General features: G+C 38.8%; 3 protein-coding genes, 2 long non-coding RNA genes and 1 other non-coding gene across 7 annotated transcripts; 2 read left to right on the top strand and 4 right to left on the bottom strand.

The window, feature by feature from the left end:
• Positions 1-12312: 12312 nt before the first annotated feature.
• On the top strand, positions 12313-18762 carry LOC141657330 (protein sym-1). Its single transcript, XM_074464512.1, has 8 exons — positions 12313-12767; positions 15698-15785; positions 16113-16207; positions 16534-16606; positions 16780-16872; positions 16982-17068; positions 18124-18204; positions 18329-18762. Exons 1-7 carry the CDS (start codon positions 12412-12414, stop codon positions 18202-18204), a joined length of 873 nt encoding a protein of 290 aa, XP_074320613.1. The 5' UTR covers positions 12313-12411; the 3' UTR covers positions 18329-18762.
• A 4600-nt stretch (positions 18763-23362) lies between these two features.
• LOC141655276 (uncharacterized) lies at positions 23363-24385 on the bottom strand. The gene has a single exon (XM_074462363.1). It carries the CDS (start codon positions 24383-24385, stop codon positions 23363-23365), a length of 1023 nt encoding a protein of 340 aa, XP_074318464.1.
• An 8919-nt stretch (positions 24386-33304) lies between these two features.
• LOC141656083 (uncharacterized) lies at positions 33305-33649 on the bottom strand. Its single transcript, XR_012548329.1, has 3 exons — positions 33606-33649; positions 33458-33550; positions 33305-33364 (listed from the first exon to the last, which is right to left on the bottom strand). It is a non-coding gene; the product is annotated as an uncharacterized LOC141656083 (long non-coding RNA).
• A 14122-nt stretch (positions 33650-47771) lies between these two features.
• On the bottom strand, positions 47772-48931 carry LOC141657329 (calmodulin-binding protein 25-like). Its single transcript, XM_074464511.1, has one exon. The coding sequence runs from the start codon at positions 48688-48690 to the stop codon at positions 48025-48027; it is 666 nt and encodes a 221-aa protein (XP_074320612.1). The 5' UTR covers positions 48691-48931; the 3' UTR covers positions 47772-48024.
• Positions 48932-59264: 10333 nt separating this feature from the next.
• LOC141657328 (uncharacterized) lies at positions 59265-62045 on the top strand. 2 transcript variants are annotated; one of them, XR_012548726.1, is made up of 5 exons: positions 59265-59589; positions 59922-59987; positions 60801-60828; positions 61564-61669; positions 61815-62045. It is a non-coding gene; the product is annotated as an uncharacterized LOC141657328 (long non-coding RNA). The 2 variants fall into 2 exon arrangements; XR_012548725.1 differs by having other exon boundaries at positions 61805-62045.
• A 3206-nt stretch (positions 62046-65251) lies between these two features.
• TRNAD-GUC (transfer RNA aspartic acid (anticodon GUC)) lies at positions 65252-65321 on the bottom strand. The gene has a single exon. It is a non-coding gene; the product is annotated as a tRNA-Asp (tRNA).
• Positions 65322-72089: the final 6768 nt, after the last annotated feature.

The following is a 72089-nucleotide window of genomic DNA, read 5'->3' as shown; positions in this document are numbered from 1 at the left end:
TAATGGACCACATTTCCAAGCTGAAACTGAGCAATTGCTAGCCAAGTACAAAACTAGGCATCACCACTCTTCGCCCTATAGACCACAGACTAATGGCGCGGTAGAGGCGGCAAACAAGAACGTTGTCACGATTCTTAAGAAAATGATTGACAACTATCGAGATTGGCCAAGTAAGATACCTTTTGCTTTGTGGGGATATCGTACATCTGTTAGGACGCCCACTGGGGCTACTCCTTTCTATTTGACCTACGGCATGGAAGCTGTACAGCCAGTCGAGCTAGAGATACCATCCTTGCGTATTTTACTCGAAAGTCAAATCCCAGAAGCCGATTGGAAGAGGGATAGATATGAAGAACTCATCCTCCTGGATGAACATAGGCTACGCGCCTTACATAACATCCAAACATATCAAGCACGTATCAAACGAGCTTTCAACAAAAGGGTTAGGCCAAGAAACATCAAGGAAGGAGACTTAGTACTCAAATCGGTTAGAGCTCTTTTACCTGTTGACCCACGGGGAAAATTCAAACCCAATTGGGCCGGACCATTTCTAGTCAAGTCCATACTTCCAAGGGGTGCGGTTAGAATCACAGACCTAGACGGGAATGAGTTTTCCAACCCAACAAACCTTGACCAACTAAAACGGTACTATGCCTAGAAGAGGAACAAAAACGCGCCTCGCGTAACCTCACGTGTCGCTCTTGTGGCACTAAATAAACGGCCCCTGGCCAAGCTGAAATAAGCTAATGTCACTTTCCTCTTGCATTTTGACAATTTCGTTATCCTCATATCATCAAATAAACTAAATCTGCACCTCCAAAGTAAGCAAAAGCTCATGCTTATTTTCTAAGTTCATTACAAGCTCTTGCTTAGAACAATTATTCTTTTACATTTACTCGAACTACACGCAAGGGTTTGATTTCATTTTTAATGAATACGTAGGCAATCCTTCACGGGATACAACCCATTATTTTTAAAATGTAAATAGAAGGACATTTGCATTGCATCTGGAATTCGACAAGAATAATAAATAGAAAAATCACAACGGTTTCATAATCATTTAACCTTTTTATTTCATTCCTTTTCTAGTAATAGTACGCTACATAATAAAAATAAAAATAGGCTAGGATTCTAAAAACCCCACCTTTTTATTACAACAGTAATAATAATAATAAATAATAAATAAAGACTCGGGCTATTCTTCCATCTTCCCTTTGCCCTTGTCATTTTTATCATATTTCTTGTCACGACCTCGAGCCGGACGCTCTTGCGCCACTTCAGACCTAATCACCAACGGCCTTTCTCGAGGCCTAGACTTCCCATTCTTGCCATTCACCATCTCCACGACAGGAGAGGTCTTCGGTTTCTTCGAAGGATGAACGACTCGAAACCCGGCTTCTTCCTCTCCCTCGGCCAGATGCTTCTCCTTCTCTTTTTCCACCTCGCGCACCTTGTAGTCGACGGGCTCGCGCTTCCTCAACCTCTCGCGCTCTTCCGGAGTAGTAGCTTTCCTCCATTGCAGATAGGAATCCGACACCCATAAGGCATTAGCAGAAGAGTTCAAGAACCACATGTTTCTTTGGGCCCATTTAATGGCCCACTCCCTTCGGCTCTCTGTAGTAAGCGACACGGCAGTCTGCGGGACGGTATCAAGTTTCGGGATCGTCTGTTTTAGTCCAACCTTTCTCATCAGCCTTTCCGGGAAGATGCACACCATAAATTCCAAGCCAGGAATGCGCACAGATCGGGTAGGATCCAGAGAAGACACTCCAGTGACGGAATTGAGGTGCCACCACGGTACAATCCACTAATAAAAGGGCCATCATCACTCTTCAGTTTGTTCTCCCAATAATTGCAGAATCGGGTGAAATCCACCATGTAAAGCCTGGTCCTCATTGCAATTGAACGAGCATGATAAGAAGGAACGTGAATTGGGGGCTCGATCAATCGAAGCCGTTCCATAAGCCAAACCTACCAAAAGCAGGTATTAGACATAAAAAAAACAAAAAAAAAAACGAACGAAAAGAAAAAAAAAAAAAAAGAAAAATAAGCGTTCTTTTACCTGCAGAATGACGGGACTTCCCAAATACGGTAGGTCGCGGTTGGCTTTCCTATTATCCAAGCCCAACAGGATCTCTCCTAGACATAAACAAGCTGGGCTCCTGCGCAGCTCCATTTGCTCAACAAGGCCCAGAAGACGGGGATCACCTCTCAAGTCTTCATCAACATGCCCTTGGAAGACATACACATGCAACAAGCAAAACCCAAATGCCCTTCGCCTAGCAACATAAGAAACGGTGGGGTCGGCCCTGTTAATAAATCGATCAATGAAGTCCAACATTCGCACTCCTTTCGAGGTCACTAGACGGTCCACCTCGAGTCTAGTCAACCCAAGCAAGTCTCTAAATTTGCTCTTGTACCCTTGCGAAGTAGAAGGAATGGCAGGCAAGTGTTCAGGGTCCCAGCCACCAATCGCAGCCATTTCTTCAGGAAATGGGCAAATATCGCCTCCAGGGAACGCAAAAACGTGGTAATTCGGGTCCCAATAATCAAGACAAGCATCGAAGAATGGTTTGACAACCTTGATAAGCTTCAAACTCAACAATGATCCAAGATTATAGGTGCCCATATCATATTTCTCCATGTTTGAAAATTCGTTGGTCCATTCTTTTAAGCGAATCTCCAAAGTATTCATGATGAAGAGATTATTTTGAGAATTTTATGTAATAAGACGAAGAAGAGACGGAAGAATTGTGTGAATAAAAGCTCTATCGACGTCTCTATTTATACTAATTTCTGTTTCCAAAAATCGCGCAGCAGAACCCACTGGGAACAAGCGCAAAGACTGCTGCGCCTCTTCAAAGGGACACAGCTCATGCTGCGCCTCTTCCTCAGCTAAGCTTCTGTGTTTTTCCGCGTTGGATCTTTCCTAATTCCTCGACGAATAATTTCCTATTCCTACGGGTTATTATTTTGGTAAATACGTGGAAGCTACCATATTTCGTGTTTCCTAATTCCGCGGGCACGCATCTTGAGACGACATCGACATTTTCGTCATTTTACCACACTTGCACATTTTCATTTTAAGAAATAAGTTTCATACTAATTTAATTCATTTCAAAATTTATATATTTATTTATTTCATTTCTTTTTTTAATCATTTCATTTCTAACTTATAGGTTTCTATTTTTTTTTCCTTTTTAGGGGTAACCCTCCCTACCGTCCGGTCATTTCCGACAAATTTTTTGCATTTTTGCGTGCTTTCGAGTCATTCGTTTTGCGCTAATTCAGGCCATGTGTATATACAAATGTATGTTTTGCGTGATTTCTATGTAAATTTCGGCAGCATGACGGCGTAAACCGTCATCTACCAAACCTGTTCAAAGCTAACCTACAGATACAAGCAACACAACCAAAGAAAGAAAGGCACTCAGGCCATCTTATATACAACCAAAAAGGGAAATGTACAACAAACTGGGGGCTCGAGCCCCAAACAAAGTCCGAAATGTTCAAAATGAAGGTCCAAAATGTACAAATGTGCAAAATACGGCCAAGAAACAAACAACAACTACACAAAACTACTGCTGGTCGCCCTCCAGCTCCGCAACTCTTGCCGCAAGAGCAGCAATCTCGGCGTCTCGAACCTCAAGCTCCCTCACCAAGCGAGCTGTATCCTCCCGAGACTGAGCCAACTCTCGCTCCAGCTCGCGGTCCCCCTGTAAACAACAAAATTGGCTCATGTCAATCATTTCAAGCAATTACAAGAAAAGTTGGAAAATCAAAATTCAAAAATGAAACAGGCACAAGGTTCATACCTGACGGCCTCGACCGCCGATAAGTGCCTCGACGGCAGTAGCTCGCAGCCGGTTGGCCACCCTACATAACGCCACGAACCGAGACGGCGCAACCTGCATTTTCAAAAAGAAGTTCTCAATAATTGAACAAACTCAACCAAATGTGTTCCTACACAAAAATTATGCAAAATTAGAGGCTCACCCTCCGAATCAGATGCTGCCAGTCGTCCAGGCCAGCATCCGTCACAGCCGCGTCAAAGTCACGCAGCTCGAAGATCGTCGTCCTCCCAGTCGCGTCAGTGTACTCGAGGGTCTCGGGGTACTTTGGGGGCTCGATGCCCGCCGCCTCAACCTCCTGCAGAGTCAAATATTACTCATTAATCGATGATCTTTCATCGTAGTTCTCAAAAATCAAGTAAATAAGAAGAGTAAAAATGCTCACCACTACCGGCCAGTACGCCAACCTCCCGTAGAGGAACGCCGAGTAGTCCTCGCCTGGAAGAAGGAGGGCGTCACCACTAACTCCAGCCAAGTCGGCCTCCCTCTCTGCCTCAGAAGGCTCCCTCAACATCGTCCTAGGAGGATCGATGGGAACCGTCAACACGTCCCGAGAGCACTGACGAGCCAAACGCTCGCCCAAGTACCACACAGGACCCATCGACGTCCTCAACAGCAGCCGGCTCGAGCTCCTAGGTCGAAGGACCTCAGCCACAAAAGGAGGCGCTCCAGCGTACTCCGCCCAAGGCCTGGGCACCCACTAGGACAAGATAAACAAGAAATCATTCTTATGATCAATTTAAAAGCAATATAGAAGCAAATGAATATAAGTGAGATGCTTACGTTGTCTAGCTGAAGAGCGTTCACGTCCCGCCAGTAGACACCGTGAGAAGAACGCTTGCTCTTCGTCCTGCACATCACCCAATCCCTCACCACGGGATAGGCCTTCTCCAGCGGCTCAGTCCTCTTGGGCGCGAGGCCCGGAAAGTAGGAGTAGACCCACGCCTGAAAAGCGAGATAGTTAATAACAATCTTTCGTGATTTGATAAAGGAAGGAATTAATTTTGGTCTAAATGAAGGTTCATACCTCCAACAGTAGTCCAGGTCCGACAGCGCCAGGAGAAGTCCCCTTCTCCATCAACTCCGGACGAACCATGGCCCTCATGAAGCGGATGAGGATCGCAAAACCAGCAGTGACCCAGTCCCAACGCCCTAGGGAGCTCAGGTCAGAAAGGAAGGGAAGAAGCTTCGTCGACAGCCTCTCTCCCTTGTCTCCGAGGTAAATCGAAGACAAAAACCACCAGAGCCACAAACGAGCCCTCCGCTCACCAGACAGGAGGAGGAGCCGTCTCTCTCCCGTCAATCGTCACGCGCGCCGAGATCTTTCCCGCAAAGTAGTCTCGAACGAAGGAGGAGTGGGCACCAAACCGGCAAGATCGTGACAGCCTTCGGCGACAAGTTCCACTCGATCAACCTCCTAGCCTCGGCCGAGTCCATCCTCATGGCGTCTCCGCCACTCCACGACCTCGAGACCCACACGGCACGGAAATCATGCCGTAATCCTCCGAGTGACTCCCACCTCACCAAAAGGCATGTGAAAAGTGGAAGTCGTATCCCGGAATCGGTCCAAGAAAGCGCGGACCAGGCTAAGGTTAGCCCGCAGCTTCCTCTTCGCGATATCCCTCCAGGCCTGCACCAAGGCACCGAACGCTCCACGCTCGATCATGGCGTGCTCCTCCGCCGACAGCCGCTCGTAGCACTCCATCGCTGTCGTGTAACCCGAGAACGACCTGATGTTCCCGACCTCCTATTGTGATTCGAAACAAAAGCTATCTTTAGTTTTGAATGAAAATTGGAAGAAATATGAACAAATGAACGAAAGGACATGAATAATGAGTAGTGAATTCCTATTTACCAAGATCTTCACCGTCCTGTAGGACAGGTGACCCTCTGCAGCCCAAATCAGGTGCCTACTCTCCCAGGTCTCAGCCCACGCGGGTGCTCCCCTCAACTGACGACCTCCTCGTCCAACGTTGGCCCGTCTAAGGGCCTCCTCCTCCTCAACAGCCTCCTCCTCGTGGACCTCGTCCCCAGCAGCCATCACCGCAGCGGTGAAGGCCTGCTCCAAAGCCTCCTCGATCATAACAGCGTCTATCTCCATGGGAGCTCTCCCAGAAGTAGAAGCCTCATCACCTGCAACATTAAAGCAAATTTAGGCCGCGTCACGTGACGACAAGCCTTGGTTAAGGGATTTTCGAGCCTTCGGAAGCCCTGAAATCGCTCTTTCTCGCCATCTTTGGCCATATTCTCACAAACCCGATCACTCATGTGGTAATTAGGGTTAAGTCAAGCCTAAGTTGAAGCCTATTTCCGGGTTCGAGTCGAAATTTCGGCAGCATTTCGTTATAACAACGATTATGCCCTAAAAAATGTCCTGAAAAAGCTGTCACAAACCAAAATTCCGAGATGGTAGAAAGTTTACCCATCATCCAAGGATCCCAAATATCAAGTTTCATCGCAAATGGGCAATCCTAAGGCTATTTTCGAAGAAATTTACGGTTTAGCTGTGAAACCGTCTCAAATTCACTCAAATGCTCAAAACTCAACGAAAATTCGAAACAAATACATGGTTATGTTCCTTATATTACCAATTATCCATTTCTAATACCAATTTCACAAGGCAAATGCATTTGGGGGAAAAGCCCGAAATTTTCGATTTAATTGGGTCATAAACCCTAATTTTTTCGATCCAAAATTGAACAAATACAGAAGATTAATGCAAGAATGAGACACATACCTCGATTAGTCATGATTAATGCAAGCTTTTGGATCAAACCTTGGCGGAAATGATTAGGATTTGAGAGAGTATTGTGTGATTTGTGTTTCGAAACAAATGAAATAATCCCTCTGTTTATCGCGTTTTTACGCAGAAAATACACTCTTAGGAACAGACGCAGCAGGCGCTGCGCCTCTTCCAAGAGACGCAGCTCTTGCTGCGCCTCTTCCTGGTGTTCCCTCCATACGAGTTTTCAAAAATTCGTTATGAGTTCGTTATTTGTGGGCCCATCTTTCGTGCGCCTCTTCCCCGATGCTATTTTATCCTTTTGGTCCGTTTGACGATTATCTTTCGTTCCGGCCCGTATTTCTAAGCCAGTAGCAGACAATTACACGTTATTTATCGCTTCCAAGACCTTTACTTGTCACAACGAGTAGATATTCCTTCACAGGTGTTTCGACACGCCTTCATCATATTTCCCCAACGAGAGTAAGCGGATAGACTTTCCCTCTCGAGACATGAAGATTAATTCCCGATTATGTTCCCCAACGAGAGTAAGCGGATAGACTTTCCTTCTCGAGACATGGAGATCAACATCAGCCCCTATTTCTTCCGAAGTTTGTTCGAAGCTGAACACGAACAGATTTCTCCCAGCAGTTCCCGACTGTGTCATGTCGTCTTTTCCTCAGAATCATCGTTTCCTTCAGATACCCCTTTTCAGGATAAAACGTCATATCTTCAGACACCAAGTTATCTTCAGGCCCAAGAGTTTCGCCGAAGCACCTTCAGTCCCGTTTTGTCCGGAAGTCTCAGGTATGGTCTCTTTTTATGGCTGGCGAGCCTCCTCACGCAGTCTAATGGACTTTAAACGACCCTCCCCGATAGTCGACAGACTCTAAAATGTTCCCGACGACAGGTCCTTGGTTCAGACCCCTTGAGCCGCCTCGCGTCGCCATAGTCGTCAGGTTGTAATCTTCGATTGACCTGATGGCTATACTTTGACTTTCGCCTTGTCCAAGCCTCAGTCAAAGTGGGGGCTCTGTAGATACCTCATTTCTGCACCTCTCGCAAACCACCCGGTGATGATTGGGCCGCATGTTTGTTACGCGGAACGATTTGTGACAGTTCGTAAGTTTATCGTCAAGTACATTTGGAGTCCGGGCCTAAAACCGTCTTCATTTTCTGATAACCGTTAAATCCCGAGTCAGAATGTTCTGGAATGTTCCGGATATTTCTATTCCATATTTTATAAATATTTTACAATCTTTAATCTTTGGTAAACAATTTCCCGTAATATTCACATAAAATGTTAAGGAAAACCAAATTATTCCGTCCTACCATAACTTAAACACGGAAATCTTTCTTCCGCAGGAGGAAACCACTTGGGAACAGACGCAGCAGGTGCTGCGCCTCCTCCTAGAGACGCAGTGGCTGCTGCGCCTCTTCCCAGGTCCTTTTCTGCGTAATTTTCGTATCTTTTTCATATCTTTCCGAGATTCACTTCCAAAGACTCTCTGAAACCCTAATTCCTTCACGTGATTAGTATAAATAGGAGCCTTCGCTCCTCATATTTCTCACGCGAGTGTCCTCCCTTCTCTTCTCCCTTTGCATTCTAGACCTTTGTTCTTACTTTTTGGCGTCTACGTGCTTGAACTTTCGACACGTAAGCTCGGATCCTTCTGAGTACCAGCCTCGTTTGCATGACCGACCAATTTGACCAACTCCACATCAATCAACTTAATTAATCTAATCGTTTTCCTCTTACGAGGGCACTTTCATATTTGCATTATAGTTCGAGTCGAGCATCGCTAATCGATAACTTAGTCCTTCTCGTTTCGTCAAACATGTAAGTCTGAGGGTGTAAAATATCTCCTTTTATTATTGTTATTTACTTTTTGTATCATCACTATTGTAAGGTTTATGTCGAAAATACCAATTAAAACCGATTTCTAAAACCGTGCTTTAAAACCTCTTTTTACGGATTTCCAGAAGACAAACCGTCGAGAAAGGACGCAGCAACTACTGCGCCTCTTCGAAGGAGCGCAATTCCTGCTGCGCCTCTTCGTGAGGCTGTCGCAGTTCCTGCTTCCTTTCTTCTTCCTTCGTCCTCTGTAATTCGTTCGTCTTTTGTTTGTTTCATTTGTTCCTTTAATTCTTTAATTTGACCATAATAACATATTAATTTCGCATGTATATTAATTATCATCATTAACATGTTTAATTTGTCATTAAATTCCGACTTAAATCCCTTATAATCAATATTTGCGGGTTTTCGTCATTAAATTCAATCCGGGTTGTAGAAATTCGATTCCTTCGTATTGAGTTTCTGGAATTCGACCTTTGATATATTTTCATCTGTCTATTGTCATATTCGTCTTTAAATTGTCATTAATTCATCATGTTTAGCCTATTTCATTCACCCATGTCACTAATCAATCATTCATCCATGTAATTAATTCGTCTTAATTCCGTCTCATCCATGTTTATTGCTTTTATGACCATCAATCACATGTAAATAACCTGATAATCACTTTCATCCGAGTCAAATATCGTAATCAATCCTTAAAATCATCAATTAACATTAACGATTTGCAATTCCGGCTTCACAGCCAGAACTCACCCTTGGAGCAGACGCAGCAACTGCTGCGCCTCTTCCAAAGGGCGCGGTCCTGCTACGCCTGTTCCAGGATGAGTTCTGTCTCTGAACTCCGTTGTTGCTTGACCTAGTTTAATTAGCTTCGTATAATTGACTATTAACCGTATTATCGCCTACTGATTTGTTCGTTGATTCATTCTTTTATTCGTTTTCTCAAATCATCCGTTTTAAAGGTATTTTCGACATAAATCAATTAACCCAATGTAATTATTGTAATTTTCTTAATTGTATTTATTATATTTTTTATATCATTTGTATGTTTTCACATGTAATTGAGCATTAAATCCTATTTCGACATTAATTGTATGCTAAATTAATTGTTAACCGACCTAGTCTAAATTCTCACATGTTAGGATCAAAACTTGGATGTTGCATTGCATGCATATAATCGACGATATATCGAGTATAGATGATGTCCCTAATCATTAGTAGAGGCCGCTATCGAGGCGGGCGGGATTAGGTGTTCGATCAAAAGAGCTTCCTAATACGTACCCTCACCCCTTACTCCAGATCTCTGTGAACATCCGTGTTCATTGGCATCCACGAGAGTCATTCTAGACATAGAATGCTAAGGGTAACGATTGCTTGGTGTTCATGTCTCTACTTTGTGTCTTGACATGGCACGAGGTATTCGAACGGTTCCAATTTCCCATAAAAATTGGTGGCGACTCCAACAAAATGCAAACGCTTGTTCTCTTCCTCCCAAGCACCTCCGTGGGCCCCCCGCTGTCCACAGGTGTTTCCATATTTGTGTTCGCTGAATGTTGTTGTTGTTTGTTCAAAAAGAAATAGAAAGATGAAGGGGAAGTGCCGGTTGAACAAAAAGAAAGGATGTGAGTGAGGACTAAAAAAAGGATTAAATTAAGTGAGGTGTAAAAAGGTAGGTGAGTGTGTTGTCGACTTGTGATTGGTCCGGATTACACCAGTCTCACAAGATAAATGTGACGGTCTTTTGCTAGACGTAAATACGTCCCAAGTCTCTTATAACTTAAGGCAGAATTTATTATTATTATTATTATTATTATCACTATCATTACTATCCGACTAAATATATATAGTTTTATATAAACTAAGCTTTTAAAAATATAACTTTTATAAAAATTATGTTTAAAAATAAAACTAAATAATTTAAAATATAAATAAAACAATAGAATGATTAATTAAATTATAAATGCTAAAAATGGAAAATTCACGGGTGTTACAATCTTTCGTACAAAAAAAAAAGAGAACTCTTGAGCTTATTTTTTCGATTCATATTAGCGCATTATGTCTTATTTGTAGTATTATGAATATATAATTCATGAATGCGTTAGTTAACACAAAGACTTGGAAGAGTCCGTTAGTGCTTTATTTATAATGAAATGAAATACTGAATATAATATACATAATTAAATTTATATTAGAGTAAAATGAAAATTCGTATATCTAAACTCTGTTCATTATTTAAAGAAGTATACTAAATCTTTTAAAATATAGTTATGAAATATAAAAAATTTCTCAGATTTTTATATTATGTGATTTTATATAAGAATTTTTTGAAGTAACATTATTTTAATTTGGTCGAAAGTTAAAACTTAAGGTTTATTATTTTGATTTTGTTGTCTTAGAATGTTTGAAGGTTGAGAGACTGAAAGATAGTGTTTTGAAAGATGTGGATTTCAAGTTGGCGTGACTCGTGAGAGAGGAATTCATCAAAAGGGTGTGAATTTCAAGGTTAAATAGAATTGACTATGAATTGCGTAGGACCAAAATCGATCACAAGTCAAGGTTGGGTCTGTCCGATTACGGATGACAATGGATCGGGTTTCGATAGGGTGAAGCCTCACCCGCATCCATCCGTCACTTTAAAATCTCATTCAACTCATTTGTCATCCGTGAAACTTATCATTCGTCATCCATCCATCATCATCCATGGATGAAATGAGTGGATCGGGTGATAAACGGATGATAATGATTTTAGTTTAACATTGTAGTGTTTAGTTTCACAAAATATATATTTTGAGGGTAGAAAAATTCGAAAATTTTATATCTTAAAAATGTATTATATATTAAAAAAAATTAAAATAAAAATTAAATAAAATCGGTGATGAATGGATAACAGGTGAAATTTCTTCATCGAGTTCATCCAACCCATTATCCACCCGTTATCCATTTCATCCATCTTCTATCCATCATTTATTTAAGCCAATTTTCAGCTGTTCTTTAGAATCGGATGGATCGTGTTTTGATCGGATGTGGGTGGAATTAACCTTCAATATCTAATCATCCCTATATCTAATCATCGACGAAGCTCATACACATTTTAAAAAATATATGTAACAGTTATGACTTGGGGTAAGTCAAGGTCTAAGTTGAGTTATGGGTCAGATTGTGCTATGAAATGCTCCCTTCATACCATACCAATGGTAACATTGAGAATCTTGAGAACTATTCATAGTCATGGGGAATTTTCGATATTATTCTTAATCTATAAGACAAAATATAGTCATGTGAGATCTTGTTTGACTTATCGTCATAAATGCTATAAGAACTATAAGAATATCAAGTTTTTATAATTTTTAATAATGTGTAACTAAAGATATTCACGTTGCAAAACATGTTTCAACAGGTGTAAAAAAGTCAATGTTATCATTGATGGGGTAAGGAGGGAGTATAACTCTATTACAACCGAGGTTGACATCATAATGATCTTGTTATTGATTTTGTCATCCTAGCTCCTATTGAGTCCTACTCCCTCCGTACCACACCAGGTAACACTTACTATAAACGGACATACCACACCAAAGGTAACATTCCTTATTTGGCCCACAACATTACCAAATTATCTTTATAACCATTTGATATTTACACAAAATGTCATTACATACCCTACCTACCAACCCACAATTAAACACTCAATTACATACCCCACCTTATTCCCTCTTTACCCTTACTTTTTCCACTTTTTCTTAAATACTCCATTTTTCCCTACGTTAACTTTGGTGTGGTAAGGAGGGAGTATTAGTTTGCCCATGTAAACAATTTCACAATGAATATCTGTACAATTATATTGTGATTTGTGAGAAGTCTCCCCCAAATTTTTGCGATTCATGCTATTGTACATTAGTTAACCCCTACCCAAAACCCTATTTGCCCCTTGACACTCCTTTTCCCAAAGCTCCCCTCATTTCAAAAAAGAGGGAAAAAAAATGGCACTGAGTTTAGCATCAACAACAACAATCCTACGCAAACCCAATATCTCCATTTCAAAACCCTTATCTTACACTCCACGCAACCTAACACCTCATATTTCATCCAATTGTTCAATCCCTTCACAGTCTCCATCCTTCATTCTTAACTCAATTACCACTCAAAATCTGCGCTTTTCTGGGTTCACTAGATTAGTTATGGATAAGGGTTATACTCCAATATCAGCGATTTCTGGTGATGGGTCGGGTGACGGGTCGGGTGGTGGTTCTGATGGTGGTGGGTTTGGTGGGTCCGGAGATGATGGTGTTGGTGGAAGTGATGGTGGGAAGAATTCTAATTGGAGCTTGCTTTCATGGTAAAACTTTCATTCTCTACTCTTTCTATTTATCAGTAACTATTGTGTGAGACCAATGGACTGTAACTACAGTGTGAGACCGTCTCACTCTACAATTTGTGGGTTTAACTATATAAGTTTGTAAACAGTGAATTATGCGGAAGTGGTGATAGATTTACTGTTGAATTTTGGGTTATGCAGGTGAGAAAGTAGTTGCACATACTTTTTTAATTTGGTAATCTTTCGACTTTAATTTGCGATGGAGCCACGTTTCGAAGTTTGGGGGCGAAAATATAGTTTGTAAACAGTGATAGATTTGCAGTTCAAATTTGGATTATGTAGGTAACCAGGTGAGGAAGTTGTTTGAAATTTTGACATGGTAATGCCTCATTGTTTATCTTATGGCGAAAATATAGTTCGGAAGTGTTGGGGAATTAGTAATGGAGTAGCATAACTTAAGGAAAACTCCGAAATTTTCACTAAAATGTTCAAATCATTTCGTTAATGGGTGTGGTGGGGGCAATAATCAGTGTTAATCCTTCGCTCCACCACTGTTCTTTTATGGTGTTTGTTTGTTTCTTGGTTCATATATTATGAGGTACTGAATTTTACAAAATACATTTTTATTGGGGAATTCCATGTAAAATTACGTAAAGATTAGTTGATGATACTTGTAAACTTGACTTAGGTGATAAGCCAGCTTCAATCTCCAACAATGGAGATCAACAATGGTGAACAGAATTGTTGTTAGAGATAAGGACGAAATATGAATGAGTAAATTTTATTAATTTTGTAAAGAGTAAAGTGTTTGTTAGAGAGTACATATGTGCTTATATACAAAGTTAGAAGCTTCTGGAGGAAGACTCAACAACTAGACTAACCAGCCTGACTAACTAGGGTTAGTAATAATAATTAATTCTACAATACTCATTTGGAGCGTCGGTCTGTATACTGCACTCTACTATGTAGAGTATTATTAGAAAATTCGTTTTCATTGGATGTTTGGAGCTTTGAGTAAGGAGATAGGTTCACATAAACTTTGATGTCATAAAGTATCAAGCTTTGCTGCAATGCCTTTTTTTTTGGTTCTGTAGATTATGAAATAGTAACTGAGTGAATGCTAAATGTTAACCTTGAATGTTGGATTGTTGGGTAAGGCTTGTTAGGTAATAGATTGAATTAACTAAGATAGGTGTTTGAGGTTTCTGCTTTGTTGTTGTTGTTAGTAGATTGTGCATTTTTATGGAGTAGTGAGTAGAAGGGTAATACATTTCGTAAGCTGCATTAAGAACATTAGGCTCAAGGAATGTAGATGGCACAAGAAGTGACAAAACATAGCGGTGTATTTGGATAACAAAATAGGAGGGAAATGGAAGGGAGGAGGGTGAAGGGGAGAAAGGGAGGGAAGGGGAAAAAAAGAGGAGTGTGAATGAAGCATGGAGCTTTTCCTTCCAAGTCTCTCCTATAAATTTTGGTTAGTCCCGAAGGAGGGAAATTGGATCCCCTCATTTCCCTCCTATCCTCTTTGCTACCCAAACAAGGGATTTTGCATCCCTCCATCTCTTTCCCTTCCCCTTCTTTCACTTGAATCCATCAATCCAAACGCCTAATGGATAGTATGTACTGTATTTCAATATAGTTGAGTTACTGTTTTGTATAGCAAAAACTACGTGTTATTGAAGCAGTAGATTGGTGAGTAGTCATTAGTCATTAGTTTATTTTATGGGTTGTGCTTTTTCACATACGGATTTTACTCTTTTACATATGCTTTTTACAATTTTACCCTTGTCATTTTTTCTCATCTCCCTCCCTCAAACCAATTACCCACCGACCTACCCTCCATCCGGACACCACCAATCAGACCAGCCGCACAGCGCGACCACCACCACCCTCCCTCTCAAACCCCTTTCACTTTTTACACGGTCGCATAGAGTACATAAGCAACTGCAAAACCGGACAGTATTATTCAAACAAACTGTTTTTTGAAAGATAATGACAGAATTAAACGAATGATAACCTATAGATGGCATATACTGCAACAAGAATGCGAAGCATAAGAGTATATAAGCACTATCAGACTAATCCCAGAAAAGGCATAAAAATGAACAGTCCCTTTCTCCAATTTCTCAAAGGCTCTAACAGCTCTCGATGCGCATATATCACTGCAAAGAATTGATGCCTGACAATCACAGCATACGAGCCACATTCATTAATTGCGAATTACGATCCATGTTCAAGTTCTTGGAACAATTAAATTAGATTTTAGGGAAAAAGTTGAAAGAGAAGTTAATTTGCTTAGGTTTTAGTTAAGAAGGGTAGTAGATGGAAAATTAATGAAAAAATGTATGTGAAAAAGTAAAGTTCCTATGTGAAAAAGTAATTCCGTATTTTATTAGCCAAGTGGAATTTGTGACTGGTCGATTGGCATAATAATTAGGTGGACTAGTGAAGTATGGAGTAGTAATTAGTCACTTAGTGGGAATGGTGGTAAGTACAATGTACGATATTGCAAGCGGTCTATAATAGTTGAATACGTAAATGGTGTTTGCAGTTTATGTAAAAGGCAGTCAGCCATGACTGATGCAGTGTTGCTAATCCATTCTTGTCGCCTGTGGCCTGTGGGGCCAGCAGGTCAGGTGGTTAAATTTGGGTGTTTTTACTTTGGGGTATTACAGAGAGTAATTTTTGTTTAAACTGATATTGAAATGAACAAAGAAAGCATACACTGTGCTCACATGTACATTTTTGTGTAGAAGTTTTGAGTCTTTTGACAAAATATTCTTTTTAGTCACACTACGTCCAAACTAGCCCATTAGTCTTTGGTAATTCGAACTGACATGCAATCGATGTTAGATAGTTCAATGGCCAATAGGCAAACAGTGTATTAATATTATTTGAGCCATTTTTCCCTTTTTAATCCTGCTCCTGAGACTAATTTGATTGTGTTCTAGGTACTTGGACCTTCTTGTGAAGTTTCCTGTCTTGACCAAGGCTGTGACATCTGCGTTACTTACTCTAATTGGAGACTTGATCTGCCAGGTAAGATTTCTCAATGGTTACTGACACGACAAACATTTGATCTTGAGTGCTCCTTACCTTTCTCGTTGACGTGTTACTGTGATTTTCACTTTTGCTGTCTATTCTTGATGTTGGGTAGTACTCCGTATTAATTGTGGCCTTGAAGTTTTTTGTTCATTTGTTTGAATCGCAGGGAGTAATTTTGGCTGATGGTGCATTCATGAAACCTTACGCCTATGCGATTTTTGAGAGAGCTTTTATTTTGCTAATTGATGTAGTTGCTTGTCATGGACAACTTATACTGTTATTATTCTGTGATCATCTTTGTCTCTACGCTTGCAATTTCAGGTTGTAATAGATAAAGCTCCAACATTGGATTATAAAAGGACTTTTGTATTCACCTTCCTGGGGCTGGCCTTGGTGGGACCCACTCTGCATTACTGGTGATGCTTCATCAAATCATCCTTTACTCTACTTGTAGTTTAATTGGTGGTTAGCGGAATACACTTTTGCGTAAAACTCTACTTAGAAGGAGCTTTACTAAATATTACTGAAATTTATTTTTTTATAAAATTTATTCTGTCCAACTATTGAAAACTACTACTCCCTCCACACCACTGTTTTCACCCCATTTTTCTAAAATATGTGAGGAGTATTTTATTGAAATGGGGTGAAAACAGTTGTGCGGAGGGAGTAATATTTTGTCGTCATGGACTCGTGGGTATAGTGAAATATTTTGTTTTCTAATGAGTGCAAATTCTTGAAACAGGTACCTCTTTATTAGTAAATTGGTCACTATGCCTGGAGCATCTGGTGCTTTCTTGCGCCTTATACTCGATCAGGTTCTTTCTTTATTTTGCTTGACTTTATGTCGTATTGATTCTCGTCTGCTTTATTAGGGTTCAACTTGTTAATTGACTTGTATTTATGCCTGAGTACCAGGCAAGCTTCGTTACTGTTTCTATTTTCTAGTGATCGGAAGTGTTTCTCAACTACACATGTATGCTTATTGCAGTTATTCTTTGCTCCCATATTTGTCGGAGTATTTCTCTCTGCGTCAATGACTTTGGAAGGAAGGTCTTCACTGGTTGTCCCAAAGCTTCAACAGGTTTGTAGAGTAATTTGTATGATGAGTACGTGGATTTTTTGTTCTTATTGGTTAATCTTGCCTCTTGGTGTCATTTTAAGTAAAGTAACTTTTTCTTTTTTTTATCCAGGAGTGGTTTTCATCAGTTCTTGCTAATTGGCAGTTGTGGATTCCATTCCAGTTCCTCAATTTTCTTTTTGTCCCTCAACAATTTCAGGTGGGTTGCGAATCTAGTGATGCTTGTTTAAAATATATGATTACAGCAATATACATTTTAACTGGGGTTATGTTAAGACAAATTGCCAAAATTATCATATACTCCCTCCTATTCATTCATTTTGTCCCCCTTCTATTTTGCACAAGAATTAAGAAAATGATTTTGGACCACACAAAACACTCTATTCCACTCTACCCCACATGTAATTAAATTTGGACCACACAAAAGTTACCAAAAAAGGAAAGAGGGACAAAAATCCGACTAGCTTCGATAAGGAAAGAGGGACAAAATGAATGAATAGGAGGGAGTACTAGTTTAGTATCCAATCAAGTCAAACAGTTGTATAGGCTGCAAGAATACGAGGCTACTCCGTCACTTCATAGTTCTTATAGATTCACGCACTAGCATTACGGGACTGACCGAGTCAATTAATCTCATTTCCATATAGCCAAGTCCATGGTTTCACATTTAATTGTTACCACTGGCTTGATGTCACTGGAACAAGCTAAAACATCAGATCAGTTGAATGCGCATGGTCATTTGGTGGCTGTTCTGCTTCGTTTCAACTCGACAAATATCTACATGCCCTTGCTGCATCCCTTAAAGCACGGATATGTAGATCTGCGTATTTGTAACTAGTAAGGGATGGGGAGACAGAGGGGTAGCTATAAAATTTAGCGGAGTAGGTCGCAACGTAAACTCTTGACCGTTGGTATAAATTAGTGGGGTTTAATATGTTAAAATCTCAAAATTTAAGCAGGCTCGTATCTTGTAGGGTAAGATTACAAAAACCTATAGGGTTTTGAGACCCACTCCCCCAAAGGTCCCTCCGCTACACTGAGGGGTGAAGCCTTAAATCTATCCTAATTGAAGGAAGCTGCTCCCTTTAGAAGCTCCTAAAATTGTCCTGAAAAGTTTTAGAGTTTGCATTCTCCTGAATGCCAAAATGGTGGATCCATGTTTGTTTCTTGTGTATGTGTTAATGATTCGACAGTTGGTCCTATAATGTAATTTGACCACATTCTAATAGGGTCTGTTTATGATCTGAGTTTCAGGTTCTTGCTTCCAATTTTGTAGCTCTAGTGTGGAATGTGATCCTATCATTCAAAGCTCACAAAGAGGTCGTCGAAAAATAGGTTTGCCTTCACATCCTCATCATTCAATCAGTGTTGTTTCGCCTCCATAGTGTTACAGCAAGTAAATATTAGTTGATCTGTACAAGGCTTTCAGATAACCTCCAATTTCTTACCTTTCTTACAGGCTTTTGGATATCCTCCAATTCCTTCAGTGCATTTTTCCCGACTTGACCACACTATTTTTGGCTAATTCGCATCTTGATTTGGCTTGGTCATTAGCGTTTGATCGAGAAGCTCAATGGTATTAGGGCATGTTGAGGCTTGCTTCATTGAAGGTAAACCTTAAGCTATTCAAGCTCTTGTAGCTTATCAACTGATCAACTAATTGTAAATTTACATGGTTCTCATAATCCAATCCGGAAATAACTCGTGATTATTTTTAGTAGTGTGGGCTTGTAGATTGCAGTAGATCTTTAAGCCCCAATTTTTGTTTCCGTGTTGGGCTTTTTCTTTGTACGCCGTTAATGTTAGTGAAGGATAAAATACAGTTCAATGGCCAGCTATCCCGCATCGTAACTTGGTTATAATCTGTGTAGTTCTTTTTTGTGAGGCAGTCTCATTAATTTAATCGTTTGTCAACCAATTGAACTAGAATCGTGTTCAGATAACCCAGTACTCGTTTATAAATAAATAAAACAAACTAAAAAATGTCAAGTTATGAACTTGACTCCCGTTCTTTCAAACAGAAATTTTCTGAACTAAATTGAACTTATAGTACCCGGACTTGGATAAGTTAAAAGAAGACAATTCAAAATCGAACTAAGCTGAATCAATAAGAACTAAATTGAGATAAAAATTCTCACACTCCCGTCACCTTGGCCCCTACAGCTTTCTGATTTGGTCCAAAGTGTAATAAATCTGATGATGATTGCACACATCAAGCATGTATGTGTATAGTTGTATACTTGTATACTCTATATTGTCTTAATAATTTTGTTTCCTTTTAATTAGAATATTCCTTGCAATGAATAAAAATTGAAAATAAATGATTGGGATGAAAAGAATATGACAATTAGATCAATCATAAATCCTTCAATTTAACATTTTAATAATGATTATCGATCTATTTAAATAAATTTTATTATCGTTAAAAACTCGAATAAAATATGAATATCGTGTATTTTCATTTTGAATCGGTTGTACAATTAGATGGTCCAAGTAAAAAGGGTGATGCTACCAAAATAGCTTACGTTGGGCCATGCAATTTTCTTGGCATAACTTAATTGTCAACCATGACCGGTCCAACAAATGGATCATTGCCGTAACAATTAATAAACACAAATTCTCATTGAAGACATGACATATCCGTCACAAGCTGAAGACGGATACCATTTTACCTCATAATGTACCCACTTTTTCTCTCTCTGCAACACTATTCATGTGGTCCCCTTTCTCCACTAACCCATTTTGTTACCATTTTATCTCACAAAATATCCGTCACAAATGGTAACCCGTCACAAGGGAGACCAATTGATTAATAAATGGGGCCAAATCTTTATATCATATTCCTGGTCTTGAACGTTTTTCTCTGTTTTAGTGTTGTACGCTTTGTATAATTGTAGTTGTACCAGTCATTTTCCCGTTATTGTTCGTGATTTTGCCTAAAAAGGAAGAAAAATCACCTTCCTTGATTTAGTTCAAGTTTGAGCAATTACGCAGCTAATATATCCCTTCTTTTGTAAGCTTTTAATTCAATTACGTAGTGCTGGAAATTTATAACACTTGATGTCATGCCCTCATCTTTGTTACTTGTCTATTATACACCCTTCTATCGCACTATTACGCTCCGTATTTGTTGCTGAAGGTTATCCTCTCATGTGAGATGTGAGAGTTTCAGGTTATTCACTTATTCTTGTAGTAGTAATACAGACGTGAGGGTCCGTCCATATGACAAGATTCATAACCTGAAAGAAACCGTAAATAATAAATTATTATGACTCAAATAAATCAAAGTAATAGTAAATAGATCTAAAACAAGTCGAGCAAACAACGACGACAAATTGATAAAATAAACACAAAATCGAAAGTAACAAAGGAAACATTGACATGTGAGAAGTCGAATAAAGAAAATGAGCTGGTCAATAGAAAACAATTTTAATTAGCAGTCAACTTATAAAAGTAGATGTATGAGATCAGTTTATGAGTAAGCGAAATTCCGTCCTAAAACCAATTACCGATAATAATAGGCATAATTCACAAGATTGTAAATTAGTTTATTACTTATGTGGGATAAGTTAGCCGACTTATCTACATCTAATTGTTGAATTAACCAAACCTCAGACACCTAAAACGAGATTATGTTTATTTCAGTTATTAGACTTTGGTAGGAAAAGCGTAAAATTTAGCATAGAGGGCTAATATATAAAGTAATTTTCTGGATTTAAATGGACTGAAAAAGAATAAGAGAAAGTTTTTTTTTTTTTTTGAAAGTAAAAGGCATTTTTATTCATTCATTAGTAGCAAACGGCTCAGGATCAGAAGATACAATCGTAGTGATGGATTCCGGCACCATTCCTACCCAGAATCTAGTAGAATAGACAAGAGGTAATAGATGAGCCATACAGTGAGCTGCTCTATTTCCCTCCCTCCTTACAAACTTAAACTCAACACAATTGAACCTACTTGCAAGCTCATCAATAACCTTTCCAATATTGCCGAAGTAGTTCCGAGGGAAACTCTTAGCTCGAAGCATTGTCACAAGGGGCAAATAGTCCGCTTCAACTACAATGTTCTGCAACTCCATTTGGAAAGCTGTAATTAGGCCAAACTCCATTGCTTTCGCTTCCGCCACATCCGCATCCCATGCCTCGCTAACTTGTTGCACCCCTGCTCTCACTACCTGGCCATTATGGTCCCTGATTATCACGCCTAAACCCGACCCCATCTCCCTCATCACTTCTGCATCTACATTTACTTTCATAAACCCCACTTGAGGCCTTGTCCATCTTATCACTCCCTCATTATTCCCAAACTGTCGCGGCTTTTCCATCCTTTGAGCATCACTCCATGCTTGCCAAAAGCTCCATGCACTCTCAACTACCCTTCTCGGTTCCCATCTCTCTCCTCCGTGGTACTCTCTATTTCGTCCATTCCAGATAGCCCATAACACCATAATTATTTTACTCTGCTCCTTCCCTTTTATTCTATTTATAATGTGATCCAACAGGTCATCTATCATATGGAACCGCTCCCACTTGTCCATCCCCTCAATATTGGTTTCATTCCACACTTCCTGCACATACGGGCACCACACAAGAGCATGTAAATCACTCTCCACCTGGGCATTGCAGCGAAAACATGTCGGGTCTGCATCCTTTACCCTTTGTTGTAAACTACCCGCACATGGAAGAGCTCCCCGCAACACTCTCCAAATGAAGCTCTTCACCTTTGGAGGAACATTAAGCTTCCACACTTTCCTCCAAATTGTTGGTTCCTCACTCGTACTGCCCTGCCCCTCCCTTTGTTCCTTCTTCCATCTGATAAAATGGTACCCTGATTTCACAGAGTACTTGCCATTCTTTTCATAGTGCCAGATTAGTTTATCTCCTCCCACGTCTTCACACAAAGGAATTCTTTTAATTTCCGCGGCCTCAAACTCTAGTAGGTGCTGTTGTAATTTATCCGCATTCCATTTCATCGACGACTCAAGAATCCAATCTCCCACTTTACTCTCAATATCTTCCCTGGCTGGTGAGATAACACGAAATCTTGGTCCCTTTGTCAGCCACGGGTCACGCCAGAACCTGACCGACTTCCCATCCCCTATTAGCCATCGACTTCCTTCCCGAATCACCCACATCGCTTCCATCAAGCTCCTCCACAAAAAGGATGGATGGTGACCCAAACCAGCCGAGAGAATGTCGCCATTTGGAAAAATGGGCGGAAGGAGTCGAGTTTTGCTAGTGATTGGGGGTTATCATACAATCGCCAAATTTGTTTTGTGAGCATCGCAAGGTTGAAAGACTCAAAGTGACGATATCCCAGTCCACCATCTCGTTTCGACTTGCACATTTTGTCCCAAGCCACCCAACATAACCGGTTCTTCTCATCTCCATGTCCCCACCAGAATCTCGCTAAATTACCTTCAATCTCCGAACAAAGGCTTAATGGAAATTTAAATAGTCCCATTTGATAGGTAGGGATCGATTGGGCAACCGCCTTAATTAGGACCTCTCTACCTGCAAAAGATAACAATTTTTCTTTCCATCCCTTCAACTTCTTCCAAATTCGCTCTTTTACCGGCGAGAGCGGATCTCCCTGCCTCAAGCCCCTCCTAGGTCGCAAATATGATGTTTGCTTCCCATTTATTAACACCGCTGACCTAACAGTACGAACGCACCTCATTACCGTGTCAATCCATCGAGCCGCAAACCCCATTCTGACCATTGTCCGCTCCAGAAAATTCCACTCCACCCGATCGTAGGCTTTACTCATATCAAGTTTAAAAGCCATACTCCCATGTTTTCCGTGGTGGTGAGATTTAATATAATGGAAAGCTTCAAAGGCTATTATAGCGTTATCCGAAATAAGTCATCCCGGGACAAACGCACTTTGCTCATCATCAACTAAAAATTCCAAAAAAGCCTTCAGTCTATTAACCAACACTTTGGAGGCCATCTTGTATAAGACATTACACAGAGAAATTGGTCTGAACTCACTCATCTGACAAACTTGCTTTACCTTCGGAATTAAAACAATATTTGTGTCATTTATCTGAGCTATATCCTCCCTTCCTTCCAGACATTTAATAATAAAGTCCGCCACCTCTCCTCCAATAATATGCCAAAAGGTTTGGAAAAAATTCGCGTTGAGGCCATCCGGTCCCGGCGCCTTCGAAGGTTTCATTTGGCACAGGGCCTGGTACACTTCCTCCCTCGTAAAAGGCCTTGTTAGCACATCATTCATATCCGCAGAAACAGTCGGGATAACACACTGTAGGGCATCCTCCATCCTCGTCAGGTTCGAAGATGTAAAAAGCTCCTCAAAATATGACACGGCCAGCCTTTCCAATTCTTCATCAGTAGTGACCCAATTCCCATCAGCGTCTTTTAGTCTATTTATCCGGTTTCTCCGCCTTCGGTTTGACGCCCTTAAATGGAAAATTTGGGTATTCTGGTCTACCTCCCCAAGGTATTCAATTCGCGACCATTTGCCGCGATCACGTTTCCTCAGCCATCATTAATTCGTCCAACTGAGTGCATGTCTCTCTCATCTCCCTCACCACTTCCTCTGATGGCACACAAGAGTCTAAGAACATCAGCCTTTTCCTTTTGTCCTCCACCTTCTTCCGCAAGTCACCAAATTCTGCCCTACTCCAAACTAGTAATTTATCCGAACAGTTTGTAAGCTTTGCTTTGTGTTGGCTGTCCAAATCCTCCCCCTCATCACCCCATGCTTCACGCACTACCCCCTCGCAGCTCTCGTTCTTTGCCCACATATCTTCGAATTTGAAACGCCTGGCTTTTATACTTCTCGGTGGCCTATATAGAGCAAGCTTTATGGGTGCGTGGTTTGATTTGTCAAAGTCCAAATGATGTAGCATGACAGTCGGGCATTGCTTAACAAAAGATGTAGTAACAAGCGCTCGGTCCAACCGTTCAAAAACTGCATTAGGTTCGCCCCTTCTGTTCCACCACGTATACGGGCTACCACAAAAACCAATATCGATCAGTCCACTCTCATCCATGGCTTCTCTGAACGCATCCATAACGCTCTGCTCTCTGGGAGCTCCACCCGATTTCTCGTGTTCATAAAGGATTTCATTGAAGTCGCCTATTACTACCCATGGTAAATTTGACAGTGGCTTGAGCTCTCTTAGAAGTTGCCAAGAACTCCATTTGTCCTCGTGCTTCGACCATCCATAAAATCCTGTTAGTCTCCAAACATCAATACCAAATAGACCTTTTATCTTAACATCGATATGGTGAGCTGTAGAGGACACAACCTCCACATCAATGCCATCCCTCCACAAAACCGCCATACCCGCAGATCGCCCCACCGAGTCCGCACAGCTGCCATCGTACCCATCTAGCCTTGAAATAACACTCCTCATTTCCCCCGCACTTAACTTAGTCTCCATCAGAATAACCACCTCTGGTATTTCCCTCCGTAGCAACCCCCTAACCCTAACAACTGCCGGGTCGTTGCCTAGCCCCCGACAGTTGTAACATATCAAACTCATTGCTCCCGGCGGGGTTGAGCATCCTCAACCACCGCCTCAGGTACGATGCCCCCCGGCACAATTTGTTGTTGTTTTGCAGCAGCCCCCTCCCCCACCTGGACCTTAGTCCCAGCTCTCTTCGTATGGACTACCATCTTCCCGTCCACCCTCTGGTTCGTTCTCGTATCTCCCCTTTCCCTTCTGTCCTGCTCTAATCTCCTCCATGTGGCAGCCGTTCTCGTCCCAGCCCCATTCCCTCCTATGTCGAGCTCATTCGTCACCCCCCTGCCACCATCCCTCAATTCAACTCCCTCTCCCACTCCTTTACCCCCGTCCAGCTCCCCAACTCCCTTATCACAACTCTCAATCAGGCCTTCCATTTCGCCCCCACCAGGAGAGGTCATATTATTGGGACGGCCTTCCTCGTGTTGCCCCTCATCCATATTTGATTTCTTCTCCCTCCTAGTGCTCGAACTCTTATGTTTGATAGCAATTTCTTGGAGTTTGTTTATCATTTCAGCTACTGCATCCTCCTCTCTCCGTCTGTACTCCACTTCAAAACAACCACTCAAGTCCCTTGCGCTTTTTGCTTTTGGTTCGGCCTTAGTTTTGATTACCTTCCATGGAGATGCTCTCAAGCTTTCATCATAACGCAGCTCACCCTCACCATACGGGCCATCATCACAATCCTTCTCGCCATGCACTAGAATTCCGCACCCGTAACAAAAAGTCGGGAGTTTCTCATACTTCACTTCAAACTCAATCATTCCCCGTGATGGCATCATACATCGGACCCTCGATACAAGGGGTTTCCTAACGTCATGTAGAACCCTAATCCGTATCGCTCTCTCCATCTCTGGGAACGGCGCCTCATCCACCATGACAAACTCACCCAATTGTAATCCCAACCGGCGAATATTATCTTTGTTCGAACGTCCCCTAACCGGCAAGTCATACACTCTCGCCCACATCGGAACAAGGAACAATGGCGTTTCAGTTAACTTTCCCTCATCATAGGGATCATTGAAACTCCAAATAAACTTATCGAAGTGCCATGGTTGGCCCTTGATCACTTTCGCTTTATCAGTTTCCTCAGTAAATTTAAAGACAAAAATTTTACTCTTAACATCAATTAAATTTCAAACCACCATACCTTTCGAGTTCCATAGTCGAATCATAGTATCAATTGCGGCTTTTGCGTTGATTGCTTTTGTCGTCCAAATCCTTCCCACAAGCAGATACTGTGATGGTCCCTCGGTACTCGACTCTCCACCAACATCCCAGACAAAGTCCTCATCTGTTGGGTTCCTTATGTTGATGATAACATGCCCATTTGATTTGTGTCATCTTAGTTTACCTTTTCAGGATTAATGATGTAATCAAGCATGGATTAAGAAGTGTTGAAGTTGTTAATCATCCCATTGTATTAAGTCAAGTGTCATCTAATGTACAAGTGAGAAAGTAGAGTATTTTAGAGTAATAGAAACAGTCCAGACGACTGTTGCTTTCATTAGTAAACAGCCGCTTGGATTGTGCCACAATTCGTAACACTTGAAGTCCCTTTTTATCTTTCAAAAGCCTTTCACGTGACTCTTATTTTTCAAAGATAAAAAATCAGATTTTTATTAAGGAGATGGTCTTCATTAAAGAGTGGTTTGAATTATTATTTTCAAAATGTTTCCTCTTTATGCAAATTCAACCCTTTGGTTCTTTAAGAAAACAAAGAATGCTTTTTGCCATTTTAGTGTTAACTTGTCATCATGTGACTTGTCTTTTATCTCTTTGTTTTCTGAATTTGCATGAGCTTTTAAGGATATCTTTCAAACTATCTTTCCCTATTCTTGCCTTTGCAAAAGAGCCCTCTTTGGTGCAAGTTTTGGGTGGTTGCAATTACCCTTCACATGTGTGGTCTTTGACCCTTCAAAACCCTAGCAACCCCTTCACTCACCTCCTCTATATAAGGCGTGCCATCCTCCTCATAAAACCTAAGACTTTTTTCTGAATTTATTTTCAAGTTTGCAAATTTGTTTTTCAAAGTTTTAAAACCGTGTCATTTGCAAAACCTTCAAAGAGTCTTCAAGTTGTTACAGTCGTGGCTACTGTTACTTTTATACTAAACTCTCTTGCTTATGAATTGTTGATCTTGTAAAAGTTGTCCATCTCTATTCTTTGCTAAGAATATGTTAGTGGAAACTTGATCCTATAACATTCTAAGTGTGTTAGTAGAGTTTAGGACGGAGTAGTCTTTAACTCTTGGCAACCGGAGTAGGTTGCGAGTTAGCTTGTCATAAGAACGGAGTAGTTCTTGTACTAGCTTTACAACCGGAGTAGGTTGGTGTCTTTTATTGTAAGGGTCTTTTAGTTGTCGGAGTAGATCACTAAAAGAAAGCAATAAAAAGGTAGATTGGACGTAGGCACTTGAGTATTTGCCGAACCAATTCAAAAATCTTGTGTTCAATTGTTTTACTTTATTTCCGCTGCAATTTACTTTGTTTGTTTTGCTTTGCTTAACCTTAGAAGTAACAGTTTATCATACTGTCACATTTGGTCTGCAGTCGTATTCCACAAACTGAGACAAATAGCTACAGTCAGAACGATTGTTACTTTCATACTTCAGCAAACATTCATCGTGATACTTGTTCAATCTTTCAATATTATTCAAAGTATCCTCTCATCTCTTTTGTTCTCGTAACTCACTTTAATTCAATAAAGTTGGAGTTATAAATTTTTAAATAGTACCTAATTCACCCCCTCCCCCTCTTAGGTACTTGAATCCATAAACTCAACAATTGGTATCAGAGCCTCGTGCTCTTGATCGAGGCTAATTGCCTTAGAGTTTGATTCGTGGGTAATGGATTCCGAGAAACACTCCAAGATCCCGGTCTTTACCGGTTCGAATTTTGGATGGTGGAAACTCAAAATGGAACATTACATCAAAAGTATCGATTATCAATGTTGGAACATCATCCAAAATGGACCTCTTGCCATTGAGGAAACCGATATTCTAAACGGTTTCACCAAGACAAAAGAGGAAAGAAATTACAATGTGAACGACTTCAAGCTTGCCGAAAAGAATTCCAAAGCAATGTCGATTCTTCAACGTTGTGTTGGTGAGGGGGAAATTAGTCGAATCTCCGGGTGTCCTACGGCAAAATCTATTTGGGATTCCCTTGTACTTGCCTATGAAGGGACGTCCCAAGTAAGAAAACACCGTATTGACCTTCTCATGCAACAATATGAGATGTTTAGAATGTCAAAGGACGAGTCTTTAAATAGTTTCTCTTCACGTTTTTCTTGTATTATTAATGAGCTTAAAAGTCTAGGAAGGAATTTCGAGTCCGAGGACATCATTCGAAAAATCCTTCGTAGTCTAACCCCTAAATGGCAACCTAAAGTCACCGCCATAGAGGAAGCTAAAGACTTGTCAACCCTATCTCTTCATGAACTAATGGGATCACTAATGGCTCACGAGTTTAACCTCGATAAGCATTCTAGTGAGTCATCAAAGGAAAAGAGTCTCGCCCTCACATCCTCTCCAAGTGATGGAGAAGATGAGGAGGAAGACGAGTTTGCTATGTTCACAAGGAATCTAGCCGGGTTGGTCAATGGACAAGGAAACAAAAGGTTCACTAATAATTACTCGAAAAAACGCTTTCCTAAGAAACGACCTAACTCCACCGTGGGATGCTTTAAATGTGGTGATAAAACTCACCAAATCAAATAATGTCCCAAGTGGGAAGAAATCAAATCTAAGGAAAGAAGAGAAAAGGTTAAAAAAAGACTATAAACATAGAGTCATGAGTGCTATTTGGGGAATGTCCGACTCCGAGGAAGATGAGGAACTCATCGAGGAGGAACTTGAGGCTAAAATGTGTCTTGCAAATCATGATAAAGAAAAAGTCTCAAAAACCTCAAAACTTGAACACTTAAGATGCCTCATGGCTAATCCCGACGATTCCGACTCCGATTCCGACAACGAGGTAAATCATCTAAAGGCCAAGGCTAGAACTTACTCCAAAGAGAAAGTATGTAAGCTTCTTGACCAACTTTTTGATAAGTGTCGGTTTCAAAATGATAAGCTTGAGGTAATGCAAAATGAGATTGAGGAAATTGCTCAAGAGAACTTTAATCTGAAAAATGAACTAAAAGCAACAGACTGCGTCACTGTCACCTCTGAGGCATATGATGAAGTTAAAAGAGTCAACAAGTTAAACAAACATTTGACTAAAGAACTAGAGCGTCTTAGGTCGACACCCACGGACGTCTCTGACCTTGAGAATGTCAACACTACCTTGGTGATGCAAGTTTCCTCACTAACCAAGGAACGTGATGATCTTTTGAAGGACAAAGATGATCTTGAAAATGAGATCTATGACCTTGTAGTTGAAGTTGTAGACTTGAGAGAAACAGTGTCTAAGACTGTTGCTTCTGACAAGGATTTTAACAAGTCTAAAGAAAAGAGTGAATGGTTGGAAAATGAAAACGAGTGTCTTAAAAGTGAGGTTGTTTGTCTCAAGAATGAAATAGAAGGTCTCCATGATAGGCTTGCTTTCTTTCAAAAAGGTATGCCCGAATGTAGCACTTCTAGGTCTTCTCCTCACCATAGATCCGATGAAGTCGTTGATCTAAATAAAAGACTTGACGAGATGACATCTAAATATGAAGAGACCAAAGAAAAAATCATATATCTCGTGTCTAAACTCAACAACCACTCCCATGACTTCATTGTTGAGAAAAGATTGTCCATAGAAAGTGTTAACAATGATGAACTCAAAAGAGAAAAAGAAAAGAATTTGCATCTCCTTTCACGTGTCAATGACTTGACCAATGAACTTGTTAATGCTAAGAACATCACTGAAAAATGGGAAGGAAGTCAAACCGTGTTAAATTTCCTCACGAATCAAACCGAGAAATGTGATAAAGTTCTTTGGTTTGGGCTTCAAATGGAACAGTCGGTCGATTTGTTGCATCCAGAAGCCTAAAAACGATTTTAGAGGAAGGAAGTATGTAGGTCTTCCCGAATACATCATTTGCAATTATTGTGGTGACAATGGTCATGTTTTTAATGGATGTACAAAACGGTTTGATGACATTGACAAGAATACCAAAACTTTAAAGCAAATGAGCATTAAGAAATACACCACAAGTAATGTTGATCACAAAAAGGGACCCAAATTCATTTGGGTTCCTAAACTCAAAAACTAATCTTGTGTAGGGCTTGGTGAGAGGCGGCCGCAATTGGTACTTGGATAGTGGATGCTCTCGTCACATGACGGGTGATAGAAGCCAATTCCTCTCACTTAAAGCATATGATGGTGGCACGGTAAGGTTTGGTGACAACAAGAAAGGTGAAGTAATTGGCATTGGAAAGGTTGGTAAGTCATCATTACTTTGTGTCGACAACGTGCGGCTTGTCAAAGGTTTGAAGCATAATCTCCTTAGTATCTCTCAACTTTGTGATAAGGGTAATTTTGTAGAATTTAGTGCTAATTTGTGTCGAATATTTGATGCCACTACTAATGAACTAATACTCGAAGGAAGACGTGTCAAAGACGTATACTTAACTAATTTGAACACTCTATCCGGTCACACCATGTCTTGCATGAGTGTAATGAACAATGATCCTTGGTTATGGCATAAAAGGTTTGGTCATGTTAGTACAAAAACTCTTAACACTCTTAAAAGACTTGACTTAGTTGAAGGTATTCCCAACATAAAGTTTGATTTTGATAAAGTGTGTGATGAATGTGCTAGAGGCAAACATGTTAAAAGTTCCTTTAAATCCAAAAGAATTATGAGTACATCTCAACCTTTGCAACTTTTACATATCGACTTGTGTGGACCAATGAGAACTAGAAGTAGAGGTGGTAGTCGTTATGTGTGTGTCATTGTTGATGATTACTCTAGGTTCGTTTGGGCACTCTTCCTAAGCTCTAAGGATGAGACATTTGATGAGTTTCTAATTTGGTTAAGAAAGATTCAAAATAAACTTGGTTTAAAACTTGTTTCAATGAGAACCGATCACGGAACCGAATTCGAAAACTCATCATTTGGTGCTTATTGTGATGACAATGGTGTAGACCATAACTTCTCGGCTCCTAGAACACCACAACAAAATGGTGTGGTTGAAAGGATGAATAGAACCCTTGAAGGAATGGCTAGAACAATGTTATTATCTAGTAAGTTGCCTAAAAACGTTTGGGCCGAAGCGGTAAATACCGCTTGCTACATTCATAATCGTGTCATGATAAGGAGTATATTGAATAAAACTCCCTATGAATCGCTACGTGGAAGAAAACCCAACATTTCATATTTTAGATGTTTTGGAAGCAAATGTTTTGTTCATAACAATGGTAAAAACAATTTGGGTAAGTTTGATCCACGTAGTGATGAAGGGGTATTTATTGGGTACTCCGATCATAGCAAGGCCTATAAAGTTTACAATAAACGAACCTTGTTAATTGAAGAAAGCATCCATGTCATTTTTGATGAATCTAGTGTGCTTGGACAGGTACAAAACATGGATGATGATGATGAGGATGAGGATGATGAGTTTGAGATTGGTCTTGTTCGAAAGGACTTCGTGTTCACGGATGAAGAAGCTCCCAAAGATCAATTGCAATTGCATACGTAGACACGAGACTGTCACCTTCAAAAGAGATCAACAACTCAGGGGGAACACGTAGCACCTCTGCTACTGATTCTTCTCTGGAAGCAACAGACCCAACGACTGTTGCCTCCACCTCCAGAACTGAAGCAATCCAAAACAGTGAGGATGAAGATCCTTCCAGGCCAATAGAAACAGTCACTGTGACTGATGCTGTTGAGGGGGAACAAGAAACCATTGTTCCAAAGAAGTGGAAACATCAAAGCTCTCATCCACTTACTAATCTCACAAGTGATCTCAACTCGGGAATTCGAACAAGATCATCCCTCAACAATCTCGCTCATCTCAATGAGTATTGTGCCCATAATGCCTTCCTTTCTCAAATTGAACCTTCAAATGTGTGATCGCCTTGACTGATCGATGCAGATGGTTGCTTGCTATGCAAGAAGAGCTCAATCAATTCAAAAGAAACGAGGTATGCCACTTAGTCCCTAGACCGCCTAATCGCACGTCATTGGTACTAGGTGGGTCTTCGCAACAAGCTTGATGACTCGGGAGAAATTGTAAGGAACAAGGCTAGACTAGTGGTGCAAGGTTATAACCAACAAGAGGGTATTGATTACGATGAAACCTATGCACCGGTAGCTAGACTTGAGGCCATACGATTGCTTATAGCTTTTGCGGCTCACAAAGGCATTAAACTCTTCCAAATGGATGTCAAAACCGCTTTCTTAAATGGATATTTGGAAGAAGATGTCTTTGTAGAGCAACCACCGGGTTTTGAGAACAATGACTTGCCTAACCATGTTTTTAAATTAGACAAAGCTCTTTATGGTTTAAAACAAGCACCAAGATGTTGGTATGATAGATTGTCTAAATTTCTTATTGAAAATGGTTTTAAAAGAGGCTCCGTTGACAAAACATTGTTCTTGAAGCAACAGTCCAGTGAACTGTTGGTTGTACAAGTATATGTTGATGACATTATATTTGGTGCAACAAATGAACTCCTTTACTTATATTTTTCGGAACTAATTAATGAAATCGGAGTTTGAAATGAGCATGATGGGTGAGCTAGGATTTTTCCTTGGGCTCCAAATTAAGCAATCAAAGGATGGAATCACGATCCATCAACAAAAGTATATTAAGGAAATGCTTAAGAAATTTGGGATGACTAATGGTAAGCCTCAAGATACACCTATGGTAGCCGGGTCCAAATTGGACAAAGATGAACTCGGTAAGAATGTTAGTGATAAGGTGTATAGAGGTATGATAGGCTCACTTCTCTACTTGACCGCAAGTCGTCCCGACATTCTCTTTCACTACTACAATTTTGATCAAAGAGAACGGTCAAACACCGTTCTTAAAGCCATTTTGGACCGTCTTGTGGCCAAGCGTTCTCTTTTACTTAAGAGCACGGTTAAAAAAAAGTCAACCCGTTCTCTTTGTAACAACAATCAGAACGGTTGCGCTCCATAACCGTGCTCGTTGATGTATCACAGAGAATGGTTGCATATGAGAACCGGTCTCTTTGATATAGTTGTCGATTTATTTGGCGCCTTTGTTTTACCTTTTCAAAGAGAACAGGTTTTACAAGTAACCGTTCTCTTTGAACCCGACATTATTAAAAAAAATTCTATTTTTATTGTAGCCCCTACACGATTGAACCGTATAGCTCATAAGAATTAAACTTGCATTACAATTCAGAAACTCCAGCATATTTTACGCAACAAAAACCTTCAAATTTAATTTGAATTCATAAGGACATATCCTTGAAAAAATATACAAAGTCCCATCATGTTTTTAAGAGCCTATAGGCTACAAATATAGAAAATACTTGCAAAACATAAATAAAAATCCCTGAATCTTCGCCACTTAGTCGTATCCAAGTGCAATAATTGAACACCAAGAAACTGTATCATCGTCTTCATACACCATTACTTTTGGGCTTAAAATGGAGTGTAAATTCAGCCCAAATATTCCGCACCTCGTCAATTTGCTCAACAATATATGACTTTGGAGCGTTAAGCATGAACTATATACATAGGACACCCAAAAATTTAGTTAATACACTATATATGACGTTCTCCTGAAGCGTTCAAACTGTAGGTGGAGGGATTATACAACAATGCATTACTTCATACAGCTAATAATCAATTTATCATGTCCTAATTTAACTTTTGCAGTCAATTGGTTTTGACCAATAATTTCTCATGAAATAATATCTTTTGACGTCAAATGAGGATAATAAATTTAAGATGTAGTCATCTAGCTAGTATTGAAAAGAACAATCACCATCTAAAACGCAAGACATTTTATTAGGGATAGAGCACTGTCCCCAAATCAAAGTGTGGTCCGAAGTAAGTGGACCTCTCAAAAGGATCAAATCCAGCAAACTGCCATAAACAAATAGAGAAGAATAACAATACATGTCATAGAGCTATGTTATGGAAATATTTAGAGTACATGAGGGTGTTTTGAGGATATACCCTATACATAACCTCGATTCCATAGTCTTGATGAGGTTGATCATTGTACTTCAGGGCATCAAGTTGGTGGCTGAAAGCTTCTTCTGCACTAAACTATATCATGAATTGAAGGCAACATATAGTTTAACTCTTGCACACTTAAAATTACCATTAATCTCGGACCAAAAGGCCTCTTCTTACGCGATTCAAGCCTACAAAGCAAAAGATAAACGGCTAAGATGACAAACAAGCCTGGAAGGATATATATGAACAGGTTTTCAAAGTTCAAATAATGGCAACACAAAACCGAAGTAGGACAAAGAAAGAGAATCTTGGTGATTTTTTGTTCATGCTAACATAGCGATGAAGAATCCTAAAGTGCAGTATGCACGTGAGAGAAGAAATAAGACTGGTATCTACATCTACAGAAAAAGAAAACTGAGATCGTGGGCGTGGCTATAAATTTCAAAACTAGGAGGGAACAAGAGACTTCATATGCATGACAGAAACAAGAATGATAAAAATCAATCACGACTTGCACAAGGCTTTATTTTGTTGAAAAATTGATTCCGAATCTCTTTATTTTACCAACAATTATGTATGAGTACAATATAAAGTGAAGTGAAATAGGGTCTTACCAACAGAACAATCGTCAACGATAAAAGGCGTGCACAACCAGGTGGTGGCCGGAGTAGGAGCGACCAGCGACAACCAAGGGTAACCAGGGACGAGATGATTGTAGCATTGTTTGAACGAAATAGAAGTGTAAACGGCAGTCTCTTGTATTATTAGGGATTTAAAGCAGACGGTGATTGTGAATTTTTATGGTACTCTTTGTTTATTTAAGAGAACGGTTACACTAATTGACCGGTTTCTTTGTTTATTTAAGAGAACGGTTACGCTAATTAACCGGTCTACTTCTTTAACTAGGACGGTTGGTCAACCCTAACCGTTATCTTTGTTAATCTAAGAGCACGGTTAAAACAAGCAACCGGTCTCTAATGAAATCCTGGAGGCGCGCCAGACTAAAAATAAGAAGCAGACCGGTTCCGCTATTAACCGTTCTTTAAGGGGCGTTCTCGAAGCCTTAAATTTTAGTAGTGTTTAGTGTTTGTTTATGTGCTAGGTTCCAAGCAAATCCGAAAGAATCACATTTTAAAGCCGTTAAACGAATTCTTCGGTATTTGATTGGAACACAAAATCTTTATTTATGGTACCCTTTACATTGTCCTTTTGATCTTATAGGCTTTTCGGATGCGGACTATGCGGGGTGCACGGTGGATAGAAAGAATACCTCCGGAATTGCAACGTTCTTGGGTCCTTGCTTGACTTCTTGGGCCTCAAAGAAACAAAACACGGTAGCTCTTTCTACGGCCGAAAGTGAGTACGTTAGTGCGGCACATTGTTGTTCTCAACTCCTTTGGGTAAAACAACAACTCTTGGATTTTGGTATTATTTTTGACTTCATTCCCTTAATGTGTGATAATACGAGTGCAATAAATATTTCCAAAAATCCTATTCAACACTCTAAAACCAAACATATTGATATTCGTCACCATTTTATTCGTGATCATGTGGAAAAAGGACATATTAAACTTATCTTTTGCAAAACCGAAAATCAAATTGCCGATATTTTCACTAAGCCACTTGAAAGAGAACATTTTGAGAAATTTAGATTAGAAATTGGGTTAATCAATTGCTTGTGATTTTTAGTGTGAGTTCTACAAATTTCCTTAATTGATTAAATTAAAATTGGATATATGTTATTAAGTGTTCTAAGTGCATTGACATCATGTTTAGACCAAAAATTGACACCGTATTTGTGAGTCGGTAATCACTCAACCTCATATCTAAATTTACGTTTATTATATGCTACCTTGCGTTTTTATTTCGAGTGATTAAATGTGTTTAAGTTGGGCCAACCACCTCACCTCCCTCATTTATTGGGCCATTAATTCCATCAACCCACCACCTATTCTTATCCGCCCAAACCGTCTAACCCACCATCTCTTCATCTCCCTAATCTTACCAAATCACCTACCCACTAACCTACCCTAACCCACCATGGTAAAAACATCCTTTAACACAACCATACCCATCAAACCCACAAAAATTACCTCATCACCTGTCACATCAAACCCACCGACATCAACAACTCAAACAATGACTTCACCCAAAATCTCCTACGCCTTTCCTCCACAGACCTCAAACCCGATTCCTTCATCTAACCCAGATTCACCAAACCCTCAACCATCACCGACCCCCACTGATCCACCATCATCCGACGACATCCCCATCTCCACCATTGCAGGACGGCGCACACGAGGAGGTCGGAAGAAAAGCTCTGCTATTCCAAGCTCTTCCTCTGAACCGGTATTGGTGAATGTTGAAGATGTTGAAGAAACCGAGTTCGATTTAAATGAGAATCCAACCAAGTCCGCCGAGTCGACCCGACTCCGCGAAGAAAAAAAACAACAAAAGAAAAGAAAAAGCCTCTTCATCCCAATTACCCCCAATTTGGAAAATGTCGAACAGAGTAACATCGAAAACCCCATTGTTGATACTCCAACTGAAACTCCCAGTGAACCTCCCCAGAAAAAATCGAAACCCTTAAAGAAGAAACTTGTGTACCTTTCTCCCTCAGATCCGGTTTCCCTAACCTCTAAATGGGATTTGGCTATTGTTTGGGATCACCTCGAAAGTATTGATCTTCCCACCTCAATCTATGAAAATTGTGAGAGGCTAATGCATCCTAAGGCAATCCATTCTCCGCGGGTTTACAACCAAACCTGGTTTGAGCCTCCTGCTTTTCATTCGGTCCGTGACATGATATTGGCTCAAGGTTGGGAAAAATTACTGGAAATGCGTGAACCGGTCTTTGTGAGTGAAGTGATTCAATTCTTTGCAACTGTCCGAATTGATAAGTCGGGTGAATTTCTTACGGCTAAGGTGAACGGTAAGCCTCTAAAACTAACTCAATCTGATTTTGCTACCGCCCTTGATATCCCCGTCGGAGGTTATGACAAACTCCCCTCCGAAACATGGGTCGCTTTACCTTATGCCTCACCTCTTAATGTCGCCCAAGTAGTGTGTCCCAAAACTGTCTCTCCTGGTCCAGTGAGCAACACCCAAATACCCCCTCCTCTTCGCATCATTTTTAATATGCTTTGTCGCTCAATTTATCCCTCGGGTGATAGGGGAAAACTCACCATAGCCCAACAATATTTAATCTATCATATTGCAACTCACAAAAAGGTGAACTTAGTTGGGTTAATGTTCAAGCGTTTTCATCTTATTTCGACCAAACTTCGTAGACCCTCTTCTAGCGTGCTACACTTACCCTATGGAATATGGTTGTCGGTTGTGCTCAAGGCACATGGGGTTTTAGTGAGTACTAGCTTGGGGTCATTGGACATGTGTGATGTTATGAGTGATGGTCAAATGGGGAAGATGCTTATCAAAATTGAAAATGATGAATTAATTTCGGTGAAAATTAAGAAGGACCCGGAGGTTGGGTCATCTAGTCAAGTGAATACGGGTAGTATGCGGGAAGTTCTTAATGTCGTGGCTGAGTTGAGTGTGTGGCTTAAGGAAGATGCTCATCAAAAGGATTTGGCAATCTCGGCCCTTGCTTCTACAGTGGACCTCATCCGTGGTGAGGTGGATATCATTTCCACCCTCGTGTCAACAAAGGAAATTGGTGATGATGCTCATGTGGATGATGATCCTTTGGGTAGTGGCTCGGATGGTGAACAAGCTTCCTCCCCTTAGCCTATCCCTTTCCTCTCGGCCCCCTAACCTTTTACCCGTGCCTTTTCATTTTGTCCCACCTTGGTTGTGCCCTTCTAAAACAATATTTTCTTCGCTTGTTATTTTGACATTTGGTGGTGTATTCTAAACTCTATTTAGCCATGGTGAACTTTGATTAACTTATGTTTAATCCTTGTTTATGTTGACCTTGTTACCTTGTCACGATTACATGTGTCTTTTTGTGTTTTCTTGTGAATTATCTGCACTCTAATGCTTTTGACATCCCTATCCGTTTGATGATGTCAAGAGGGGGAAAAGGTAAACTCATGCTCTTAATCTCTTTGCATATTGATTAACTAATGCCTTGTCTAACCTTCTTAGTTTGAATCTTGTTTTGGGGCAATGTAAAATTGTCATGGTAGTTTGATTCTAGCTTTTGCCTTAGGTAAGGTAATATTGTCCCTTCTCTCATTTGATCTTGCTTGTTAAAAATCTTGAATTAAGGTGTTTACATTGCTTATACATTCGTTTGGGGCTTGTCATCATCAAAGGGGGAATTTGTTGGGTTCCTTATGTTGATGATAACATGCCCATTTGATTTGTGTCATCTTAGTTTACCTTTTCAGGATTAATGATGTAATCAAGCATGGATTAAGAAGTGTTGAAGTTGTTAATCATCCAATTGTATTAAGTCAAGTGTCATCTAATGTACAAGTGAGAAAGTAGAGTATTTTAGAGTAATAGAAACAGTCCAGACGACTGTTGCTTTCATTAGTAAACAGCCGCTTGGATTGTGCCACAATTCGTAACACTTGAAGTCCCTTTTTATCTTTCAAAAGCCTTTCACGTGACTCTTATTTTTCAAAGATAAAAAATCAGATTTTTATTAAGGAGATGGTCTTCATTAAAGAGTGGTTTGAATTATTATTTTCAAAATGTTTCCTCTTTATGCAAATTCAACCCTTTGGTTCTTTAAGAAAACAAAGAATGCTTTTTGCCATTTTAGTGTTAACTTGTCATCATGTGACTTGTCTTTTATCTCTTTGTTTTCTGAATTTGCATGAGCTTTTAAGGATATCTTTCAAACTATCTTTCCCTATTCTTGCCTTTGCAAAAGAGCCCTCTTTGGTGCAAGTTTTGGGTGGTTGCAATTACCCTTCACATGTGTGGTCTTTGACCCTTCAAAACCCTAGCAACCCCTTCACTCACCTCCTCTATATAAGGCGTGCCATCCTCCTCATAAAACCTAAGACTTTTTTCTGAATTTATTTTCAAGTTTGCAAATTTGTTTTTCAAAGTTTTAAAACCGTGTCATTTGCAAAACCTTCAAAGAGTCTTCAAGTTGTTACAGTCGTGGCTACTGTTACTTTTATACTAAACTCTCTTGCTTATGAATTGTTGATCTTGTAAAAGTTGTCCATCTCTATTCTTTGCTAAGAATATGTTAGTGGAAACTTGATCCTATAACATTCTAAGTGTGTTAGTAGAGTTTAGGACGGAGTAGTCTTTAACTCTTGGCAACCGGAGTAGGTTGCGAGTTAGCTTGTCATAAGAACGGAGTAGTTCTTGTACTAGCTTTACAACCGGAGTAGGTTGGTGTCTTTTATTGTAAGGGTCTTTTAGTTGTCGGAGTAGATCACTAAAAGAAAGCAATAAAAAGGTAGATTGGACGTAGGCACTTGAGTATTTGCCGAACCAATTCAAAAATCTTGTGTTCAATTGTTTTACTTTATTTCCGCTGCAATTTACTTTGTTTGTTTTGCTTTGCTTAACCTTAGAAGTAACAGTTCATCATACTGTCACATTTGGTCTGCAGTCGTATTCCACAAACTGAGACAAATAGCTACAGTCAGAACGATTGTTACTTTCATACTTCAGCAAACATTCATCGTGATACTTGTTCAATCTTTCAATATTATTCAAAGTATCCTCTCATCTCTTTTGTTCTCGTAACTCACTTTAATTCAATAAAGTTGGAGTTATAAATTTTTAAATAGTACCTAATTCGCCCCCTCCCCCTCTTAGGTACTTGAATCCATAAACTCAACATCATCCTTATCAGCCATTTGACCCTTCCCACGGTCCCTCAATGGATCATATAAAACCCTATGGTTGTTTTTTCCTTGCGGTGGGACAGACATACCTGAAGTGCATAAACGAATTGTGCTAAAAAAACAAACGAATTATTTGAGAGATTAGGAAGAGAAAGAATGAAGAAAATTACAAATTCCGCGATCGAAATCGAGAGATTTGCCTTCAAAAACAAGGAAGGAGCGAAGACGTAGCCTAGACGGAAACCCTCATAGGAAACCCTAGAGAGATCTTTATCTAAAGAATAAGAGAAAGTTGGATTTGAATGGAGGGAGTAAAAGGATAATAATATAATATCCTGGCACGATTGGCCCTAGTCGAGCCAATTTGGACCGAATCAATATTGGACCAATTTCATTAGTTGTTAGACTATTAATTAAGTTATAGCTTATTATCGCTATCTTTTATTCCTATCATTAGTTATCTTTTATCTTTTAGTTATCTTTCGGTCGATAGAGAAGTCAAGTTATAAGAAAAAAAACGCAGCTTTGCGTAATTCGGATTCGACGAGTTTTCAATTTGACTTTTGTTACTGTTTGACGCGTCTCTAGCAATAACCCGAATTATGGTCAATAGATCTTGACTATATTTCACCATTGTTCGGATTATAGGTCTAATCCAAGCAAATATCCCTACGGATTCAAATGTGTCCCTCGGTCTCACGAGTCACGAGTTCGATCTTCACCACTATCATCGTTCATTTATTTAAATCGCTTTCGCACTCATATAATCTGGTATCAGAGCTTCGGCTCTTGATTTCCCTAAATCCAGACGTTATTAGGCGTGTCAAAACTCAAACCAAGTTATTAGTAGAATTTCTGGTTGCGATTGGAGCTCAAGTTTTAAACTTGATCAGGTAGTTCGAGGGTTAATCGATTTTGATTACTCATTTCAAGGGCATGGTTCTAGACAGAAAAAAAAATATTGTTCACGAATCTATCATCCCACATAGATATAGGATAGATTTTTGTCTTTCCCTTTATATTTCACTTTTATTTACTCATTCACATGATATATTTAACTCATTTTAAATTTAAAATGAATATACCCGTTTTAAATGAAAATCCGAATAGTATGGCTTCTCTAAATTGATAAGGGTGCCGATTTGGAGATGACGGAAGGCAAATGTAAGCATGAGGTAGAGTAAGAGTGGGACCAAAGTAGGGGACAATAGCACCGATGGAATAGTGAGAATAAAAAGAAAGGACAAAAAAGAGATGCTGCCTCGTTAGCATAAAAAAGGACCATTGCATAGCTACTTGATACTGACTGCTAAAAGTCAGCCCTCTTCAGGAATGACACTGACATTGATCCTATAACATTCAACGTGTAAGCGGTGTAACACTGTAACCCCACTTCTCTTTCCTTTACCTATTTCTCCATTTATGAGACATTATTCATTCGTATCTAGCTTGCTCATTTCTTACGTTACTAGTGCGTGATTGGGACAATTTGTTTTAGGAAGGCATAATGTCATTCCAAAATTATTAGTATAACTCTTGATTATAAGACAGTAAATTATATGGAGTAACATATTTTTAAACTAAATTTATATTGTTGTGGAATTAATAAAAAGTGCAATGGTGATATCATTCCCAATATTTTATATACTCTTCGTATTGGTCATTTGTTTACTTTGAATTTGTTGACAAAGATCAATGAGATAAGAGGGATCTATTTGTGGATATTGTTATTGAGTGAGAAATACAAATGACGAAAATGAGTGGGACACCCAAAAATGAAATAGAAAAACAAATTAACGGGAAGGATGACGTATGAACATTTATTTATTATGAATCGATGAATGTTAAACCAGTAAAAGAATTAGGCAAAACTAATAAACATGTTTATTCCATCCATAATCTGTGTGAATTTTGATAGAATTAAAATTAACTCCGGAAATTAAAAGTCGAGATTAAGGTTGGTTCAAGGTTGTTTGACATAAAATGTCAAAATTTGAGCTAGTTAAACATATGTGATCTCCAATCTTATGTTACAATTAGTCTCACTTTAGACGGGTTTATCCGTCTAAAGTGTAGACGGGTCAAATATGTCACCATTTACATAATAAGACAAAGTCGTGACATCCCACTTGTTGTTTATCTTATTATGAAAGTGGTGTGATATTTGACACATCTGCAACTTTAGACGGATAATGTAAGTCTAAAGTGAGAATTTGTGCTTCTGTTATTACTTTCATTAACATAATTACGATTTTAGGCCAAAAATTTCTTTTACTTTCTACATTCTATTTCCTTCTAATCAAGATATACAAAACCCAGTTCTCTTTATTTGAATGATTTTTTACAAATGATTTCATCCAGTTAACAGCATTAAAGAAGCTAACGATGAAATGAGGTTATGACTTATGATACGGACGGAAATGGGATCATAGAGTGTGATAAAGGAGTTTTAAAAACAAAGGCAATCCATTGATCCTAATAATAAACCCAAATTCTTATTTCAGATAAGATCTGTCTAAAATAATAAGACGGACCGTTTCCTCTCACAAAATACCCATTTAGGAAGTGAGTGGAAAACACATAGGTGTCCCACCACCCATGTGATTTCCACTTGTGAGAGGTCTTATTGTTTCAGACGTATTTTACGGTCTGAAGCAAGACGGACTGAATAATAAATGGATCAAAAAAATGGTCCTACTATTAGTTATTTTTTGAACTTTAAAAAGCAAACATGGTAACCTCAAAAGCAACAAGACACGAGAGCACTGACTGCCTCAACGTCGTTGGTCAACAACTTCTCCCACTAATAATTAACTTAATCTCTTCTCCATGCACACTCATATTCCCATGCATTCTCCTTTTTGAATTTCTACCGCTGGATCATCAATTCATCACAAATGTAGCCTTACTCCTTTTCTTCTTCACAAATTCTCATTATAGACGGACACTATCCGTCTATACGTATAGACGGATACCATTTTTCCTCATAAAATACCCATTTGCCATAAAGTGGGAAGCATATGGGGGTGCCCCACCTTGTCCCCCCTACCCATTTTATTAGAGGTATTTATCCGTCTGTTCGCCTCACCCGTCTATACCAAGACCTATTGTTTCTTCTTTATTCTTATACTTTTATTATTTTATATCCATTTATTCCGATTATTTGTTTATCTTTGTTTTTGACACATTCATTAAAGATAAAAGAGGGGACCATTTGTAGTTAGTAGTATTGAATGACAAGTGAATCATGATGTGTATGGTCGTATGAATGGTCAAATCATACATAACAAACACTCTCATTATAGAAAGGTAAACAAATCGATGAGACATCCCAAAATGGAAAAGATAAACAAAAATCATAAAGAACAAACACTCCTAATATAGAAAGGTAAACAAATTGATGAGATATCCCAAAATAGAAAAGATAAACTAATGACTGGAACAAAGGGAGTAATAATTTATAGAGTAGGTCTGCTGAGAGACGGACAATTAGACAGTCCCACAATAAGTTTATTGAAAGACTATTTTACAATTTTAAGAAAAAATGATACTAAAGGTAATATAAAATAGGTATAAATCATGATTAAATATAAAATGGGTACATGTATTATGTAAATAGGTACGAAATTACTATGTCACGATCAACAATAAAAAGGTCACGAAATATAAATAAAATGCTACGGAAGACCGTTTTCTCAATAACTTATTGAAATACCGTCTCTCCCAAGTTTTAGTGTAATTTATAATCTCGTGTAAATAGAAGTAATGAATGAACTATTATACGGAGTACAATTTTATTTAAAGTTACTTGTTCAAAAATATAATTAGAAATGATAGTTAAAAACAAAATTGACCAAATGTAGAATGAATTTAATCAATTGTTTAAATGATTTTAGACCTTGTTTGTTAAAGGCTTCCAAAATTTGAACTTGCGACCTTTTCGATAACATGCCTTTAATATTATGTAAAAAATTATTTTAACCAATATCTGAAATTGATGATTGTTTTTCCCAATCAATTGTTTTATAGCTTAGTAAAAATGTTGAATTTTATTTTGCATAACATCTTCATTAAGCCTTTAAGAGTATTTGGAACTATCAAATTGTGATTTATCGTAATCTAAAATCTCAATACGTGCGTGGCTATCTAAATCGAAAATGAAGCAACAATAACCAGGCAAAGGGCTAGTTGCCTAGTTGGTGTAGGTGTTGTTCTAGACCATTGTTGTCAGAATCCCGATTCGATCCTATGATTTTACGATTTTACGATCCAAAAATGCTTGTCCGATCCCGGATCATACGATTCTATCATGTTTGTAGAATCTTACGATCCTATTTATTTGAAATTTTCTAGAGGTAGAATCATAATACGATTCCACGATCCTACGATCCGACTCCATAGTAAACATATTAAAATAAATTTTATATAACGACATTGTAAAATCCAAATTTCATATCATTTGTAGAAACATGTTCATGAAATGATACTAAACTCATTAATTATAAATATTTTGGGTATAAATAAGTGTTTTGATCTTCAACTATTTATTTTTACCAAATAAAAAACTATATTTAGTGAATTTGTAGAATCTTACGATTGTACGATCCAATTCTACCGATTCGATCCTACCCTCTCATCGATTCAAAGTAGAATCCCGATCCTGACAACATTGTTCTAGACTACTACAGTATGAGGAAAGCACTTTCATCAGCATATAGAATTTACTTGGTGAGTACAAGTGAAATCTACAATCACCATCAACAACAAATAATTGTACCAAGTACTTGTTCAATAAATTTACTTCGTCACCACAAAGTCCTTTTGACAAGTGGTAAGAAATTAGGATGGATCCCACGCATGTATGTACGCGCGGTATTTATAAATTCTTTAGTTTATAATGTACTCCCTCCCATTCAAAATAAACCTCCCTATTTCCTTTTCCGTCTATTCACAATAACCTCCCTATTTCCTTTTTTGGTAAGTGTTTGTGTGGTCCAAATTTAATTGTATGGTGGGGTAATGTATTTGTGTGGTTCAAATTTAATTATATGGTGGGGTAGTGTGTTTCCTTAATATTTGTGCCAAATTGAATAGGGAGGTTTATTGTGAATGGGAGGGAGTATTATTTATAGATTTTAAATTGTATATTATTAATTTTTCATATTTTAATAGGAGGATAAAAAATTTAAATTGAAAACTACCAAAAGAATTGAGTAAAGTCATAAAATGTGTATTTTAATGAAATTTTTTTACCACAAAACTAATGATTTCAATTTATAAATTTTCTCAAATAATTATAAAGATTTTTTTTTATCAGAAACTTTATAATATCAGTTTATAATTTTTTTATACGAATTAAGTACGTGGTAAGTTTTTTTTTATGCGAAACTAATAATATCAATTTATCGAGTTTTCATATACGAATATTTAGATTTATACCAGTTTTATTTTATTTTATTTAAAAGATTATAATTATATTTTAGTTTAAAAAACATTATAACGATTAAAGATCAAGAATTAAAGATTATATCTTAATTAAAAGATAATAATTTAATAAAAATAAAGTTTTGTTTTCTTATTTAACTCAGATTTCTTTCGGGGGGAAACTATTGAGGTCCTGTTTGGTAAAACGCGGATTAATTTCAGGATAACCAGATTGCAAAAGCAGATTATAAATGACAGATTTTATCAGAAGGTTTGACTAGCATATTATAATTAATTAACAGAATTAATTTGAGTGTTTGGTAATTGACAGATTACGATTAGTAGATTGTTAGTTTTCTTTGTAAAATGGAGAAAATTTTCTTATTTTACAATATGCTAACCAATATGCTGGGGTAAGCAACATATTGTAAAACAATATATTGACCTCAAATATGCTGTTTCAATATGTTATTTACCAAACACTAAAACTAGTATATTAATTGGTCAAACATACTAAAATTCTTGAATATGCTAAAAATTGACCAATATACTGTTTACCAAACAGCCGTGAGAATTTTATTCTCATAATGGTAAATGGTGAGGGGGATTAGGAATTGGAATAATATTGACCAGTATGTGCTTTCTAAACAAACTACTCCACTCAATTTGCAATTTGCTATGCGCTTCAGTTTTGACCGCTATGTTCTTAGTTTTGCTGAAGCTCGAAGTGGGTTTGTCTTTTTTAAGATAGATATATTTATTCTATTGTATAGTAAAAAAAAACTTATTTATATTCCCAAATAATTTATCTTATAAAATGTCGGTGATGCATATTTCTTCTCCACCGGAGAGTAAGAAATAAAGATTCAATTTTGGAGCAAATGTAGGTCTGAATTGGGGTGACCACCGGGACAAGGTTAATAAAAGCGATAAGAACAACATTTATCCTTTAAATCAGGGTTAAGAGTGAAAGTGAATGGGCCAAAGGCGCAAATTAGGCCCCTACTTCCTAGGAAAGAAACGGGGGTAATTTACCTCAAAGACATGGGCTCGAAAACGAGTAAACTTTGTGTTGGAGATCTCAGAGACGTCGATAATGCAGTTGGGTTTATATTTCTTCTTTTTTCTTTTAATAATAAGGATAAGAAATTGTGCTAATCTTGTACGCCTACACTATATTTAGATAATGATGCAAGTGGCTCAAAAATGAGGAATGACATATGGATTTGCAAATCAATAAAGAAAATGGATACGATAATAAATACCAAAGGGATGACTCTATGAAGTCATCCATCGATCATAAATAGGGAGTACTATAGCACATTACCATTCAATGACTAATCTAAGGTACATTGACTCTTGATTAGTCAAGTACTCTGAAATATTTGTCACAAAACTTGGCCTACTTGTGAAAGTTTGGGCTACATAGCATTACTCATGGATAAGGGGTCGTCATACGCTCATATACACTGATGCTATTCTCACGTCACCATTACCATTCTTAATTTGTTTATCTTGACTAGGAGCAGGGAGCACTAAAAATTAAATTCTAAAGGCTTTATTGCATAAGGAAAATGAAAATGATAACAAAGATGGAGCTAAAATTATAAAAGAAATGTGAATATACATTCTATTATACTCCGTAGATAGAAGTCTTAAATCCATAATAAAATAATGAAGCACATTCTTAATAATACGCGTATATATTATAAGTACAAGGTACTTAAAAATAAAGATTAAGTACACACCCTTGAAATATATTAGTAATATATAATATACAGTACAAATTATACTCCCTATAAAATAATAAAAATAATATACCCATATATATTACTTAGCCACAAATCTAAGTAGGTTTTTTTTTCTTACTGCACCAAACACCACCATCAGTCCATTAATCGTCCAAGAACACCTACTTTAAATGATGTACTCCACTAATAATTGACTACGACTTAGCCAAGGTCAATAATCGTCTCATTAATGACAACTTTTCTAGATCAACATCTTACTGTACACAAAAATGAATTAATTTAATCTATTACTTTGCCCATTTGACTTAATTAAAATGAATTTATTAAGTGTACTAGTCAAGGTTGAAAGAAAATTAGGTAGGTTGTGTTTATCAAAAAAGATAATTACAAACTTTTGAACTTGATTGAGAGAGTAAGAGAGTACATTTGTTAAAAAAGAGGAAATATTTCGCACATAATTTTTCTGTCATTGAGTGAATCGTAAAATTACAAACTTTTGAACTTGATTGAGAGTAAGAGTGTACATCCGGTAGAAAAGAGAAAATATTTCGCATATAATTTTTCTGCTATTGAGTGAATCGTAAAATTACAAACTTTTGAATCAAACATTATTCATTGGTGCTGACATTCTCGTGGATAAATATAGATTATATAACTAGCAAGTTCTATTTTCTGAGGTTATTTAGATTTTACGTGCGACATGGAAAAACTTCTTGTTATAAATTGGAAAATTCATTTTCACTACAAATTTTAACCTTTTCTTCTTAAAAAAGCATCTTTATTGAGATAAATAAAGAGAAAATTAATCAACCATAAAATTAAACAGCTCTTAAGATTAACAAAACAAGCCGAATAATATTTCACTTACATAAATTTGACAAGTCTTTTACCAATTTTTTCATATTTCGATATTCGTCTTAAACAATAATTTGTGAAAAAAAAAAAAAAACAATAATTTATCAAAAACCTTAAAAATGCCCAATATTACGTGTATATCTTTTGTGATGACAAAAGTGTCACATCTCACGAACAGAAATAGAGAAATCCTCTATAAAATGAACGAAGGAAATTTGTAGAGTAGGCCAGTAGGGTGACCAAAGCGGTAAAAGAAAGCGAAAGTGAAAGAAGATGCCAAATAGCAAAACATCAATATTATCGATGATAAAACCTCTATTGGATGATTTGTCGATTCTTCAAAAGTGTTGCTTGACGTGAGTCACTCAAATTCACTTGCTACAACACACACAGTTTATAAAATCGTCGTACAATATTGTAATTTGAGTTTCAATTATAAACCTCAGTTCAACGTTATTTTTAAAGACTCAAATTATTTGAACTGAACTAAGTAAACCAAAGTTCAAAGAACAGCATGGTCATTCATTTCAAATAAGAATAAGTACAACGATTATAGGTGAGACTAATCCAAAACAAAATGTAGTTAGAACTTTCGAATCAAGTACATCATTAATTCGTTACTATCATCATACATAAAATTAAACATGATTAGTTTGATAAAATATTACTTCTAACTTAAAATCCATCTTACATTTTCAAGTTTCTCCCAATATTGAGTCTAATCGGAATTCAGAAGAACGACAATTAACCACATCTACATGACTTTCCCGGATTCAAGAGTCGGGAAACAAGAAAACCCATCAAAATCAAACCCGGACCCACCAACCTCACCAGGGTTCGGCCCACCAAAACCCTGGGCCACACCTCCACCACTACTCGGGCCCACTATCTGCTGGTGATGGCCCAACAGAAACGCCGACGTGTCAAGCGTAGGCAACAAGTACCCACCACCACCACCCTGTAACCGGTTCACCACACCTGACCCGAGCCCAGCTCGATGAGGTTCGGGCTTGAGGATTGGACCTGATCCGGAGTTAAACCGGACGCCGGTCACCTGCTGGACCATGGCCCGGAAGTTAGCCGGATCGGCTGTGATGAATGTTGTGGGAGACCGTTTCGAGGCGCGGGACTTTCGCTTGGCGGATTTAACAGAGAGAGGGTTTCGAGGCGGGCGTTTTGAAACGGATGGCGTTTCGGGTTCTGACCCGCCTGAGGTGGAGACGCTGTGTACTGGTAATGATGATGGCGTTTCGGAAAATGTTGAAACGTCTTTGTGACTAGACCCGTGTGTGATGGATTGAGTGAGGGCTTTGGTGAATAACTCGGTGTCTCTATCAAAATCGTCGGAGAACCAGGAAGTTTCAAACGATGGACGAAACGCCCACGTTTCGCTACTACCTATATTTTCAAAAGACGTCATTTTTTAAAATAAACGGAGCAATTTCTAAGAATCGGAGGGTGTAATGTTTAATGTTTTGGGTTCAAAAGTGAAGAGAGTGAGTGAAGTAAGAATAAATTGAGTAGGATTTAAGGAGTTTTGTTAGAGAAGGAAAGAGTTGCGTTTTGTGCTTGTAGAGCAAGGCAAGTGAGGAAATGAGGAGGAATGGGGAGAAAGAGAAGGAAGAGTTGGGGGGAATAAATAGGAGGCTAGGTAGAGAGAGGGGGGGATAGTAACGAGGATTGGTGGGGACTTCATAACCGCGTTCCTCGGGACACGTACTCACCCTTCTTCCTTCCTCCTACGACATTTATACAACGAGTAACTAGTTTTAAATTCGTGTAAAAATTTTACTCGTTTTAAACCCATGTAAAAATTACACTGAATCAGAATGAATATGTTGTTGGTATGTTTCGCAAAGTACATTTTAAATAGTTATTTTATTTTTCTTTATATAAAATGATTATCAAAATCTTTTATCCAAAAATATTCAATCAACTGAAAAAATGAAAGATCTATTGATATGAAGTTGAGTATTTTCATACTTAGTGGAGTATTTAACTATTCTTCTTATTTGTTAAAATACTTCTGATAATATTTAATGTTTTCCTGAGTTTGATTGAATCATCAATTCGGAAAGTACAGGCATGTAATTAGAGCTGTCAAACGGGTCGATCGGACGGGTTACAGGTTCGGTCATTTCGGATCGTGTAAATACGCGTCTGGTCCATTTCGGGTTTGTAAAATACAGGTTTATATGGGTTTCGGGTTAAAACGGGTTTGATTAACGCCTTCTTACAAATGTTCAATTTCTTTAATTTAAATTATGAACGTATAGTTACTCTTAATTTTTATAATTATCTAGCTTAATATATGATATTAGTAATAGGACACATTTTTTTTGCTTGTTATATTCAATATTACACTATATGAAAGTGATGGTATGACACACATTTCAAAGTGATGACATGACACACCGTTCGTGGTGAAGACGTGGTATGTGGTGAGGTGATGAAGTGGTATTGCTAACGTGGAATGCGGTTCGACGTACTAGGGCGAAAGTTACGGCGTGTCACACATTTCGAGGTGATCGATGACGTTGCATGTGTTCCGACGTGATGAGGTGTCATGCACTGCTAACGTGGAGTACGGTTCAACTTACTACGATGAAAGTGACAATATGACACACACTTCCAGGTGATGGACGTGACATACTTACCACATATATACATATCTTTCCTTAAAAAAATACAAGTCAATACATGCAAGACATTGCGTATTTTAAGGATGATATATTGTCTTGACCCAACGGTTAACCCGCCCCGTTGTTTACGGGTCAAAACTGGTTTGGGCATCTTTCGGGTTCAGGTTGAAAAAAATCGGGTTATTTGCGGGTTATTTATGGGTCAAGTTACAGTCTTTTTTTGGGCCGGGTCGGGTTTTGACAGGTCTACATGTAGTTCATGTGAATTTATGAGTTTTGTTGGGTTTCATAGATAATAGATAATTTTAATGTATTTTTGTAATCTTAGTTTACCTTGACTTTGCATTACATTTCCGCTCTTCCATTTGTTTTTCATTTTCACTTTTCTATTCGCATTTTGAGGTGTGCGTTCACCCATGGACAGTTCTAAAGGATGATTCATGTCAGCTGACCCCAAGTCATTTTGGGATTAAGGCTATGTTGTTGTTGTTGTTGTTGTTGTTGTTGTTTGTAATCTTAGTTTAATCTCTGTATATTATTTGTTTATTATTAAAGATATGCATTTTGATTTATTTGAAGGTTTATTCAATTTTAATTAATGATTTTTAGATGAAAATTAAATTAAGTATATGATTATAATTAACAAAATATTACCATTTTTATTGGATTTAGATACATCTTTTAAATTTTTATACTGTCTAAATATTTGCTAGGTAAAATTAGGAAAAATTAATTCATGGTTTTAAAGACTTGGTAATTGCATCTAGATACATTTTTATTACTAATGATAATGATTTTTAATCTTTGCATTAAAATCATAGAAAATTATTTTTCTACTAAAAAGTTAATACGAATCAAAAAAACTAGTTCAGAAAAAAACTAAAATCATTAGAAGTTAGGTTAAAAGGCCGGAGGATGATTTTTTGAAGGTTTTAATAGTTCTTGTAATTGTAATTTATTATTTTTGTTAATATATATTAATAGTGTTAATGAAATAAAAGTTAGAGACTGATTAACAAAAGTTGGAGAGTGAGTAATTGGTTGGAGAGAAGAGAGGGAGTAATTAATTCATTGCATAGAACATCGGTAAACCCATTGAAATTAAATATTTTTCCATCCCCTAAAATTTAGAAGTCAATCACAGGGAACGAAATGTTTTAGCTTTTATGTAAGGAAGATGTTAGAGTTACGCCAGGTGTATGAGGCCTTCATACACTACCAATAAAAACGCTCCACTTGTCAATTTTGAAGAATCTGAATTAATTCCTTAAATAGCTTGATTGCTTCATTAATTACACCCTTAATAAATATTTCTCGGTAATCACATCAACCCTATTATTTAAAATTACTTTTCTTATAATTTTTTATTTAACTCTAATTTATTACTAATACTTTCTATTATTTTAACTATTTATGTATATCTTTAATATTTCGTATATTTATGTATACCTTTAATATACGTACACACTCCTATATACGCTACTTCAACTTCTAAGATTTAATATACGTACATACTCCTGTATTAATTTCTTTATACAGCATGATTTAATATACGTATACATTCCTTATTCGTATGTTTATGTATTTACGGAAGTACTTAATTTGCGTTTAATTTTTTTTAATTAATTGTTTTTTCAATTAATTTTTTTCATATAATACTTTCTGTTTTGTCTTATATGTAACTTTTGTTTAAATTTTTTTTTTAATTAAAATTTTATATTTTAAATTAAATTAAATTGTTTTATGATTAATTTTCGTTGTACTTGTTTTTTTGCTTATTTGGGTATGAATAAGTTATGTTTTGTTTTATACACATTGTTTTAAAATTTAAATTAAATTAATTAATATTTTATTTGTTTAATTTATACTTCCTCTTATGCATTCATTTCCTCCCCTTCCATTTTCCACAAGAAATAAGAAAATGATTTTGAACCACCCAAAACACTCTACCCCACATACAATTGATTTTGGACCACACAAAACCTTCCAAAAAAGGAAAGAGGTAGGAAAATCCGACTACCATGAAAACGGAAAGAGGGAGGAAATGAGTGAATAGGAGGGGGTATATGCTAATATCCATGACGGAAAGTGAAAAGGGCCTTATATATATATATATTAATATATATATATATATATATATATATATATATATATATATATATATATAGGAATGGGATCATGTGAGGATACACTATCTTTTTGAGGATTGAGGATTTCGTTACAATATCACAGGTTGTTCAATACAATATCACAGGTTGTTCGAAACAATATCACACGAAAAAAATAGCTGCGAAAAAAAAAAAAAAAAAAAATTTATAAAATATATATTTTTTTTTGGACAAGTCTAATTTTTTTCGTGATATTCAATACAATATCACAGGTTGTTCGAAACAATATCACACGAAAAAAATAGCTGCGCAAAAAAAAAAAAAACATTTTTTTTTATAAAAAATTTTTTTTTTTGGGCAAGTCTGATTTTTTCGTGATATTCAATACAATATCACAGGTTGTTCGAAACAATATCACACGAAAAAAATAGTTGCGCAAAAAAAAAATATTTTTTTTTTATAAAAATTTTTTTTTTTTTGACAAGTCTGATTTTTTTCGTGATATTGTATTGAAGAACCCGTGATATTGTATTGCAATCCTCAATCCTCAAATATTTAGCCGTCCTCACCGGATCCCGCCTCTATATATATATATATATATATATATATATATACTAACAAAAATAATATAGGACTAGAAATGTCACACGATAGTGGTGTAGTGGTTTAGTTGATGCTTTCCTTACTAAGTGTCTCGTGTTCGAATCCTCTTGTGGGGTTTTTTTTTTGGCATAAATTTGCATAAGTTAACCGAATGTTATTTTAATACGTGAAAACATAGACTTTTATTGAAAGTGTCTTAGAAATATTAAGGAAAATACTGTGAAAATGAATTAAGAAAAATAATCATTGATTTTGTTTGATCATACATTATTTGTTTAAAGAAATCAAATGATTTACAAAAAAAAAAAAAAAAAAAAAAAAAAGAATTCATACTTCCTATTTTAAAGCTACAGCCTATATATATAATGAGTATCTTGAGAATTTAAATACGGTGACCTGTATTGTGGAGTCTGCTGTGATTGAGAGAACGTCGGAATATTCTGTGACACTGTAAAACATGGAGTATTTTGTGTACCACTAAAGCCACTCATAAAGGATGAATCATCATCGTTTGCAACATGTCGGGCTGGGTTCGTATTTGGGGGGAGCGTAGTGGTCGTCGGATCATCATCATTTGTCCTTCTCCTCCTCTTTGTCTGTCTTACGATACGTCTTCTGATATTCCCTCGCTTGTCGGGGGAGGGGGGGGGGGGGTGTCTCTAATGTCACCTTATTGTTGAGGTGTGTTTATGGTAGTCTCCCTAGGTCGTACTCTCCTCCGACCCCACATTTTTGAGGAAACTCCACCTGCCGCAAATGAATCTATAGTCTGTATCCCAGCATGAGCCTCCAACTCTTTGATTAGTTCATCGATTTTGCTAGTATAAATGGCGGAAGACCCTTCAATTTTCATAGCCAACCTCTTAATGTAATCATTTTTCACCGTTATCTTAAGAGACCTTTTAACATGTTCTGACTCATCCGGTTTGTAATACCTAACCCGAATGTTTTCGTATCCTCTAACCAAATCCTTGCTCCAACGATCCAAGATGTATTTATCTGGGATACCTTGTAACATCCGCAAATTTTCCATTTTTGTAATACCCCTCATATTTTAAGGTTGTAGGACCCATGATGTGTGTCTAAGTAAAAGGTAGACTATGAAAGACTAATAGAGAGCTTGCACAAATGTGTCATACTTGGAAATGTGATCACTTGTTTTAGAGGCATTTTAAAATGGTCATATCTAGGGTTGTAGAGCTTATATGAAGGCGATTCAACTTGGAGATGAAATTTTATTGTCTTAGCTTTCTAATGCATGGTCACAAGCCTTGCTTCGATAAGTAACGAAGAAATAACAGCTGTTCAAAAATCAGTGCGCAAAGCTGAACTCGCTGAGTTATGTTACACGCTAATTTATTTCCTAAATTCGCAACTTCTTATAATAATTCCTAGTATTATAATATTATACTATTCCTATATCTTCTTCTTCTTCTTCTTCTTCTTCTTCTTCTTCTTCTTCTTCTTCTTCATTGTTATAGGATCCGCTTGAGCAAGGCAACAACATCCGAACCCAACTCCCCAAGTGAAGAGAAAGATAAACGAAGGAAACCATAGCCCGCTGCCGTGCACAAATCCCATACTTAGCACACTTTCGCTGAGCAGCATTAGCGACAACCCGGCTAGGCACAAAATCCGTCATCCCAGTCTGAGTCAAAGGAGAAGAACCTGTCAAGTCAACGCACACATCACGCCCTCTGTCCCAAGAATAAAGCAACAAATCCGCAGGACGAAGAGAGCCACCATGTCCATCAACCAAACCGATATCAACCCCCTTTCCCGCAGTAATACCAGATCTATAACAGATGTCGAAAAGAGTGTCCCGGACGAGGTTCTGCCGATGTTTAACGCCCACAGTCCCGTACAAGAAACATCGTGGTCCCCAAAAACATCCTCAGCAATAACCCGAGAGCAAGCAGGACAGGGCCTAGATACCGTGAATAATGGAACACCCAGACGATACCCAAGCACACTATGGTAAGTCCTCCCGTTCATAGTCTGACCCAACCCCGAGATAGGAACCGCACGTAACCAATCAGAAGAGTGAGAACCCTGCTGAGACTGCCATAAAGCAAGCTGGCGTGGTGTCAAAGAGAAAACAGACTCTGAGGCAGCAGCAACCGTCACGAAATAAATATCTGCCAATTTCTTCAGAAGTTTGGGGGCAGCAATTTCACTAGGGTTACCTAATATACCAGAGCCTGTAGTCGCTGTAAACACTCGCGCAACATCATCAAAAGCAGGGCCTGCAGCTACAATACCAGAAGGATCGAGGAGCTTAGCCTGCAAACCAGCAGACTGCAAACGGCCGGGACGCAATAAAAGCATAAAATAAAACATCTCCCGCCGCATAGACACCAAGACCACCAAGATGAAAAGGGAATGTAGCAAGGTGCCACTGCCAATCCCCAAAACCCGGCCCAAACGCGGTGATAATACGTTCCAAGCTGAAGCGAAGAGCGACATCAAAAGGAAGATGGACCGACCCAAAAACACTAGGGGAGCAAGTACGAAGTGAGAAATAGAGCTTAGAAATACCAGTACAAGCTCGAAGTAGAAGCAACTCACATTGCAAGTCCTCAATCCTCGCAACTAAATCCATTAGCTCAATGGTCTTGATTACTCTCTTCGCCACAATCTCACTGCTAAAACGAGGACAAGCACTAACAGGTCCATCCAAAACTGTAACACCACACAATGGCCGAGAAATAGAAGGGGGGAAAACCCCAGGAAGCCGACTCTAAGGATCCTCAACAGGCCAAAAGACCTCCGTCTTGGAGACATTAAGATGCAGTCCAAAACGAGGGCTATCCACCTGTAACACCCCTCATACCAAGGTGCCTTATCAGGACCACCCTACCATGAAAGAGTGTTACCATCTCGGTTGCCCGAGGTTAGTATATATCAAAAGCGTCTGTAAAAGTATAAATGTTTACAACAAATCAAATCCAAATCCAAAACCAATAAAGTAAATTCAACAGTTGACAACTACGAAATCATAACTAAGACTCGAGGCTGTGATACTACAACTGGTGAAGACGACTCCCCCATGACTGCCCAAGCTCACCAAAAGCAATACATGTCAAGCCTGCTCACCATCCCCGAATGGATCATAGCAGATTCCACAACAACAACAATGGGGTCAGTACCGTTCAATCAATGTAAGACAAACAAACAATGTAACCGGCTGATCATCCTCCACAGTAACCGACTACACACCAAAGTGTGTAGCCCTGCCGGATTACCCATCGCAACAGGTAATCCACTTCGCCTATGGGGGGCCGCAACCCATCCCACCAAGTCCAGCTCATCAACGAGCGACAATCCCTGTCCCTTAATGTGCACATCCCCTCCTGTGTCGGGTTCCACGGAGGGCGAACTAGGGTGTGAAGCCACTCCCGCAAGTGAATCCACCACAATCAACACACACATCACAGTACCACAGCATCACAACTGCCACAACACCACCACCGTCACAACACAACCACATCACCACCGTCACCCCAACGCCCATACTCCGATGATCAACAGATAACAACAGTTACAAAACAAACACAATCTTAAATCAATTAACAGTAACCGAGTAGGGAAATCCTACCTTAGCAACAACAACACTATGGAGAAATGGACAACTAGAATGACTCCTCTATGAAGTCTTCTCTTATACAATAATCACATCACACAATTACACATTGCACAATTCACAATTCCCTTTTCCCCAATTCATACATAAAGCAACCCTTAGAATAAATCATTAATGACATGGGGATAAGGACTTACCGACGATGGAACGAGAGATTGAATGCAAGGGCTACGATGTACACACACACAGTGGGAGATTTGGCAGTGATTAGGTTATCGTAAAAGTAATTAGGTTTGCAAATGATGTTTTTAGAAACTGATTATCGAATATATAATTCCTAATTACTCCCGAACCTAACCGCTGAAATAATACTCGCTAGACCGGATACTCGGTCGAGTATGGAGGATACTCGGCCGAGTATCCTCTACTCGGTCGAGTATTCGTCATACTCGGCCGAGTATTCCTCGGCAGAAGCCAAACAGAATACACTATTGATACTACTCGGCCGAGTAGGCTCTACTCGGTCGAGTACTTAGCTTATGAAAATCCGTAGTATTACAGTCTTCCCCCCCTTAAAAAGAACATCGTCCCGCAGTTCACACTCTAATCTAAAACAAGACACAACAACACTTATCAATACTAAAGAACTACACAAAACATCACAAGACCCACTATCCCGACTCAAAAAGGACCAAAATACACATGCAACCATCTCCTACCCCCCTAAAAAGACAATGGTTACGTCCCCGTAACCAATCATAACTGATCAAAAATATTAGGAAAGCGTTCACGCATAGCTTCCTCGGAATCCCATGTGACTCTTCCACATTGTGATTAGACCAAAGTACCTTGAGTAAGACGGTCTCACCATTCCTTGTCTTACGGACTTTGCGATCTACAATCTCTTTAGGAATCTCGACATAGGACAAGGACTCATTAAGCTCGATATTCTCCACCTCAAGTATATGTGACGGGTCACTCACATACTTCCGAAGCTGTGAAACATGAAAAACATTGTGGACTCTGTCCAACGCTGGTGGCAAAGCTAATTTGTAGGCTACCTCGCCTATACGGTCCAAAATCTCATAAGGGCCTATAAACTTCTGACTTAGCTTACCTTTGTTTCCACACCTTATCACCCCTCGCATAGGTGACACTTTCAAAAGAACCTTGTCACCTACTGCGAACTCTATGTCTCTGCGGTGCAAATCGGCATAACTCTTCTGGCGATCTTGAGCTGCCCTCATCTTTTGCCGAATCTTCTGCACTTGCTCAACCATATCCTATACCAGCCGTGGTCCTAAAACCATAGCCTCAGAACTGTCATCCCAACAAACTGGAGTTCGGCACTTCCGACCATACAAAGCCTCAAAAGGTGCCATACCGATACTCGTATGATAACTGTTGTTGTATGAAAACTCAATCAAATCAAGTCTGTCCTCCTAGCTGCCCCTAAAATCCATGACACATGCCCTCAATATCCTCTAAGGTGTTGATGGTTCTCTCCGTCTGACCATCAGTTTCCGGATGAAAAGCTGTGCTCATCTTCAAGGTAGTACCCATCAACTCTTGCAGTTCTTACCAAAACTTGGATATGAACCTCGCATCACAATCAGAAACGATATCCTTGGGTATCCTATATAATCGTACCACATGTCTCCTGTAACCCAATGCCAGCTGCATCTTAGACCAGGTATCTTTCATAGGAACAAAGTGAGCTAACTTGGTTAACCGATCAACAATCACCCAGATCATGTTATTACCTTGCTGTGATCTAGGTAATCCCACAATGAAGTCCATATAGATCGACTCCCACTTCCACTCGGGTACTTCCAAAGACTGAATCTTACCCTGTGGTCTCCTTTTCTCACCCTTGACCCGCTGACATGTCAAACATCTAGCCACGAACTCAGCTACATCTCTCTTCATATTTGGCCACCAGAAAGTCTTCTTAAGGTCTTTGTAAAGATTGTCACCACCTGGGTGAACCGAATAAGTAGTGCAATGAGCCTTCGACAAGATCACTCTCCTCAACTCTGCATCCTCAGGAACACACCATCTCCCATCAAAACGAACACTCCCATCTGTGTGGATAGAAAATCTGGAAACTGTATCACTCTCCACTCTTGAATTCCATTCTTGAATCTTAGGATCAAGCTCTTGCTTACTCTTGATGTTCTCATACAAGTCTGGCTTGATCGTCAAATCCCCGATGGTATCCCCCTTCCTTATCATAAAGATCCCCATCTGAGACATCTCATCCCTCAGCTTCAGCAAGGACATGGCCGTACATAGCAAATTAACGCTCTTCCTACTCAAAGCATCTGCAACAACATTAGCCTTACCCTCGTGATAGATGATTTCCATATCATAATCTCCGATCAGCTCCATCAACCGTCTCTGTCGCATGTTAAGCTCCTTCTGAGTGTAGATATACTTTAGGCTCTTATGATCGGAAAACACCTTAAAGGTTGCTCCGTAAAGGTAGTGCCTCCAAATCTTAAGAGCAAAAACAACTGCACCCAGCTCCAGATCATGAGTAGGGTAATTCTCCTCATATGGCTTTAGCTGCCTCGAAGCATAAGCTATAACCTTCCCCGCCTGCATTAGAACACAACCCAGACTATTCTTTGAAGCATCAGAATACACCTCAAAGTTCTCACATCCGTCTGGCAAGGCTAGAATATGAGATGTGGTCAAACGTTCCTTTAAGGTCTGAAACGCTGTCTCACAACTCTCATCCCAAACAAATCTGGTCTCTTTCCTCATCAAGGCAGTCATAGGCCATGCTATGTTAGAAAAGTCTTTCACAAACACTAGTAGAATTATGGCGATTGGCATCACCACATTGACATCGGTTCTAATAAAAACCGATGGCAAATACAATTTAAAGTGATAATGGCATCGGTTATGACTAACAAACCGATGCCAATAGTGTATTTGGGGTGAGTGGCATCGGTTGTAAGTATAGAACCGATGTCAATTTCGCATTATTGCCATGGGTTGCAAAGTTAAAACCGATGCCAATATTTAGATCTCAAATAAACTTACGTTTGCAGCCGCATCTTCATTACTCACACTCCCCTCAACCCTAATTTCCTAACACACCCTTTGAGTCCCTTTGTATGCTTACCACCCACGGCTCCCTTGCCCTCCACCGACCATCGATGGTCGATCGAACACCACCGTTGATGTCAAGCCGCATCATGGTCCATCACATACTACCCTCGGCTCTGACCAACGACCACCACTCCCTCTTGTCATCCACGCATGAGAGAGCCACTACGACGAGACCAACACCAACACCCACTACTACTGGCACCGAACCACCACTACCGACACCAACATCAACACCTTCGTCTGTCTCGTTTTCCGAGCTTCAGGTGCATTTTACTTTTTTTTTTTTTTAATTTAAGTTCTGTCGTTTTCCTTGTTAATGTTAAATTAAACGAATTTTGTTCTTATCTTAGGTTTCCTATACATGATTGAAACTTGATTAGGAATTAAAATATGTGTAGGTTTTATGTTAGGGTTTATGTTAATTTGGGAATTTTGGGTATAATTCGAATTAGGCTTAATTTATGGTTTAATTGTGGTGATAATTCCAATTTTAGTTTATTTTCTTATTTCTGCCTCTAGTAACATATGATGTATTTAGAATTACAAAATAAATGCATTTATGGATTCAGATATGAACTGTCCAAATGTTATCCAGATTATGTAGAGGAGACTGCGATCGGCTTGTAATGCTGCAAATGCAAAGTTAGAGAAGGTCCTTAAGGTGGGTTTGCATTCGTAATGCTCCAAATGTAAACTTTTGAAGGAATTTAAGAATTGTGAATAAGAGAAATGCGAGTAAGATGGCTAAAGGTTAACTGTCAAAGACAATATTTTGTTGTTTATTTTCTCTTAATGGTCTTGACTGTTGACATGGCAGGGATGTAGTAAAGAAGTAATATTGTAAGTGGAATAATATACAGATCCAATGATATCCCAAATGTCAGATGTTAAGCGGTTCAAGATGTTAGACATACTTGTTTAGTGAAATGATTTGTCTCAAGAATGTTTCTGTTAACTTATCTGGGTCACTACTCTTTAGATGGTGAAGGCATTTTGACAAAGTTGGTGGACTGATTTTCTTTCCATGTTAAGTGTTTTGATTTGATGAGGTTTAAAATGTAGTTTCTTGATGGAGGAAGGTAGTATGGCGTCTGTTCGCTTTGCGGTGTTAAAGGAGTCGGAGAACTTGGGATGAAAAACACCCAGCTTTAATCAACGTGTTACTTATTCTCAGTTTATAGATTCGTTTGTTTCTACCGGTTTTCAAGCCTCGAATCTTGGTGTTGAAGAGTTTAAGAAGGCAAAAGTATTATGTTGGCTTCTATCTTGTTGCCTACTATTCTGAAAAGAAATAGCAGCAGAATAACAATAGAAAGATGATTAAGAACTTAATGCAATCATTTGGGTTCTTTCTCAAACTAATGTGTGCATAATGTCTTCCTTAATTTTAGGCTTTTTGAATTTTTTTAATGAGAATTAAATAAGGACTTGTGCAGGACGTTAATTATTGTTAATCTTATTCTCCCTGTTGCAGATTAAGCACCTTGAAAGTCGTCACTCGGGTAAACTACCATGGTCCCTCCTTTTCTCATTCTTTGTTTCACTTGAATTTATTTGTTTAGTTTCTAGCCATATTTTGGACATGAGTATATACTCGTTTGTTCCGCTCCATTGAGTTATATACGTTTTTCAAAATATGTGGGCGGATTTTTAATATCGTAAAGTAACAGATGAAGTATTTTTTATTAAAATGGAAATTTGATTATATGTATGTTAATGCGGAAGGAAAGTCCTCTTCATTTAGCCATACAATCAGCTTATCCACGTATACTAAAACTTCTACTTTTATGTATTGATGATTTTTTGCAACATTTGATGTGAAGTTCAGAGTAATTAAATTGCTTTGGTATACTATGTGTCTATGTTTACTGGTTTCCTGCTGAGTTACGCTTTCGCCTTCCCTTGTCTTCGCTTTAGTTTGCCTTGACATCGCTTTCCACCTGCATAACTTCTCTATGCTTTCACTCTACTACACTTTCGCCAAACATGTTTAAATTATCGATATACTCCGTATTACTGAACATGGTTAAATATTGGCTAGTTATTTGATATTAATTGTGACTTGTTCATTTTGTTTTGGTTGTTATAGAAGTTTATTTAAAAAAGAAAAGGTAATCAATATTATTGTTTGGAGGAGATTGCAGGAAGAACAAAAAGAGGAGGGAGTACTTTTTATTTGTTATATTGTCTGATAAAAAGGATGAAAATATTAATTGAGTTAACGGAATACATGACAGATTCTCGAGTGAGATTATAAACACGCTAAACAGACGAAGTTTAAGTCCTCGTACAAGGATTTGAGATCATAGTGCGGATAAATTTGATGTCCATCACAGCTTGCAGGTCAGCATTTTAACCTCTTCAGCATCTGATAATATGTTTGCGCCTTATGTTTCTTCAAGTTCATGAAATTTATTGAAATCTCATTGTACTACCATTATCATTCTTGTTTATGCATTATCATTCTTATTTATGCAGTGTATTTCAGGTTCAATAATTACACTTGAAAGAATTGTACGAGGTTCGAGGGCTTTGAGCTGTATGTTGTCAAGAAAGCATATCATGTATTATAGGTTGATTTACATGTTCAAGTATATTTTTTTGTAGTAATATAGTGAAGGGTTTAGATGTATGTGATTGTGAATTATTGGTAAATATTATCTTACTGGAAAATTGTATTGGATTCAGTTTTTAGTAAATTTGATTTGCAGCTATTTGTTGAGTTTGGATTGTTCAATTTCTAAGTGATGTGCTATATATCAAATTTCATGTACCTTTTATATGAAAACACATTAATACTCGTAGCACCTAAATATGCACGAAAAAGAAAATTATAAAAAATGGCATCGGTTCCTTGGTTAGAACCGATGCCGATAATGCAAAAATTTGCATCGGTTCATATGGTACAACCGATGCCAATATTAGTAAAATGACATCGGTTCTGAACCGATGCCAATTGAATAAAGACCGATGCCAATAATACAAAATTTGGCATCAGTTTGCAACCGATGCCAATTGCCTTATTTCTACTAGTGAAACCTCCTGTAATAGCCAGCAAGGCCTAAGAAAATCCGAATCTCAGCAACACTCTTCGGTGATTCCCACTTGTTCGCGGCCTCAATCTTGCTAGGATCCACAGACACCCCCTTCTTAGATATCACATGACCCAGAAAAGCCACCTCCTCCAACCAGAACTCGCACTTAGATAGTTTGTCATAAAGTTGATTCTCTCTCAGAGTTTGCAAAACCATCCTCAGGTGCTCCTCATGTTCTTCCTTAGTCTTGGAATAGACTAAGATGTCGTCGATGAAAACAACCACAAACCTATCTAAGAACGGTGTAAATATACGGTTCATCAAATCCATAAAAGCTGCTGGTGCATTGGTCAAACCAAAAGGCATCACCACATACTCATAATGACTATATCGAGATCGGAACGCTGTCTTTGGAATATCCTCATCTGCTATCCTCAATTGGTTATAGCCTGACCTCAGATCGATCTTGGAGAACACACCTGCTCCACTTAGCTGATCAAACAAGTCATCAATCCTAGGCAAAGGATACTTGTTCTTCACCGTGACACGGTTTAGCTCTTTGTAATCGATGCACAGCCTCATACTCCCATCTTTCTTCTTTACAAACAGAACTAGGGCTCCCCACGATGACACACTTGGCCGGATATAACCCTTGCCTAACAACTCATGTATCTGCTTCTTCAACTCGGCTAACTCTTTAGGTGCCATACAGTATGGTGCTTTGGATATAGGACCTGTTCCTGGTTTGAGCTCCAGATTGAAATCAACATCTCTCTTTGGCGGCAATCCCGGTATCTCTTCAGGAAAGACATCATCAAACTCTCCCACCACAGGTATCTCAGCAGCTGTTTGTGGCTTTATTCGACGATCTCTCACATGACAAAGGATCAAGGGACACTTCTTCCTCAAGCATGACTTTAAAGTCGTCACAGCTATGAACTTACACTTAGGTTTCACAACAAACCCTCTATAGGAGACCCTAACACCCTTAGGACCCTTTAAGGACACTCTCTTTTGCCGACAATCTATCTTGGCATTATACTTACCCAGCCAATCCATCCCGACAATCACCTCAAACCCATCCATAGGAAACTCTAACAAGTCTACCGGTAAATCTACCCCTCCAACTACCATAGTGACGTGGGGTGATGTCGTCGGGTCTCCCAATCAAACACATTTATAATACTCAACAAACAACTAGTTAGCGGTAAGTGATGAGTTCCCATTTTGTGTCAATTTCACCTTACTTCGCTATGCATATTTTCCGATCACATGCGGTTTTTGACCCCTTTTAGCCCCATTTTGTAGCTTTAACCCGTACTATGAGTTTTGTGTTCCTCACCGCAGATTTTGCATAAGGAAGAGGGCTAAGGGAGCTAGCTATTGAACTTTCAAGGCATGCTTAGAGAAGAAGAGTGAAGAGAAGAGAAGTAGGACTCTACGACCGGTCGGGCACAGCAATGGTCCACCGGCTTAGAGTCCCGCTATACTTGCTTTGTCAATTGAAGAGCTGAAGAAGGAGTCCCAGCCGGCCAGGCGGCAGCCGGTCAACCGGCAGAAGACCCCCCCTCTGGAGCCGGTCCAGAGCCGGTGGCCGGTCCAGAGCCGGTGGCCGGTCCACCGGCTCGCCACACCTGATGATTTAATTGGAACCCAAAAGTTTCAGCGGGTTTTGTGCCGGTCTGAGGACCGGCGGCCGGTTGACCGGCTCAGACTCCCTTCCCCCCATTTTGAAATTTTTTGTAATTTTCGACCTAAATAATTGTAAACTATAAATACCCCCTCCTTAATTCATTCTCGACACAACCCTAGATCTGAATTTATTTCCTCTTCCAAGTTCCAAACTTTGTTAAGTATTTTGTTAATCATTCCTTAATTAGACAAGTTCTTCAATTAGTTAGTAATTGAATTTGGGTTGTAAGAAGATTGAAGGTTCCTCCTTCTTTATTATTCTATCCTAATTCCTTTCTTGCTAATTGAGTTGGTATTATTTCTCTCCTTATTTTCATTAGTTTACATTTGCTTTTCCTTTAAGTTTGTTTGATTGTTTATGTTAAATTTGCATCTTTGTTGTTTGATTGTTGTTGTTTCCACTATTTTTCGTCTTTTCATTGTTCATCTTTGTTTTTTACACCCAAAGATTCAATCTTTGAGTTGATTGTGTTAAAGATTGTGTCTTTTAGTTTACTCATCCTTGTTAGTAGATTAAATCATCTTTCTTCACAATTATTGTTGGATTGTTGCATGCTTAGAAGTAGAATTCATCCTCCCACCATGTTTATGCTTAAAGACTCTATCTTTATTGTTTATCTTGCCTTTAAAAACATGATGAGTGAGTAGTTACCCTTCTAGGGTTTAGGGGGAGCCTAAATAGGATTAGTGGGCATGATGAGTTGATAAGTTTTGAGTCTTTGGTGTAGGAATTTGTCCTTCTTAGCATTGCATACAAGGTGTTTGACGAATTGTGTGAGTGAAAGCTTGTGTCTTTTTGTCTTAATAACTTAATTCCTCCTTTGAATGAAAATTTGTTGGTGGTCTTGTTGCATGTTTTGAAATAGTTGTTGCTCAATGAAAGTTGGTAACCGCCTCTAGGACGAATCCTCACCTTAGACTATTTTATCGACTTGTCGCCCCTAGTTCATTTAGGTGACCCCGAAGACCCTAGTTTCTTAATCAATCGTATTCATCTCCATTCAATCGTTTATTTAGTTGCTCTAGTAGTTACATTCAAAACCCTTTTCCTTCATTTTTGACTAGACTTGACTCTTAGTTAGGCTAAGTAGAAACCCCCGCCGTCTTCGTGTTCGACCCCGGTTTACAACTAAATTGGGTTATTATTGTTGGTGGTAAGTGTGTTGACCCCACCGTTGAAAACTTACCCATCAAATGGCGCCGTTGCCGGGGATCGAACCCGGGTCACCCGCGTGACAGGCGGGAATACTTACCACTATACTACCGGCCGCCGGTCTCCCACCGGCGCAAAACTAGCTGTAAGCTTTTGGAACCCCAGCCGGTCCACCGGCTGCCGGTCCGCAGACCGGCCCAGACCCCTCCCGTGCACCTTTAACCCTTCTCAACCATTCATTTTTTCCTCACTTTATCAAAATCACCCTCTCTCTCTTCAAACACTAACACATCTTCTTCATCTTCTTTTCACCTACCCTTCCTCAAATCATCAAAAACATACTCTAATCCTCAATATTTTGTGATAAAACTTTCTTTTAACCATATAATATCACTCCAAACTCCATTTTTCATCACTAAAACACCAAAAAACTCAAAAAATCGTCACTTCCAAGGCTAGGGTTTGGCAAATCCGAAAATTCACCATCCTCTTTTTGGTAAGTTCTTCACTCTAGCTTTATTTATTTAAGGTTTAATTGTCCCTTTAAGCCTTTTTGGTGGAAAAATTGGAGTTTTTGATTTGGGTTAGTAAGGTTAGTTGAAATTTTGGGGATTAATGGCTTCAAGCAAGAGAGCTAGGGCGGAGGCTAGTGGAGCGGAGATAGCCCGTGACCCGACTTTTTCGGAGGTTCAATTCATTTCCGAGGAACACAAGGTAAGATTTTCCCACTTAAAATCTAGTGAAATCATCCCTACTAGATTTATTTGCCGGAATACCTTGAGAAAACTAGGTTGGGATACCGATTGTGAAAAATTGTTTAATGGGGTGGGGATGGGAGCTTTGTATAAACTACATCGCCAAACCTTTGCTAGAATCACACTTGAATGTTTGTCCTCCCTCGAGGTAGAAAAAAATAAGAATACAAGTAAAATAACCGGTATCTCCTTCCGGTTAATGAACAAGACTATTCAAGTGACCCTTGAGCGAATTGGAAGAATTTTTGGGTTGCCTAGTACAGGGAGCCACCTTCCCCCGACTAGGTATGATCAACAAGAATTGTGGAAAGCGATTTCCGGTGAGAATATTAAAGATGAGCCTAAGATGAAAGAGCACCATATTCATAGCCGAATCGTTCATTTAGTTGCTCTAGTAGTTACATTCAAAACCCTTTTTCTTCATTTTTGACTAGACTTGACTCTTAGTTAGGCTAAGTAGAAACCCCGCCGTCTTCGTGTTCGACCCCGGTTTACAACTAAATTGGGTTATTATTGTTGGTGGTAAGTGTGTTGACCCCACCGTTGAAAACTTACCTATCAGTAAGTCGAGGTCGATCCATGGGACGGTGTGCTTTGGGTTCTAAGTCTATCTATCTCAATTTATGCTAGTGTCACAATTGATGGGGTTTGTAGTTGTGTTCTAGACTAATAAAAGCAATAAAGTAAATCAAGCAATAAAAGGAAAGATGTAAACAATTGATTAAAAGCACTAGGATGTCATGGGGTCATAGGGGATTCACGGTGTTTGACCATACAAACATGTTTACAATTATAAGCAAGGAATTAGTGTTGTGGAGGGACCGAGTTGGTTTATATCTTACTGTTCTTAGGAAGAGTTGGGTCCCGGAGCCGAATCGATTAGATTGTACAACACCTACAAGTCGACTTACTTTCCTCCTAATCAACTTCTATGCATGGTCTAACAAGACTCGAGTTGGTTTATATCTTACAAGTCAAGTTGAGTAGATAAGAGATGGTTGTAAATGCAAGGATTCATAGGCTTAGCATTTCATCAAACATAACATGTGCATAAAGTTGACATCACAACAAGCAAGCAATTTAATCATGTAAACATATTGGTTTAAGCATGAATCAATCCCATGTTGGTTTCCCCTAATTACCCACTAATCCTAGTTAAAATACTACTCACTTATTATCATGTTGAACATGTCATTAATGGTGTCAATCATCACAACAAGTATAAACATGATAATAGAATGAAGAAAAGAACAATAAATATTAAGGAGTAAAGGAATTATACCAAACTTGAGATGATCCAAATAATAAAGCAAAGAATAATAGAAGAAACTTGATTGATTGATGAAGGGTTGTCAATCCTTCAATAATAACCCAATAATATTCAATTACCCAAAAGTAACAAACTTGAATAATAAACTTGAACAATGAAAGATTAATGTGTAATTTTGTGGAAAGATTAAAGAGCAATCTATTCTAATCTACTCCTAATTGAATCTAAGAGGAACTTCTAATGTAGAGGCTTAACCTCCTAAAAACCCTCCTCTTGATTATTTACAAATAGGGTATATATAGTAGAGCTTCATTAGGTTAACTAAGGCTAAATTAGTAATTACATTTTTGAGTTTTAAGCAGGGAAACGCTAGTCTTTTTGGAAGGATGAGCATCTTGGCTGAAGATGTCGCGGTCCGTCCGTCCAAGAAGGGAAGACGTTCGGATTGTATAGGGGGTGCACGGGCGTCTTTGTTGCTTGGACGCTCGGGTTGTCGTTCTGGACGGGCGTCTTGCCTGCAAACCCGCTCGGGTTCTGCTTCAGAATCTTTTCCTTCACTTCCTCTTTATTCTCGTAGGATTGGTCTTTAGTTCTTGCTTCCTCTTCATTCTAGTCCATCAAACATCGTCAAATAGCTTCCAAACATGCACGAAAGACGGGAATTTCTGCCTTATTATCTTCTTTCCTACAAAACATACGAAATGCACTAGGAAAGCAAAATAGAAAGCATTTGACGGATAAAATGGTCGTGGAATGATATAATAGTATGCAAAATAGGCTCAATTAGGGGACTAAATATGCTCAAATAATGGTCACATCAAATATCCCCAAACCGAACCTTTACTCGTCCCGAGTAAAGAAGTGACAAAAACTAGACCTTTATTTAAACTATCCTAATAATATAACCGATATGAGACAATTAGCGGGTCTCACTCCGCCCCTTCAACTCACAACAAGACACCATGAGGTAGGATGCCTTCTTGCAAGGCAAGGTGGGTCTTGCCAAAATGGGGACACATCCAAACATTAAGCACACAAAATCAAGTAGTGGATGCATTTACAAAAGAATAGCCACTTTCCTCATCTAAGTGGCGGAAATTATCTACAAGGGAAGCAATTCAAGGGTACACACTCCCTCATAGATGCAATTTCTTCAAACTACTAAGCCTAGAAGGATACCAATAAATCACCTCCAAGTTGTGTCAAGGTACGGTACCTTTGTCCTCAATCGTTAAATGCTTTTGTCAAGAATAGACTCCCTATGGTGTTAGAAACACTGGAGGATCGCGGAATTACCCCTCTTGCCTAGACAAGAAGAAGGGTCGTCCCCTCTCTACCATGCACAAAAATGGATAAGATGGATAAAGGGATCAATAGATATTTGAGTTTCATTTTTGGGAGTTTGCTTTTGTTTTTGTTTTTCCCCCCAATTTCTTGTGGCATTTGACTTTTGAGAACACTTTCTTTTGCCATTTCTTTTGATTTTTGGCATTTCAACACTTGACAACTTTTCAACTTTTTGCATTTCTTTTTGAACATTTTCAAAGTCACCCCATATGTAGTGAGGGTGCCTTATATTTGAAGCATAGGAGTTTTCATTTTTGTTACTCCTCTTTTCTTTTTGATGCAATTTGCAAACTTTTTCTTTTCTTTTCATTTCTTGAACTCAAATTTGAATAATTTCTTTTTGTGCCCATTCCCTTTGATGACAAAAATGTGGTAGAACATGGATGATGGATGGATGCATGGTTTCAAGGGTCACCTTGGAATTAACGGTAGCCAAGGAGTTATCACACCACAAGGTACTCTTGACTAGGCCTTAATCCATGGGTCAAAGGATACTAGCATGACACATCCTAAGGTGTTTTACAAGTATTCTAACAAGCAAAATCTTAAGAAGAAAAAGCATCTACTAGGGCCTTATATACACTTGTCAAGCTTCCCAAATAGACGGTTTCACAAAATTTTTCTAACCATGCAAACTACATGCCATGATGCAACTAACATATATACAACCTAATGCATATGATTATACCAACTAATATGCCAAATAATCTAAATGCAAGTCCTAAATTCACATTGTTTTTACCGCATCTATCAAAATAAAGCCACATAGTCATCAACATAAAGTGGAAAAAGGAGATTGGAAAGATCATACCATGCGGTCTTCAATATCCTCATGTCTCGGATGTGGCGTAGTCGATCAATGTGAACAAGGATAGACAAACATAATATATATACAAACAATATATGCAAGACTACACTACAAAGGAAATGAACATGTTTTTGGGTTTTTGAATTTTTCAAATTTATGGTTTTTGATTTTATGAAATTAAAGAACGTATTTTTGGGATTTTTCGAATTTTTTTCAATTTTTATCATTTTTGGAATATAAATTCCCATCCCCCACTTTATTTTGGACATTGTCCTCAATGTACATGTAGGAGTAGGAATAAAAAGGAAAACATGTTTTTGGATTTTTGATTTTATGGAAATTGAAGTACAAATGCAATGATATGATATGAATGAATGCATGCTCTAAATAAATGCAATTCTATATGACATATATAAAAAATGAATGCAATCTAAACTATATTATATGATGCATGATTTCTAGTAAACTATGGTAACCTATGATCAAACCTCCCCAAACCGATTTAAACACTATTTCTAGTGTAGAAAAGAATAGGATTGGTCATTAGTGACTATGCATGAATTCTAATCTATATGCAACTAACTACATGAATCATGTGAGATATATTACAATGCAACTTATACTATATGAACTAGCTAATGCAAATGAAATATGATACAAATGCATGCGAAAGCTACACTAAATGCAATGTATATACAAAAGAGAGAGGGAGAGAGGGGTATCATACAAATGGAAGTGATGAGGTAGGCCTCTTTCACTCATCATCCTCCTCATCTTGGGGGTAACCATACTGGTGAGAACTCCCGGCTTGATCATACCCTCCTTTTTGGCCCCAATACCCTCCTTAGTCAAACTCTCCTTGATCATGCCCTCCTCCTTGGCCCGAGTACCCTCCACCACCGAGATTCCAAGCTTGGCCCCCTTGATTAGGGAACAAATGTTGCGGTTGGGCCCAAGAGGGCTTAGGAACATTGGGGTCAATGTACCCTTGTTGAGCCATGTTATAGTATTGGGGATAAAGGGCCAAGTAGTTGTCGACCCTCCCTTCATGTACCCCAAGGTCCACTCTATTCATGAGTTTCATCATATAATTAATGCTCGGGTATTGGGGATTTCCGGTTGAAATTGGGTAAATGGAGTAGGGTATGGTAGGATAGGCACATAGGAAGGTGGGCGAGTAGGCCTTGCCGGTACCCCACGAGGTACTTGTTGTTGGCGAGGTGGCTCTTCCCTTTGAGGGGGATTGTCGAGAATTTGGATATCAAGGAGGTAGCTTGGTGGAGGCGAATATGGGCTCAATCTTGGGTCGGTGCCCGGTATCTTCCAACCCTCAAGGATGATTGAGGTGCATCCTTTTGTGTACCATTCTACACTCCCTTCTTAAGTGTAGTTACACCACCGGTGATGGGTGAAGACGGTGTGCTCATCAATCAAAGTCCTCCCCTCAAGAGGAGCATAAATCCCACGCGCGTTGAACCCGGGGCAAAGGTAGTTGGCCAAAATACTAATTAGACCTCCCATTACGAAGGTCTTCAGTTGGGTGGTCCCTTGAGCAAAATCATTAAACCTAGTAAGTATCTCAAGGGGTGTGTTGAAGTTATAGCACCTCGTCCCCCGAACATTCAAATAGGACTAAAGAAAAGTTAAATCAATGAGAATACACCTATCTTGTTCGTACCTCCCATTGATGGTACCGGCCACAAAGCGCTCGGTGATTCGAATCACCGGATGTTGGATGGCGAAGGTATAACATTGCTTTAAACCGGTAAAATTCCTCCTGGAAATAGCCCTCCAAAGTAGGTCCACAGCGAAATCAGCAGGTTTTTCGGTATAGTTGGTGGGCACTTTAAGACCGAAAATGTGGTCAAATTGATCTAGTGTGAGACTATGGTATAGGTTGCACAACCTAAACTCCATGCCCACATTGGTTCGGGTATTCGTTACAATGCGAAGGCTACTCAAAAACTCAAGAGTGAGACTAAGGTACGTCTCCTCATGGGCATGGAAAAGTTTTCCAATCCCTAAGCCATCAAAGAACATCTCGGTGTGGTACCTTATCCCAAGGACTTCCAACACCCTAGTATCTATGAATTGAGTGGGTTCATAGTTCTTACCTAGCAATTTGACAAAGTTCTTGCGGTGGGTATCGGATTCGAAAAGCACCTCTTGGAAGTACTCAAGTTGTTCAATTCCTCCTCTCATGATGGGACGGAAGTTCCTTGGTGGCATTACCTCTCGCGGAGTTGAAGAGGATGATCCCTTGCGTTTCCTTCCGGTGGATTCAACAAACTTCTTAGCCTTGCCCTTGAGGTTCATCATCTTGAAGTTGAGGGAAATAGGGTTTTTGTTGGCTTTTGATGTGAGGGGAGTGTTTTTGAGGATAAAGATGAGTGTTTTAGGGTTAGATGAGGTGAAGAAATGAGGGAGAAATGGGGTAATTTTATAGAAGAAAGGGGAATCCGAGCGGATAAGGGTGGGACCCGGCCGGATTTTTCGAGATAAAGACCCCAATCCGAGCGTCTTTCATGCGGGACGGGCGTCTTGCGCTAGTAGAAGACGAGCGTCTTCCTTCAAATCCGCGCGGATTTTGAGACAGGACCTCAAAAATTTTGGGAGCAGGAAGAAGTCGGGCGTCTTCTGCTTTGGGACGGACGTTTTACTCGGGACGGGCGTCTTTTCAAAAATCCGCTCGGATTTCCTGGC

Source organism: Silene latifolia, chromosome 5 (genome assembly GCF_048544455.1).
Source record: "Silene latifolia isolate original U9 population chromosome 5, ASM4854445v1, whole genome shotgun sequence".
In the NCBI taxonomy this organism is placed as follows: Eukaryota; Viridiplantae; Streptophyta; class Magnoliopsida; order Caryophyllales; family Caryophyllaceae; genus Silene; species Silene latifolia.
Note: the sequence above shows the minus strand (reverse complement) of the source record. Positions and strands in the feature narration are given on the sequence as shown.

Coding starts and splice junctions, on each gene's coding strand:
- LOC141657330 (XM_074464512.1), top strand. CDS start 12,412: ATGGCACTGAGTTTAGCATCAACAACAACAATCCTACGCAAACCCAAT. Junction 16,873..16,981: donor TTGTCCCAAAGCTTCAACAG/GTTTGTAGAGTA, acceptor TTTTTTATCCAG/GAGTGGTTTTCATCAGTTCT. Junction 17,069..18,123: donor TTGTCCCTCAACAATTTCAG/GTGGGTTGCGAA, acceptor TCTGAGTTTCAG/GTTCTTGCTTCCAATTTTGT.
- LOC141655276 (XM_074462363.1), bottom strand. CDS start 24,385: ATGAGTTTGATATGTTACAACTGTCGGGGGCTAGGCAACGACCCGGCA.
- LOC141657329 (XM_074464511.1), bottom strand. CDS start 48,690: ATGACGTCTTTTGAAAATATAGGTAGTAGCGAAACGTGGGCGTTTCGT.